The sequence below is a fragment of the Tamandua tetradactyla genome, chromosome X (assembly GCF_023851605.1).
Source record: "Tamandua tetradactyla isolate mTamTet1 chromosome X, mTamTet1.pri, whole genome shotgun sequence".
Classification (NCBI taxonomy): Eukaryota; Metazoa; Chordata; class Mammalia; order Pilosa; family Myrmecophagidae; genus Tamandua; species Tamandua tetradactyla.
The window spans coordinates 662,970-735,058 of record NC_135353.1 but is presented as its reverse complement, the minus strand read 5'-3'; the positions used below and the strand labels follow the sequence as shown (position 1 = coordinate 735,058).

Here is a 72,089-nt window from a genome sequence, read left to right as displayed (position 1 = left end):
TTTTATTTTTTACATTTTGGATCTTATTTTTTTCTTCTTTTACCCTTACTGATAATTTTCATTTCTACACTCTTCTCCAGATGTCTCTTTCCTGACTTTTCCTATATGCCTGTAGTGCTCTCTTTTTTTTTTTGTAGTGCTCTCTTAAGTATTTATTGTAGAGCCAGTCTCTTAATCACAAACTCTCTCAGTGTTTGTTTGTCTGAAAGTATTTTAAACTCTCCCTCATTTTTAGGGACAGTTTTTCTGGGTGTGCTGGTTTGAAATATTTATGTACAATAGAAAAAACATGTCTTAATCCTAATCCAATATTGTGTGAGTGACCATTTCTCAAACCCTATCCATTGCTGTATGTTAGAAACTTGATTAGATTATCCCACAGAGATGTGACTAACCTAATTGTGGGTATTAACTTTTGAATAGAGGGAGGTGTGACTCCACCCATTCCAGGTGGGTCTTGATTATTTTACTGGAATCCTTTAAAAGAGGAAATATTTTGGAGAGAGTCCCTTTTACAGAATGACTAGAGAACTACAGAGTCCACCAACCAGTGACATTTGGAGATGAAGAACAGTACCCTTGAGGGAGCTTCATGAAGCCAGAAGCCTGGAGAGGAAGCTAGTAGATGTCACTATGTTCACTATGTGCCTTTCCAGTTGAGAGAGAAACCCTGAACTTCATTGGCCTTTCTTGAGTGAAGGTAACCTCTTATTGGCGCCTTAATTTGAACGTTTTTATTGGCTTGCTTTAATTGGGACATTTTCTTGGCCTTAGAACTGTAAATTTGCAACTTAATAAATTCCTCTTTTTGAAAGCCATTCTAGTTCCAGTATGTTGCATTTCAGCAGCTAGAAAACTAGAACACTGGGTATAAAATTCTTAATTGGCAGGTTGTCTCATCATACCACTGCCTTCTTGCCTCCATGATTTCTGGAGAAATTGGCACATAGTCTTATTGAGCTTCCCTTGTATGTGACGAATCACTTTTTTCTTGCTGCTTTCAGAATTCTCACTTTGTCTTTGACTTTTGACAATTTGTTTGGTAAGTGTCTTGGAGCAGTTCCATGTGGATCTATTCTGTTTGTGCTATGCTGCGTTTCCTGGGTCTTATATATTTCATAAGAGGTGTGAAATTTTTAGTGATGATGTCCACCATTTTCTTTCCATCATTTTTCCCTTCTCTTCTCTTTCTGGAACACCCCAAAAGCATCTACCCATGTGTTTCATTTGTCATTTAATTCCCTGATATCCTGCTCATACTTTTCCCTACCTGTTCTTGTTTTTTTTTTTTTACTTTTTTATTGTGAAAAATAACATACATACAAAAAGGCAATAAATTTCCAAGTACATTTTAACAAGTAGTTATACCACAGATTTTAAAGTTTGGTATGGCTTACAGTTCCAGGATTTTTCATTTACTCTTCTGGCTGCTCCAAGATACTGGGGACAAAAAGAAATATCAATATATTCATTCAGCAATCATAATCATTTGTTAAATCCTATCTTCTTCTTTTGTTTTTTCAGCATGGGCAGTCACTGGGAATCAAACTCGAGTCTCCACATGGCAGGCGACTATCTTCTTTATTATAACCTTCCTTCTCTTTTTATTCTTTTTTTGTGAGAAATAACATATATACAAAAAAGCAATAAATTTCAAAGTATATTGCAACAATTAGTTGTACAACAGATTTTAGAGTTTGGTATGGGTTACATTTCCACAATTATAGGTTTTATTTCTAGCTGCTCTAAGGTATTGGAGACTAAAAGAAATATCAATATAATGATTCAGCAATCATATTCGTTTATTAATCCCTACCTTCTCTGTATAACTCCACCTTCATATTTGATCTTTCTCTTACTTTTTAGGGGTATTTGGGCTATGTCCATTTGAACTTTTTCATGTTGGAAGGAGTTGTTGATAATATGGGATAGGGGGATGGAACTAGTTGATATTCTGGAGAGGCTGGGCCCTCTGCATTTCAAACTTATCTGGTCCAGGGATTCATCTGGAGGTTGTAGGTTTCTGGAAAGTTACCCTAATGCATGGAACCTTTGTAGAATCTTATATATTGCCCTAGGTATTCTTTAGGATTGGCAGGAATGGTTTTGGTTGGAGTTCGGCAAATTATGATAGGTAGCAATGTCAAACTGAAGGTTGCATAAGAAGGATCTCCAGAGTAGCCTCTCAACTCTGACCTCTTTCTGCCACTGATACCTCATTTGTTACACTACTTTCCCCCTTTTTTCTCAGGATGGCATTGTTGATACCATGGTGCCAGGGCCAGCCTTTTCCCTGGGAGTCACCTCCTACACCACCCGGGAGACTTTCATCCCTGGATGTCATGTCCCACGTAGAGCAGAGGGCAATAGCTTCACTTGCAGAGTTGGGCTTAGACAGAGAAAGGCCATATCTGAGCAACAAAAGAGGTCCTCCAGAAGTAACTCTTAGGCATACATGTAGGTAACCTAAGCTTCTCCAATATACAATAAACTTCACAAGAGCAAGCCTCAAGATCAAGGTCTTGGCCTATTGATTTGGGTGTCCCTAATGTTTTACACAGTACCCAGGGTTTCCCTGGTGGGAAAGTCTAATAGTTCCATATTTGTCTCCCATCCCTCAAGTGACTTTGCCAATCTGCTTAATATACCCTGGTATGTATCCAGGCATTACATTAAGCTATACAGGATTAAAAGCTCTCATTCTTATTTTGGGCTCCCTGTGTTTGGATTGTTTAAATGATCTACCCAGACAGGTTGAGTTAGATTATGTGCTACAGAAAAATTGGGTTCTGGAAAAAATAAACCTTTCTTCCTTTGGTCTCAAAGAGTAGGTGAAGTTCTAAAATACAGGCAATGTCTTCCCGACCCCTGTATTCTGAATTACCTTAATCCTGACCTGATCAGCTTTGTTCTTATCTCTAAATGCAAGGTTATACATATATAACCTCAAAATCCAGAAATAACAATTACCACCTTGGACTAAATGTGACTGCTGTAAGAACTTACAGTCTAGGCCCCAGTTTTCTTTTAAGTATTCTCTAAATGAGATCAAACAATATTTTCTCTTTTGTTTCTGGCTTCTTTGGCTTCACGAAATGTCCCACAGTTCCATTCACATCATTCCTTGCCTCACAACTTTGCTCCTTTTTGTACTAGCACATATGTATATACCATCGTTCGCCAATCTACTTCTCAGTCAGTGCATCCTTCAGCCACCTGCTTTCATTAGGCATCATGTATAATGTCCAATGTGCACAGTCCATCAAGTTTAGATAATTTCATTGTTCCCAAGAGAAAGATAGCCAATAAACACACCATTTCCAAATAGAAAATCCAAATCTCCCCCTAATTCTACCCCCCTCCCATTATGTTCCCCTGGTATTGCTGTGGTACTGTTGATGTTTTCCTGTTAAACATAGCCCATAGCATGCAATAGCATCCCCCCCCATACCCTGAGATTATACGTTCTTTGTATAAGATTCATAGTTTTGCAGTAGTTCATGCAAGAACTAATTTATATTTCTAGTCTTAATCAGTGGGACCCATAGGTCTATACAACCCTTTTCAATCATGTTCATCTTCAATATGGTAATATTACTTATAGACCCACTAGAGAACAACCTTCACTTTTATCTATTCCCTTACATTGGAGTTCAACCTCATTAGCTAACTGTTCACCCATCTGAAGATTCTGCATATCTCTAGGTCCCCTATATTCTGTATTATAAGCCTCTGATTTTACTTTTACCATGGTCATAAAAATGGAGTCATATAGTATCTATCCTTTGTGTCTGACTTATTTCACTCAGCATTATCTCCTCAAGGTTCATCCATCTTGTCATGTGCTTCAGGATGTCATTTTACCTTACTGCTGCATAATATTCCATCATATGTATGTACCACATTTTGTTGATCCACTCGTCTGTTGATGGGCGCTTGGATTGTTCCCATCTTTTGGCAATTGTGAATAGTGCTGTTATGAACATCAGTGTGCAAATCTCTGTTTGTGTTACTGCTTTTAGCTCTTCTGGTATATACCAGGTAGTGGTGTTGATGGGTCATAGGGCAACTCAATATTTAGTTTTCTAAGGAATTCCAGACTGTCTTTCATAGCGGCTGTACCATTATACATTCCCACCAGCAGTACATAAGTGTCCAAATTTCTCCACATCCTCTCCAACATTTATAGTTTCCTGTTTAATAGCAGCCATTCTTTAGGTGTGATGTGGCGTTTGCTTATGAAGAGTTCACATTTATCTATTTTTTTATTGTTGTTGCTTGTGCTTTGGGTGTAAAATTTAGGAAGCTACCTCCTATTACTATGTTTTGAAGATGTTTCCCTACATTTTCTTCTAGGAGCTTTGTGGCACTGATTCTTATGTTAGGTGTTTGATCAAGTTTGAGATAATTTTTGTATAGGGTGTAAGGTAAGGGTCCTCTTTCATTTGTCTCCAGATAGCTACTAATTTCTCTAGCAATTTCTTCTTTGACCCACTGGTTGTTTAAGAGTGTTATTTAATCTCCTTATATTTGTGAAAGTTTTCATTTTTTGGTAGTTAGTGATATCCAGCTTCCTTCCATTGTGATCAGAAAGTGCTTTGAATAATTTCAATGTTTTAAAATTTATAAAGACTTGCTTTGTGCCCCAGCATATGATCTATCCTGGAGAATATTCCATGAGCACTAGAGAAGAATAGTATATCTTGGTATTTTGGGGTGTAATGATTTATGTATGTCTGTTAGGGTCTAATTCATTTACCAAATTGTTTAACTTCTCTATTTCCTTGTTGATCTTCTGTCTGGTTGTTCTATCTATAGAGGGGAGTGGCATATTGAAATCTCCTAATATTATTGTTGAAACATCTATTGCTTCCTTCAGTTTTGCCAATGTCTGCCTCATGTACTTTGGAGTTCCTTGATTGGGAGCATAAACATTTATGATTATCATTTCTTCTTGGTGAATTGTCCCTTTTATTAATATATACTGTCCTTCCTTGTCTTTTATGGTAAAGTCTATTTTGCCTGATATTAGTATAGTTACTCCTGCTTTCTTTTGGCTACGGCTTATGTGGAACATCTTTTTCCATCTTTTCACTTTCAATCTATTTGTGTCCTTGTTCCTAAGATGAGTCTCTTGTAAGTAGCATATAGATGGATCATATTTCTTAATCCATTCTGCCAATCTGTATCTTTTCTTTTTGAGTTTTTCTCCTGTTTTATTGAACTGCATATTTTCCAGCTTACCTTAAATTCTTTCTGGAACAAAATAAACAGAGAGAGAAGAAAAAAAAAACATGTCTACTTTGTTTCTATATCTAGACAGTTTCTTCATCTTTGAAATGAGAGGTTGACCTTACTTATTTATATTAGTATGCTTCTTTTACACCGGGATTTTGTAGCACCTGTTCTATTGAAATTTTGGGCCAGATTACTTTGGGTTATTACTGCACATTGTGAGATGATTAGAAGCATTCCTACCTTCTACCTACTAAATGCCAGTAGTACTTGCCCAGTTATGACAATCACAAATACTTCCAGGTGTTGCCACATGTCCTTTGGAGGGCAAAGTCACCCCAGGTTGAGAATCATTGATGTAGAAGATTGAGTTCTAGTGTTCAGTTAGGAAAAGAAAAAAAACCTGCAAATGACCAAATGTGTTTAACATTATTAGTCTTTTGCTTCTTTATTTTAAAAAAAACTTTTTTATTCTACAGCATAACGTACATACAAAGCAAAGAAATAAGCAATAGTTTTCAAAGCACTCTTCAAAAACTGGTTACAGTATAGATCCCAGATCTATACTGTAGATGGGCTTTGTCATGGGCTACCGTACGATCCTCTCATATTTTTCCTTCTACCTGCTCTAAAATATAGGAGGCTAGAGGGCTTAAATACTTTCTTATCATCACAATCGCCTTTTTCTTTTCCTTCTTTTTTTGGTGAACCATAGCATATCTACAAAAAAGCTAAAAATTTCCAAGCACAGCACCACAATCAGTTGTAGAACATATTTCAGACTTTGACATGGGTTACACTTTCACAATTTTAGGTTTCTACTTCTAGTTGCTCTAAAATACTGGAGACTAAAAGAGATATCAATTCAATGATTCAGCATTCATATTCATTTGTTAAGTCCTATCTTCTATATATAACTCCACCATTACCTTTGACCTTTCCATCCCTCTCTTTGGGGGTGTTTGGCTATGGCAATTCTAAATTTTTGCTATTGGAAAGGTCTGTCGCTAATATATGGTACGGAGATGGAACTATCTGATGTTCTGGAGAGGCTGGGCTAGGTTTCAGGACTTATCTGGACAAGGGACCCATCTGGAGGTTGTAGATTTCTGGCAAGTTACTCTAGTGCCTAGAACTCTTGTGGAATCTCATAAATTGCCCTGGGTGTTCTTTAGGATTGGCTAGAATGGTACTGGTTTGGGGTTGGCAGGTTATGATAAGTAGCAAAGTCTAACTGAAGCTTGTGAAAGAGCAACCTCCAGAGTAACCTCTCGACTCTATTTGAACTCTCTCTGCCACTGATACTTTATTAATTATGCTACTTTTCCCCATTTGGTCAGGATGCAATTGTTGATCCCATGGTGCCAGGTAGGGATTCACCCCTTGGAGTCCTCTCCCATGTCACCAGGGAGACTTTCACTCCTGGATGTCATGTCCCATGTAGGGTGGAGGGCAATGATTTCACTTGTAGAGTTGGGCTTAGAGAGACTGTCATGGTCAGGTTCGTGTAAACTTGGCCAGGTGGTGGTACCTGTTTGTCTGGTTGAGCAAGTGCCGGCCTATCTTTTGCTATGAGGACATTTCATAGAATTAAATTATGATCATGTCGACTACATCCACAGCTGATTCCATTTGTAATCAGCCAAGGGGGTGTGTCTTCTTTAATGAGTGATGCTTAACCTAATCACTGGAAGCCTTTTAAGGAGGATTCAGAAGAGACAGGTTCCATTCCTGCTTCGGCCAGCGAGCCTCTCCTGTGGAGTTCATCCACACCCTCCATCGGAATCGTCAGTTCGCAGCTTGCCCTTCGGATTTTGGACTCTACATTCCCATGGTTATGTGAGACACTTTTATAAATTTTATATTTATGGATATTTCCTGTTGATTCTGTTTCTCTAGAGAACCCTAAGTAATAAAACTTGGTACGGGGGGTACTTCTTAAGAAACAGAATCTTAAAAATGGGTTTTTATGATTGGTTTTCTACTCTGACTGGACTCAAAGGCACTAAGGACTCTGATTCCCACAATCAGAATGACACTGCCAATCCATGGAATGAGTTGGCAAAAGAGAGTCAAAATATCACCATTCGATTCTCCTAATGCTTCGCTTGTACAAAGCCAGGCTCTGGGAGGTAATATTTTTGACATCTTTATGGAATTTTGTAGAAATAAGAGGTATAGAGATGTTGGCTGGTTGTTTTAGATACACTGGATACATTAATGAGTGAAAGGGATCGGCTTAAGGCTTCAAATGAGATGCTTAAGTGCCGTCGGACAGATGTAGAAGTTTCTATGAGTGTCCTGAAGGAAAATCTTATTTCCTGTAGCCGTAACTGTCTCTGAAAATCAAAATCTCTACAACGTAAACTGAAATCTCAATCTTGCATGGTGTCTGCTGTTAAAGTAAGCGCATTGATTGGAAAGGAGTGGGACCCTGAAAAATGGGATGGTGACATATAGATTGATAATGATGTCAGGGGTGAGGTTGAAACCCTAGGGCATGCTGAGTCTCCTCTAGATAACCCTGAAATAGTTTGCCCTGAGGATATAACTGCTCCACCTCCAGCCTGCCTTGAGGAGTTGGCCAACCAACACCCACCTGAAGGGATTAGCTCTAGAGTGATTAATCCTATTTCACCAGATGAAACTGAATGCCCTGAAGTATGGAAAATATTTTTAATTATTTTCATGACCCCCACCCTCACCCCTCATTTCTTCCCGACCTATAACTAGACTAAAGTCCCAACAGGCCCCTAAAGGGGAGGTGCAAAGTATCACACGTGGGAGGTACGTTATACTTCAAAAAACTGTATGAATTTTCCAATTTATATAGACAGAAATCATGGGAATATGTGTGGCAATGGATTTTAGGGTGTGGGATAATGGTGGGAGAAATAGAGGGCTGGATCAGGCTGAATTTATTGATATGAGCCCACTAAGCAGAGATTCTGCATTCAATGTTATAGCTTGAGTGGTTAGAAAAGGTATTGACAGTTTGTTTGGATGGTTGGTTGAAATGTGGATGAAAAGGTGGCCAACATTACCTGAGGTTGAAATGCCAGAACTGCCCTGGTATAATGTAGATGAGGAGATCCAGAGGCTTAGAGAGATTGGAATGTTAGAGTGGATTTATCATGCAAAACCTGCTCTTATACCCTAGGAACATCCAGAGGATGCACGTTTTACCAGAATAGTGAGAAATAAATTTGTGACACTAGCACCATCATCCCTAAAGAGCTCTGTGATTGCACTTCTCTGTAGGTCAGATATTACTGTAGGAACTGCTGTCACTGAGCTGGAATCCTTAAACATAATGGGAATGACCGGATCCCGAGTTGGCAGAAGCCAGGTGGGAGCACTTAATCACCAAAGACAGGTAGACGTGGCTAGTATAATAGACAGCAAACTCAAAGCAGTTGTCCAAATAATCCGACTTGCAGAGATTTGTGGCGTTGGCTGGTAAATCATGGGGTGCCTAGAAATACAATAGATTGGCAGTCTTCTAAATTCTTGTTGGAGCTGTGTAAACAAAAGAGTTCCAGGTGAAGTGAACAGAAGTCTAACTTGAACTACAAAAACACAGAGTCATGGCCCCTTAATCAACTTGCAGACTTGAGACAGTTTACAGACCCAGAGCCCCTTGATTGAAGGGGAGACCAGGTCCCTTTGGGGGACAACCCTGTTACACTGCCACAAATCTATATTGTTAATCTTCCTCCAAGCCTTCCCCAAGGAGACCGGCACCTTTTACCAGGGTAACTGTGCATTGGGGAAAAGGAAAAGATCAGATATTTCAGGGATTATTAGACACTCGTTCAGAAGTGTTGTTCAGAAGGGGACCCAAAACATCACTCTGGTCCACCAGTCAGATTGGGAGCTTATGGAGGTCAGGTGATCAGTGGAGTTTTTAGCTCAGGTCCATCTCAAAGTGGGCCCAGTGGGGCCCCAGACGCATTCTCTAGTTATTTCCCCAGTTCCAGAATGCATAATTGGAATAGACATACTGAACAACTGGCCAAATCCCCACATTGGCTCTCTAACTTGTGAAGTGAGGGCTATTATGGTGGGAAAGGCGAAGTGGAAGCCACTAGAACTGCCCCTACACAGCAAAATAGTAAATCAGAAGCAATACTGGATTCCTGGAGGGATTGCAGAGATTACTGCCACTCTTAAGGACTTGAAGGATGCAGGGGTGGTGATTCCCATCACATCCCCATTCAACTCTCCTATTTGGCCTGTGCAGAAAACAGATAGATCTTGGAGGATGACAGTTGATTATCATCAGCTCAACCATCAATCAGCAGTAATGATACCATAGCTGCTCCAGATGTGGTATCATTGCTTCAGCAAATCAGCACATCCCCTGGTACCTGGTATGCAGTTATTGTTCTGGAAAATGCCTTTTTTTCAATAGCTGTTAGTAAGGACCACCAGAAACTGTTTGCTTTCAGCTGGCAAGGTCAGCAATACACTTTCACTGTCCTACCTCAGGGGTATATAAACTCTCCAGCCCTATGTCATAATCTTGTTGCAGGGAACTTGATCATTTCTCCCTCCCACAAGACGTCAAACTGGTCCATTATATTAATTATATCATGTTGATTGGACCTAACCAGCAAGAAGTAGCAACTACTCTAAACTTACTGGTAAGGCATTTGCATGTCAGAGGATGGGAGATAAATCCAACAAAAATACAGGGGCCTTCCACCTCAGTGAAATTTCTAGGTGTCCAGTGGTGTGGGGCATCCCTAGATATTCCTTCTAAAATGAAGGAAAAGTTGCTGCATCTGGCCCCTCCTACAACCAAAAAAGAGGCACAACGCCTAGTTGGTCTCTTTGGATTTTGGTGATAACATATTCCTCATTTGGGTGTGCTACTCTGGCCCATTTATCAAGTGACCATAAAAGCTGCTAATTTTGAGAGGGGACCTGAACCAGAGGAGGCTCTGTAACAGGTCCAGGCTCCTGTAAAAGCTGCTCTGCCACTTGGGCCGTATGATCCAGCAGATCCAATGGTGCTGGAAGTATCAGTGGCAAATAGAGATGCTGTCTGGAGGCTTTGGTAGGCCCCTATAGGAAAATCACAATACAGACCCTTAGGATTTTATAGCAAAGCCTTACCATCTGCTGCAGATTACTACTCTCCTTTTGAGAAACAGCTTTTGGCCTGCTTCTGGGCCTTAGTAGAGACTGAACACTTAACCATGGGCCACCAAGTTACCATGAGACCTGAGTTGCCTATCATGAACTGGGTGTTGCCTGACCCATCAAACCATAAAGTTGGGCATGTGCAGCAGCACTCTATCATAAAATGGAAATGGTATATACAAGATAGGTCCAGAGTAAGTCCTGAAGGCACAAGTAAGTTACATGAGGAAGTGGCCCAAATGTTCATGGTTTCCATTCCTGTCACATTACCTTCTCTTTCCCAGAACAGGGCTATGGCCTCTTGGGGTGTTCCTTACAGTGAATTGACTGAGGAAGAGAAAACTTGGGCCTGGTTTACAGATGGTTCAGAAAGATATGCAGGTATCCCCCAAAAGTGGACAGCTGCAGCACTACAACCCCTTTCTGGGGTGTCTTTGAAGGACAGTGGTGAGGGGAAATCCTCCCAGTGGGCAGAACTTCGAGCAGTGCATCTGGTTGTTCATTTTTTCTTGGGAGGAGAACTGGCCAGAGGTGCATTTATATACTGACTCATAGACCATTGCTAATGGTTTGGCTGGATGTTCAGGGATTTGGAAAAACCATAATTGAAAAATTGGTGACACAGAGGTCTGGGGAAGAAGTATGTGGATAGAACTTTATGAGTGGGTTAAAAACATGAAGTTATTTGTGTCCCATGTGAATGCACACCAGAGGATGACTTCAGCAGAAGAAGGTTTTAATAATCAAGTGGATAAGATGACCCGTTCTGTGGATACCAGTCAACCTTTTTTGCCAGCCACTCCTGCCATTGCCCAATGGGCTCATGGACAAAGTGGTCGTGGTGGTAGGGATGGAGGTTATGCATGGGCTCAGCAACATGGACTTCCACTCACCAAGGCTGACCTGGCTACAGCCACTGCTGAGTGCCCAATCTGCCAGCAGCAGAGACCCACACTCAGCCCCCAATATGGCACCATTCCCCAAGGTGACCAGCCAGCTACATGGTGGCAGGTTGATTACCTTGGACCACTCCCTTCATGGAAGGGACAGCGATTTGCTCTAACTGGAATAGACACATACTCTGGATATGGGTTTGCTTTCCCTGCATGCAATGCTTCTACCAAAACTACCATCTGTGGGCTTACAGAATGCCTTGTCCATCATCATGGTATTCCACACAGCATTGCTTCTGATCAAGGAAGATACTTCAGAGCAAATGAAGTGTGGCAGTGGGCACATGCTCATGGAATTCGCTGGTCTTACCATGTTCCCCATCATCCAGGAGCAGCTAGATTGATAGAATGGTGGAATGGCCTTTTGAAAACTCAATTATGGTGCCAATTAGGTGGCAATACCTTGAAGGGCTGAGGTAATGTTCTCCAGGAAGCTGTGTGTCCTCTGAATCAGTGCTGTTTCTCCCATAGCCAGGGCCCATGGGTCCAGGAACCAAGGGGTGGAAATGGGAGTGGCACCACTCACTATTACCCCTAGTGATCCACTAGGAAAATTTTTGCTTCCTGTCCCTGAAACCTTAAGCTCTACTGGACTACAGGTCTTAGTTCCAAAAGGGGGAGTACTTCCACCAGGAGAAACAACAGTTCCACTGAACTGAAATCTAAGACTGCCACCTGGTCACTTTGGGCTACTCATGCCCCTGAATCAACAAGCCAAATACAGGATTACATTACTGGCTGGGGTGATTGACCTTGACTATCAGGGGGAAATAGGGCAGCAACTACACAATGGAGGTAAAGAAGACTTTTCCTGGAATATAGGAGATCCCCTAGGGATCTTTCAGTGCTACCATGCCCTGTGATTAAAATCAATGGAAAACTGCAACAACCCAATCCCAGCAGGACTTATAATGGGTCTGAAACTTCAGGCATGGAGGTTTGAGTTACCCCACCAGGCAAAGAACCATGGCCAGCTGAAGTGCTTGCTGAGGGTAAAGGGAACATGGAATGGGTAGTGGAAGAAGGTAGTGATAAATATAAACTTCGACCACATGACCAGTTACAAAAAGAGGACTGTAATGCTGTTTTGTTCATGTTATACTATTTAAGTTATAAGATATCAAGTTTAAGAATGAATATGACCCAAGAACTTGCACCCTATTCTGGAGAGATTTAATGTGTTTCCGATAATATGCAGGACAGTTGAGTATTGTTAGTTGAAAGAAAAAATGTGTGTTTCTAATTTACAAATTAGGTATGGTTTAAGGTAATGAGTATAGCTGCCAAGTTGACAAGGGGTGGACTGTAATGATCAGGTTCATGTGTTAGCTTGGCCAGGTGGTGGTACCTGTTTGTCTGGTTGGGTAAGTGCTGGCCTTGCCATTCTATGAGGACATTTCATAGAATTCAATCATGATCACGTTGGCTGCATCCACAGCTGATTCCATTTGTAATCAGCCAAAGTGAGTGTCTTCTTTTATGAGTGATGCTTAATCTAATCACTGGAAGCCTTTTAAGGAGGATTCAAAAGAGACAGGATCTCTTCCTGCTTCGACCTGTGAGCCTCACCTGTGGAGTTCGTCCAGACCCTCCATCGGAACCATCAGTTCAGAATCTGCCCTCTGGAGTTTGGACTGTACATTCCCACAGTTACATGAGACACTTTTATAAATTTTGTATTTATGGATAGTTCCTGTTGATTCTGTTTCTCTAGAGAACCCTAACCAATACAGAGAGTGAGAGCATATCTGAGCAACAACAGAGGTCCTCCAGAAGTAACTCTTAGGCATACCTATAGGTAGTCTAAGCTTCTCCTCCACCTACATAATCTTCACAAGAGTAAGCCTCATGATCGAGGACATGGCCTATTGATTTGGATATCACTAAAGTTTGACACAGTCTCAGGGTATTCCCTGACGGTAAGGTTTAATAGTTCCATATTCTTTCTCTTCTACTTCAGGGGTCTTTGCCAATACTTTTTGATTATCTGGTTAATATACTCTAAGATGCTTCTAGGCATTACAATAATCTATAAAGGATTAAAGGACCTCTTTCTCATTCTATGCTCTCTGTGTTTCAGTTGTTCAAATAAGCTATACAGATAGGTTGAATTAGATTATGCACTACAGAAAATTTCAGTTCCAAATCAAATAAACCTTTCTTCCATTGGTCTCAAAGAGGATGTGTGATTCTAAAACATAGACACTGTCTTCCTTACCCCTATGTTCTGAATTACTTTAACCCAACATGTTCGGCCTCATTTTTATCTCTAAATATCAGGTTATATATATAAAACAGTCTCTCAGAATCCAGAAATAATTATCACCACCCCAGACTTAATGTGTCTGCTCTAAAAGTTTACAATCTAGGCCCTGTTTTCTTATAAGCATTTTCTAAAGGTGACCATACCATTGTTTTTTTGTTTCTGGTTTATTTTGCCCATCCAAATGTCCCACATGTTCATTCACATCATTCCATGCCTAACGACGTTGTTCCTTTCTGTAGCAGCATAACCTTCATTCATAAGAATACACCATCATTCACCAATCTACTTCTCTGTCAGTGCATCCTTCAGGCACCTGCATTCACTGGGCATCATGTAGATGGCCCAAAGTCCACAGTCCATCAACATTCTCAATTTTAGATAATTTAATTTTTCTCAAGAGAAAGAAAACCAAAAACACACCCTCACAAAATAGGAAATTGAAAACTCCTCTTAACTCTTGTCCCTCTCCCCATTATTTCCCTCTACTGTTGCTGTGGTAGTGTTGATGGTTTCTTTTTGAACATAGCTCATAGCATGCAATAGCAATTTCCCCCCTGTACCATGGACTTAAGCACTCTTTATACAAGAATCATATCTTTGAAGTAATCCCTACAATAACTCATTCATATTTGTAATGTGAGTCAGTGGGACACATAGATCTGTACAACCCTTTCAATATTGTTCATCTTCAATATGGTAATATTACTTCTGGACCCACTAGAGAATCACCTTCACTCTTATCTATTCCCTTACATTGGCGTTCAACCACATTATCTAACAGTCCACCCCTCTCTAGCTTCTATGTATCTCTATGTCCCCTGTATTCTGTGTTATAAGCCTCTGATTATACCTTTATGCTGGTAATAAAAGTGGAATCATACAGTATCTGTTCTTTTGTATCTGGCTAATTTCACTCAGCATCATGTCACATAGCTGGATTATGTTTCTTAATCCATTCTGCCAATCGGTATCTTTTAATTGGTAAATTTAGTCCATTAACATTCAAAATTATTACTGAAAAGGTGTTTCTTGATTCTACCATCTTATCTTTTTAATTTTATTTGTAATATCTATATATTCTTTTCCTTCTTACTCTTTGTATTCTTTAAATTACCCTTAGTGGTACTCTTCAATTCTGTGCCCACCTCCAGACCTCCCTCTCCTGTTTTTTTTCACCTGGCAGAACTCCTTTTAGTACTTCTTGTAAGGCCAGTCTCTTGTTGACAAATTCTTTCAGGACTTCTTTGTCTTTGAAAGCTTTAATCACTCCCTCAATTTTAAAGGGTAATTTGGCTGGGTACAGAATTCTTGGCTGGAAGTCTTTCTCTTTCAGGATCTTGAATATATCATACCACTGCCTTCTCACCTCCAGGTTGCTAATTGAGTGGTCTGAAGTCAGTCTTATTTGAGTTCCCTTGTATATAGTAAATTGTTTTTCTCTTGCTGCTTTCAGGATTTTCTGCTTCTCCTCAACATTTGACAGACTGATTACTGTGTCTTGGGGAAGGCCTATTTGGATTTATTCTGTTTGGAGTGCTTTGGGTTTCTTTGCCTTGTATATTTATGTCCTTTGTGAAGGTTGGGAAGCTTCCCCCCATTATATCCTCAACTACTCTTCCTAGCCCTTTACTCCTCTCTTCTCCTTTTGGAACACCAATGATTCTTATATTTGTATGCTTTATCTTTTCTATCATTTCTCTGAGTTCCAATTCAATTTTTTCCATCTTTTTTTTTTTTTTTGCCATTTGCTATTTTGAATCTCTGAAGTCAGTTTTCCTGTCCTCTATATCACTTATGCTTTCTTCTGTCTCTTCAGATCTGGTGTTATGTGCCACTAGTATATTTTTTATTTGGTCAACAGAGTCTTTAGTCTCTGTGATTTCTGCTAGTTTTCTATTTATTCTTTCAAATTCCTGTTCATGCTTGCAGTAGTTAGATTCAGTTGTCAACTTGGCCAGGTGAAGGTGCATAGTTATATTGCTGTGGACATGAGCCGATGGCATGTGAACCTCATCTGTTGCTGATTATGTCTGCAGTCAGCTAGGAGGTGTACCTGCTGCAATGAATGATGTTTGACTTAATTGGCTGGTGCTTAAATGAGAGACTCAACGTAGCACAGCCCAAGCAGCTCAGCATACCTCATCTCAGCACTCGCAGCTCAGCCCAGGCCTTTGGAGATGCAGAAAGAATTTACCCTGGGGAAAGTTGTTGGAACCCAGAGGCCTGGAGAGAAGGCCAGCAGAGACCACTCTGTGCCTTCCCACGTAAGAAAGTACCTCAGTTGAAAGTTAGCTGCCTTTTCTCTGAAAAACTAACAAAATAAATCCCCTTTTATTAAAAGCCAATCTGTCTCTGGTGTGTTGCATTCCTGCAGCTAGCAAACTAGAACAGTGCTCTTCTAGTGTCTTCTTGATCTCCTTTATGTCATTTGCTATCCCACTTATTTTCTTTAGTAGAGTTGTATGAACATCTTTGATTAGTTCCAATGTCTGTGTCTCCTCTGGCGTTTTAATTTGGTCATTAGGCAGGGCTATATCTGTCTGCATTGTGATATGCTTACTGATCTTCTGCTGTCTTTGTGGCATGTAAATCTCGATTGATTTACTTTGGGAATTGATTTCTTTCAGTAGTCTAAGGCCTTGTGTTTGTGGGATGGTTGTACAGCAGGGAGCAGGGCACGGGGTGGAGCACTAAATATGGTGATTGGTTTCAGGGCAGGTGTGGGCACAGGTCGGGGATGTTATGCTGATGCTTGTGAACATGGGTGCCCAGTGGCCGGGGAGGATGTAGCTGTGTGGAGCACCGGTCTGGGAGGTGTAACCCTGGTGTGCACTGGTCTAAGGCATGGGGCCCTTAGTGCACATGCGTAGAGCTGTGGCAGCAGGTCAGCATTACGCCTTCGTGGATTGGGGGGAGATGTGACCTAGCTGCGCAGGTCGGCACTTTCTCAGAGCTGGGAGGTAAGGCTGAGGGCTGTGTGCATGCGCGGTTCTAGGACTGCTGTAACGTGCAGCTCCCAGAGCTGAATGATGTGATTGGGGGCCCGTGCACATGCATGGGCCTGGGAGTGCCCTAAACTTATGCGCAGAGCTCAGGGCAGGTGGGGTGAGGTTGTGCGACCCTATGGCGGGGTGCGGGGTGGGTAGCCTAGTTATGGAGGTTAGTGCCTGCAACCTTTATGCGCTGGCAACAGCCTGCAGGGAACAGGGAGGGTGAAGTAGTGCTTGCGAGGGGCACAGAAGAGGTAGGCTGGGCTGCACTTGGGGTGGGGTTGGGGTCAGGTATGTGCACTGGGGGCTGGTGGGCTGGGGGCGTCTTGTGCGCAGGGAATGGGAGCGGGTGAGGGGGTTCAGGTGCGTGGGGTGTGGGGTGAGTCACCAGTTATGGGGCTGCACTGGTGAGGGTAGCGCCCAAGGAACACGGCCTGGCTTACTTCCTAGTCCCAGCTCCCATCTGTGTGCTCCTGCGGGCTCTGTGCCTCCGTGCCAGGCCCCAGCTTTCTGCCTCTCAGTTCCTCACCTCTGCGACCAGGGCTGCCGCTTGTGGTGCAGAAGGCTCTCCCAGGCCAGCCGCACTCCCAAATCACCACTTCAGTCGCCCTCCTGTCCCTTCTCTAACTTTTCTGTGGAGCAGGGCTAAGCTGGAGTTCATCTAGTCAGCCGTCTTCCCGGAAGTCATTCTGCCAATCTGTATCTTTTAAGTGGTAAGTTTAAGTTAAGTTTAATAGTCAAAGTTATTACTGTAAGAGCATTTCTTGAATCCACCATCTTCTCCTTTGAATTTGATTTGTCTGATCTATATATTCTTTTCCTTTTTCTCTTTTTATCCTTTAAGTCATGCTTCCTGGTACTCTTCAATTCTGTGCCCTACTCCAGACCTCCCTCTTCTTTCTTTTCTTTTATTTTTTGGCTGGCATAACTCCCTTTAGTATTTATTGTAGGGTCAATCTCTTGTTGACAAATTCTTTCAGGATTTGTTCATCTGTGAAAATTTTAATCTCTCCCTCAGTTTTGAAGGACAATTTGGCTGGGTACGGAATTCTTGACTGGAAGTCTTTCTCTTTCAGGATCTTAAATATATTATACCACTGCCTTCTTGCCTCCATAGAGTCAGTTGAGTAGCCCAAACTCAATCCTATGAAATTTCCCTTGTATGTAGTAGATTGTTTTTTCTCTTGCCACTTTTAGGATTTTCTGCTTCTCTTCAACATTTGATGGACTGATTAGTAAGGCCTATTTGGATTTATTCTATTTGGAGTTTGTTGGACTTCTTTGATTTGCATATTTATGTCCTCTATAAAGGTTGAGAAGTTTCCCCCTGTTACATCCTCAACTAATCTTCCTAGCCCTTTACTCCTCTCTTCTCCTTCTGGACACCAATAATTCTCATATTTGTGCACTTTGTTTTGTCCATCATTTTCCTGAGATCAATTCAAATTTTTCCATCTTTTTTTTTTTACCATTTTCTTTTGTTTTCAGTGTTCAGAATCAATGGTCTTGGTCTCTGGTTCGCTTATTCTTTCTTCTGTCTCTTCAAATCTGCTGTTGTGTGTCTCTAATATGCTTTTGATTTGGTCTACTGCATCTTTAATCTCTGTGATACCTGCTATTTTCTATTTATTATTCCAAATTCCTTTTAATGCTCTTCTAGTGCCTTTTTAAAAAAATCTCCTTTATGCTATTAGCCATCCCATTTATTTTATTTAGTAAAGTTATATGAAAATGTTTGATTAGTTGTTCCAAAGTCTGTGTCTCCTCTGGTGTTTTAATTTTGTCATTAGGCTGGGCTATATCTTGATATGCTTCATGATCTTTGGTTGCCTTTGAAACATGTAAATATCTTGATAGGATTACTTTGGAAGTTGATTTCCTTCAATAGTCTAAAGCTTTGTATTTGTGGGATGGATTTGGAGCAGGACATGGGGTGTGGGGAGGGGCACAACAGTGCGGTGATGGGTTGCAGCGCAGGTATAACCATGGGTTGGGGATGGTATGGTGGTACCTGTGAGTGTGTGGTGTGGGCACGGGATTGTGGAAGTGCAGTGGAGGGGCTATGGGGGCAGGGTATGGCTTAGCTAGGCCTTGGAGTGCAGGAGCTGGGCACGGTGGGTAACACAGAGGTAGAGTGCAGTAGGAGGCAGATGGGGTGGTTGAGTGGATGCATGTGGGCTGGTGCACAGGCAGGATGTGGGTGGGTGCATGGAGTTAAGGGTCATTGGTATCAGGGTGTGGCATAAGTGGCACAGAAATCAGGATATAGGGAGGGCAGGGTGTGGGTGTGTCCTTGCACAGGTAGAGGGGTTCAGGGGGCCGGGATGCAGATGTGCAAATGTGTAGGGGCAGGGCACAGATCATGGGGCTGGTGGGATATGGGTCAGGGGTGGGTGTTGTCAGGTGGGTGGGGCCCTGGTGCAGGTGTGAAGGTGCGGACTGGGGGGGTTTGGGGAAGGGGTGCATGTGTGTGTAGTGGGTGCTATTTAGCACAGATGCACACGTGAACAACTGCCAGGTGTGGGAGCAGGGTGCTTGTGCCAGGGGTGGGATGAGGATGGGACAAGAGTGTGCATGTGCACAGGGCAAGGGGTTGGGGTGCAGAGGTCAAGAGGTCAGTGCACGGATGCATGGGCGCCAGATGGGGAGGATGTGGCTGTGAGCCTGCACGGGTTTAGGGTGTGGAGCCCTGGTGTGCACATGCACAGAGCTTAGGGGCAGTGGGCTGGGGTTGCACCTGCTTGGGCTTGGGGTGGGGGTGGTGGAGGTAGGGTGGGGGTGGCCCAGATGTGGAGATCAGCACTTGCCCAGAGCTAGGGGCATGGCTTGGGTGCGCACTTGTGCGTTTGCATATCTGGGATGTCCTTACACTGATGTACACATGTTCAGAGCTCAAGGAGAGCGGAGTGGTGTTGTGTGACTGTGTGGGCTGGGGGTGGGTGTGGCCCAGGTCTGAAGGTGAGCACCAGTGGCTTGGATTTGTAGGTCGCTGCCTGCAGGGGGCAGGGAGAGAGAGGTAGGGGTTAAGGGGCTGGGTACCGTGGACAGGTCTTGAGAGGGGCGGGTGAGACTGTGCGCTTGCACAGGAGAGGTGGATCTGGCTGGGGAAGGCCTGTATGGGTGGCTGTGGGGGGCGTTGATGCACAGGGAAGGGGTCAGGGCAGGAGCACTTGGAGCATGGTAGGAGTGCAGGTGACAGGATTCAGCTGCGTGGGGTGTGGGGGGAGTAGCAGGTCATGGAGCGGGTACTGTGTTCAAGGAATGTGGCTTGGCTTACTTTGTTGTCCCTGTCTCCCTGTCCATGCACTACTGAGGGCTCTGGGCCCCTGTCTGGAAATGGGCACCTTAGGCTGTTTGCACTAGCTGGATGGTCTCTGGTTCTCTGCTGGTGTATGTCTCCATTGTGTTTTTCATCTCTTCTATTGTGCTTTTCATTCCCATAAGTTCTGCCATTTGTTTTTTCAAGCTTTTGAGTTCTTCTTAATGTCGCCCACTGTCTTCTTTATATCCTTCATCTCTTTTGCCATATCTTACCTCAACTCCTTGATTTAGCATGTTTGAGTGAACATTAATTAGTTGTTTCAACTCTTGTATCTCATTTGAAGTGTTCGCTTATTCCTTTGACTGGGTCATACCTTCATTTTCCTAGTATGACTCATAATTTTTTTGTTGGTGTTTCAGCATCAGATTTCTTTAATTGGTTTATTCTGGAGGCTGTTTTCACTCCTTTACCTAGGGTTTTTTGGCATTCAATTCTACTTGTTCTGGACCTCTAGCATAGCTTTTATTTAACTGTTCAGAATTTTTCAGCTCTTGTTTTTCTGGTTTTTGTCTTGCCTCAATGTAACCTTTTCTTTTAGGATGGTCTCCATATGTCATCAACCCTAATCAGAGTTTCCCAAACAAGACTGGCTAAGGATTCAGGAGGAGGGTGTACTCAGTATCAAGTATCCTTAGGGATGAGACTCAGCAGGTTTTTAGAGACTCCTGGTGAAGACTCCAAACTCTGCTTTCCCCATCCTTCCCAGCAGGTTGTGCTTGTCAGCTTGCAGCTCCCCACTTGTGTAAAGTGGTGCAGTATCTTTAATTATGTGCAGGCCCTGAAGCTGCCAGAGGTGTAGTTGAGACAGAAGCTGAGGCAGAAGGCTGGCTTAGGGCTTAGCTCCTGGGGTCTTAATTTTCTGATTGAGGGCTGCCACTTGAGCTGGGCCCCAATCTATTTTTCCTGAGGAAGACAAGCCCTTTAGGGAACTATCTCCTTCACTTGACTTGTTACTTTGAGTTTCAGACCTATCTTAACTCTGTCCTTGCCTGGATCAGGGCTGACAATTGAAAATGGCTGGTACTTTCCCTAATGAGCTACTTAGAATAGTTTAAAAATATATAAGAAATCCTTTTTCAGAGCCAGTCCCCTGCCCCCAAGGTTTGCCTTTCAAGAGCCAGAGTTGGTACCTGGCTCTATGTGTCTTGGGGCACAGTCCTTTCCAGTGTTTTGAGCTGGGCTGACTCCAAATTGTTTTTTTTTTCATTAGCCTCATCTCCTATCTGCCAGGAGAAACCTCAGTATTCCTTTCCTACTTACTCTCAATTTATTTATGCTTGGAGCTTATATTCAGCAGTTCAAATTTGTTCATTAATATTGTAGTTGGAGTTTGGCTGGGCTACCCACCCCCTTGCTCCAGCACAGACCTCTTCTTTATCCCATGGGGAAGTGTTTCCAACTAAGCCTGCCATGTCAGTGAGGGAAGTGCACCCGCATCCAGATTTGGGAGCTTTTCTTACAGTTCTGTATTATGATTTCAGCCCTTTTACCTATTCCAGATTGGTGTATTATGTGTGTCCAGTCATGACTCTCTCCAAAGCAGTTGTTCCAGACCCTTCCTGGCTATTTGGTAGTTGCTTTAGAGGATGAACTAAATTTCATACCACCTATGCTGCCGCCATGCCCTACCTTCTCTCCTCAATTTTTAAGAGATAACTTGGCCAGGTGTAGAATTCTTGGCTGAATGCTTATTCTCTAAGGACTTTAACTATGCCACTCACCATCCTTGGCCTTCATGGTTTCTGATGAGAAATCCACTGTCAATGTTATTGGGAATTCCTTGTAAGTGACAAGTCATTTATCTCTTGCTACTTTCAAAACCCCCTCCTTGTCTTTGGATTTTGACAATTTCGCTATACTCTGTCTTGGTTTAGACTTCTTGGAATCTATGCTGCTTGAAATTCATTGGGATTCCTGGATGTGTATATTCATGTCTTTCATCAGATTTGGGAAATTTTCAGAAAAACTTTTTCTGCTCCTTTTTCTCTTTCTTTCCCTTGTGGGACTCCAATAATGCATAATGTTGGTACTTTTGTGGTTTCCCATAGGTCCCTCAGGCTCAGTTAATTTTTCTCAATTATTTTTACTTTCTGCTACTCAAACTGAATGATTTCTATTATCTCACCTTTAAATTCACTGATCCTTTCTTCTGCCTGTTCAAATTTACTGTTGAATTTGTCTAATGAGTTTTTTATTTCAATTATGCTTCAAATTTCCGCTTGGTTCTTTTTTTTTTTATTGCTGCTATCTCTTTAATTTGTTCACACAACATTTTCCTGATATTTTTAGTTCTTTGTATATGTAATATTTTAGTTCATTAAATATATTTAACATGGTTTATTTATAGTAGTTGACTAATAGTTCTGATATAAAAATATCTCGGGATATTTTGGGGCAAATTTTTTTTCTTTGTGTTTTGTAATTTTTTTATGAGAACCGGACATACTGAAGATTAAATTTTTGTAACTCTGGCTATCTAGTTCTCCCAATTTTCTGAGACTGTAAGTTTTCTATTGTTGTTGTGTACTGGAATCATCAATTTATGAGTTTTCCAAACTATTTTTGCTCCCACAGGAATGGAAGTGTCAAGAGGAGAAAATAATAGGTACTGCCTCTTTAAGACTTCTGTGCCACTTATCCCTGACAGATTGGAAAAATGGCTACCCTCAGAGCTGGCCCTCCACTGATCTGAAGTAGTCCATCCAAAACAGTGATCAGCAATCAGGTCACACACACCGACTAGGTCCTTATAGCTGACCCTGACACTGGAAAGCTGTACAAGGATCTGGGGCTGCAGTCCCCACTGCTGCCTGCCATGTGGTTGGGGGATGGAGGATGGTAGCTGCTACAGTGTGGGTGAAGTTCACTGCTATTAACTGCAATTTACTTCTGCTACCTCTTCCCATGATGCTGCACAGTGTTTCACTAGACTCTAGAGTTCCAGAGAAATTGATTCAGAGTTTCTTTCAGTTCAATAGTTGTTCTGGGGGAGGAACTGATCCCTGGAGCTTCATACTCCACCATATTCCCATAATCCTTTAAAATCTATTTCTTTTGCATATATGAATGTCCAATTGTTCCAGTACCATTTGTTAAAATGATTCTTTCTCTAGATTTATTTTGTTCCTTTGACAGAAATAGTTTATTATATTTGCATGTAGCCCATTTTGGGGTCTCTATTTTGTTCTGTTGATCTATATTTCTATTCTTTCACATATACTACACTGTCTTGATCACTGTAGCTTGGTAGTAAATCTTGAAATTGGGTAATTTGAGTCCTCTGACCATGTTCTTTCTTTCCAGAATTGTTTTGGTTGGGCCATCTAAATTTTAGAATCAGCTTAACAATATTTACTAAAAAGTTTGCTGGCTTTTGATTGGTATTTCACTTCATATATAGATCAAATTGGAGAGAATTGACATCTTAAGAATATTGCATATTGCAATCCATAAGCTGACATAACCTGAAATTAAATGAGACCTTCTTTGATTTCTTACATTGGTGTCTTGTAGTCTGCCACATACATACTGGACATTTTTTTTTAGATTTTTAACTAAGTATTTCATTATTTAGGTGCTGTAATACATGATATTATTTTTTATTATAAATTTGAATAATTTATTCCTGGTGTATAAAAATGCAGTTTTCTTTTCTATATTGACCTTGTGACCTGTGACCTTGCTAAATTTATTAGTTCCAGGAATTGTACTGTATATTTTTGGGGACTTTCTCTATAGGTAGTCATGTAATCTGTAAATAAAGATGTTTTTACTTTCTAATATACTCTTATTTCCTTCCTCCCTCCTTTCTTTCTTTCTTTTCTTTTCTTATCTGTATTAGTGAGGAGATATCTGTAAATATGCAATTTACAAAGGTGTCTCATGCATCTGTTAGGATGGAAGAGTCCAAAATATGCAGGCTGTGAAGCTGGAAGCTTCAATAAAGGGTCTCAATGAACTCCACATGAGAGGCTCGCTGGGTGAGAAACAATGAAAAGTCTCTCTTTGTAGCAATGATTAGGCCATACCTAAATGACCAGACAACTGGGCATCATCACCTGGCCAAGTTGACACCAGAACCTAACCATCACGTTCCACCCCTTGTCAACTTGACAGCTATATACATCACCTTGAGACATGCTTGATTTCTAAATATACACAATAATAGACATATGTTTCACTTAACAATACTCAATTGTCCTGCATACAACTGGCAATGCATTACACCTCTCCAGAATAGGGGGTAAGTCCTTAGGTAACATTCCCTTTTTTAAAACTATTTTTCATTGTATAATATAACTTATAAACAAAGCAAAGAAAGAAGAAAAGCAATGGTTTTCAAAGCACTCTTCAACAAGCAGTTACAGGACGGATCCCAGAGTTTGTCATGGGCTACCATACATCATCTCAGATTTTTCCTTCTAGCTGCTTCAAAATATAGGAGGCTAGAAGGGATAAATATTTTTTTTATCATCACAATCGACTTTCTTTCTTTCTTTTTTTGTGAAAAATAAGATATATACAAAAAAAGCAATAAATTTCAGAGCAAGCCACCACAATTAGTTGTAGAACATATTTCAGAGTTTGACATGGGTTACATTTCCACAATTTTAGGTTTTTACTTCTAGCTGCTCTAAGGTACTGGAGACTAAAAGAAATATCAACATAATGAGTCAGCAGTCATATTTGTTTGATAAACTCTACTTTCTCTAGAAACTCCACAGTCACCTTTGACCTTTCTCCCACTCTTTAGGGGTGTATCAGCTATGGCCATTCTAACTTTTTCATTGGAAGGGGTGTCAGTAATATGGGGTAGGGAGATGGAGCTAGCTGATGTCCCAGAGAGGCTGGGCTCTCTAGGTTTCAGGACTTATCTGGCCTAGGGACCCACCTGGAGGTTGTAGATTTCTGGAAAGTTACTATAGTGCATGGAACCTTTGTAGAATCTTATAAATTGCTCTAGGTGTTCTTTAGGCTTGGGTGGAATGGTTTTGTTTGGGATTTGGCAAGTTATGATAGTTATCAATATCTAACTGAAGCTTGCTTAAGAGTGACCTCCAGAGTAGCCTCTTGACTGTGTTTGAAATCTCTCAGTCACTGACACTTTATTTTGTCTCGTTTCTCTCTTCCCCCTTTTGGTTGAAAAGGTTTTCTCAATTTCCTGATGCTGGATCCTGGCTCATTCTGGGATATCTGTCCCATGTTGCCAGGGAGATTTATACCGTTGGGAGTCATTCCCTCGTGGGGTGGGGAGGGCAGTGAGTTCACTTGCTGTGTCTACTTAGAGATAGACAGGCCACATCTGAGCAACAAAAGAGGTTCTCTGGGGGTGACTCTTAGGCATAATTTTAAGTAGGTTTAGCCTATCCTTTGCAGGATAAGTTTCACAGGGGCAAACCCCAAATGGGGGTTCTCCAAATGGGAAAGTTGAATATTTCTCCCTTTTTCCCCATTCCCCAAGTGGACTTCGCAAATACTTCTTTATTCACTGTCCAAATCACTCTGGGATTTATTGGGGCATCACACTAATCTGGAAAAAAATAAAAAATCTCATGCCTTATTCAAGATTCCATGTACTTATGGTGTTCAATGACCATACAAGTTAAATTAGGAAATACACTACCCAAAATATAAACTTTGCACCAAATATCTCTCCCTTTAGTCTCACACAAAAGTTGAAGATTTAAAATATGGATGATATGATCCTTTACCCAGTCTTCTGATACACATTAGTCCTATCCAGATCAGCTTCATTCATATCTCTATTTGATGCCTGATTGCTTTTTCAACTTTTTAAACAGTTCCTGTATGGGGTACTGCTGGCTTTCATAGCTTCAGAGCTCTACATCTGAGTCTCAGGTGTCATATAAATACCCAAAGTTTCTGGGAAAGACCATGTTATATACAAACAGCTCAGTATCTGAGAATTTAGAATTAACAGTTACACCTCCTGAATATATATGACTACTGTGAGAGCTTACAATCTAGGACCCTTTACAATATGCCCCAACCTGATATCCTATGCTTTCAACTTTAGTTCATCAAATTTTTATATTATACTTAGCCCATATGATTGAGGCATGATAATATTTGTCTTTTTGTTCCCAACATTTCATTCAACATGGAGCTCTTAAGGTTCATTCATTTAGTTGCATACCTCACAACTTCTTTCCTTCTTGTGGCTGCTCAGTAGTTCATTGTATGTATACACCACAGTTCCCCCTTCTATTCCTAAATCATTGTACCCTTAGGCTATGTCCATTCACTGTGGATCACAAACACTGCCACCAGAGATACCAGTGTGCAAATGTCCATTCGGGTCCCCACACTCAGCTCCTCCAGGTATATACTGAGCAACAGGGTTACAGCATCATGTGGCAAACCCACCCCTAGCCTCCTGTGTAACCACCACACGGCCCTCAAAGGGGTTGCACTTCTCATTTCCCTACCAACAGTGGATAGGAACATCTCTTTCTTGGCATTTACTCTAGCACTTGTTTCTCTGTATTCATTTTTAAGTTGTTTGATTCACATATCATACAATCCAGTCTAAGTGTATAGACATGACTTCATGACCATATTCTATCTGAAAATACTTCCTTTTCCATACCCCTTTCCCAATCTTCCTGCCTGTTGACATTTAGTTTTGGCCTAATGCCTTTATTACATTCATTGGAAGCATATTGCAATGTAACCACTGACTAGAGACCCTAACTTGCATTGATTGTACTTTTTCCCATATACCATCTATTTTCAACACCATGCAATACTAACATTCCTTCAGTGGTCCTCAGGTAAAAACATTTTTTAATTTGTACATTTAATCACCATCATTGTAAACCCTAAGCATTCCTAAATTATACCATTTCAGTCTTTATCCTCTGTCTTCTCCTCTGGTTTCATATGTGCCCCGAGCCCTTCTCCCTCTATCATGCTCACATTCATCTTCATTCAGTGTACTTAGATTATTGTGCTACAATCAGGTGTTATTGCACTATCTATTTGTGAATTTTTATAATCTGTCCTGTTGCACAATCTGCATTCTTTTAGCATCAATTACCCAATCTCTACACTATTTCTATGTCTTGATAACCTGTGTTCTTAACTGAAATTTTCCAAGTTCATTAATTAATGTTAGTTCCTATCAGTGAGAAAATGCTGTATATGTTCTATTGTTTCTGGCTTATTTCATTGAGCATATTGTCCTCAAGATCATTCCATGTTGTGACATGTTTCATGACTTTATTGTGTCTTACAGCTGTATAATATTCCATCATATGTATATACCACAGCTTGTTAGCCACTCATCCATTGATGCACATTTGGGCTGTTTCCATATCTTGGTAATTGTAAATAATGCTGCTATAAATATTGGTGGGCAAACACCTGTTTGTGTCCTTGTCTTCATGTCCTCTGAATAGATACCTAGCAGTAGGCTTGCTGGATCATATGGCAATTCTATACTTAGCTTCTTGAGGAACCGCCAAACTGCTTTCCACAGCAGTTGTACCATTTTACATTCCCACTGTGCTGGTTTGAAATGATGTATGTACCCTAGGAAACCATGTTTTAATCTTAATCAGTCTTGTGGGAGCAATGGTTTCTTCTAATCCTATTCAGTACTATAAGTTGGAAGCTTGATTATGATATCTCCATGGAGATTTGACTCAATCAAGTGTGTGTATTAAAGTTGATTAGATGGAGACATGTCTCCACCCATTTTACATGGGTCCTGACTAGTTTACTGGAGTCCTATAAAAGAAGAAGTATTTTGGAGAAAGCTTCAGAATGCTGAAGAACCATGAAGCACAGAGACCACCAGCCAGCAACCTTCGGAGAGTCTGAGAGATCAGAGAAGATGGAATGCCACAGAACCATGAAGCAGAGTGTCCACCACCCACTGACTTTTTGGAGATGAAGAAGGAAAACACCTCCCAGGGAGCTGGAGAGGAAGCTAGCAGATGATGCCATGTTCACCATGTGCCTTTCCAGATGAGAGAGAAACCCTGACCACATTTGCCATGTGCCTTTCCACTAGAGAGAGAAACCCTGAACTTTACCGGCCTTCTTGAATCCAAGTATCTTTACCTGGATGCCTTAGATTGGACATTTTTATAGACCTACTTTAATTGGTACATTTCGACACCTAAAAGCTGTTAACTTGCAAATTATTAAATTCCTGTTTTTAAAAGCCCTTCTATTTCTGGTATATTGCATTCCAGCACCTAGCAAACTAGAACACCCACCAACAGTGGATAAGTGTGCTTCTTTCTCCACATCCTCTCCAGCACTGGTCATTTCCTGTTTTTCTGATAATGGCCATTCTACAGGGTGTGAGATGATATCTCATTGTGGTTTTGATTTGCATTTCTTTAATAGCTAGTGAAGTTCAGCATCTTTTCACGTGCCTTTTAGTCATTTGTATTTTCTCTTCTGGAGAGTGTCTGTTCATGTCTTTTGCCCATTTTTAATTGGGTTGTCTTTTTGTTGCTGAATTGAAGAATCTTTTTATGTATTCTGGATACTAAACCCTTATCTGATATGTGGTTTCCAAAATATTGTCTCCCATTGTGTAGGCTGCCTTTTTACTTTCTTGACAAAGTTCTTTGATGCAGAAAAGTGTTTAATTTTGAGGAGTTTCCATTTATCTATTTATTTCTTCAAGGTTCATGCTTTGGGTGTAAGATTTAGGAAATCACTTCCTATTACAAACTTTATAATATATTTCCCTACATTTTCTCCTAAAAGTTTTATGGTCTTTGCTGTAATGTTTAGGTCTTTGATTCATTTTGAGTTAATTTTTGTATAAGGCATGAGATATGAATTCATTCTTTTGCATATGGGTATCCAATTCTCCAAGCACCATTTATTAAAGAGGGTGCTCTGTCTTAGGTGAGTTGGCTTGACTACCTTATCATGGATCAATTGTCTGTAGATGAGAGGGTCTATATCTGAACACTCTTCTATTCCATTCATCAGTGTATCTGTCTTTATGCCAGTACCATGCTGTTTTGACCACTGAAACTTTGTAATATGCCTTGAAGTCAGGTAATGTGATACTTCCCACTTCATTTTTATTTCTCAAGATATTTTTAGCTATTCAGGGCACCCTACCCTTCTAAATAAATTTGGTTATTGTTTTTTCTATTTCTGCAAAGTAAGTTTTGGGAATTTTAATTGGTATTGCATTGAATCTATAATTCAATTTAGGTAGAACTGAGATCTTAACTATATTTAGCCTTCCAATCCATGGACATGGTATACCCTTCCATTTATTTAGGTCTTCAATGATTTCTTTTAGCAATTTCTTGTAGCTTTCTATGTATATATCTTTTGTATTTTTAGTTAAATTTATTCCTATATATTTAATTCTTTTCTTTGTGATTGTAAATGGAAATTTTGTTAATTTCCTCCTCTGATTGCTCATTACTAGTGTATAGAAACACTACTGATTTTTGAGTGTTCACCTTTTACCCTGCTGCTTTGCTGTACTCATTTATTAGCTCTAGTAGCTTTGCTGTGGATTTTCCGGGGTTTTCAACATGTAGTATCATATCATATCATCTGCAAACAGTAAGAGTTTTACTTCTTCCTTTCCAATTTGGATGCCTTTTATTTCTTTTTCTTATCTAATTGCTCTGGCTAGAACTTTCAGTAGAATGTTGAGTGACAGTGGTGACAGTGGACATCCTTGTCTTGTTCCTGGTCTTAAAGGGGAAAGATTTCAGTCTTTTCTCATTGAAGACGATGTTAGCTGTGGGTTTTTCATATATTCCCTTTATCATGTTGAGGAAGTTCCCTTCTATTCCTAACCTTTGAAGTGTTTTCATCAATAAAGGATGTTGAATTTTGTCAAATGCTTTTTCTGCATCAATGGAGATGAGCATGTTGTTTTTATGCTTTGATTTGTTGATATGGTGTATTATATTAATTGATTTTCTTATTTTGAATGATCCTTGCATACCTGGAATAAATGCCATTTTGTCATGGTGTACGGTTGTTTTAATGTGCTGTTGAATTCGATTTGCAATAATTTTGATGAAGATTTTTATGTCTATATTCATTAGAGAAATTGGTCTGTAATTTTCTTTTCTTGTAGTATCTTTGTTTAGCTTTTGTATGAGGGTGATATTGGCTTCATAGAATCAGTTAGGTATCTTTCCCTCCTCTTCAATTTTTTTGAAGAGTTTGAAGAAGATTGGTTCTAATTTTTTCTTGAATGCTTGCTAGAATTCACATGTGAAGCCCTGGGCTTTTCTTTTTTGGGAGCTTCTTGATGACTGATTCAATCTCTTTCATTGTGATTGGTTTGTTGAGGTCGTCTATTTCTTCTTGAGTCAATGTTGGTTATTCATGCCTTTCTAGGAAGTTGTCTATTTCATCTACATTTTATATAGTTTATTAGCATATAGTTTGCCCATAATATCCTCTCATTACCTCCTTTATTTCTTCAGAGTGAGTGGTTTTGTCTCCCTTTCCATTTCTGATTTTATTTATTTGCATCCTCTCTTTTTCTTTTTGTCAACCTTGCTAAGGGTCCATCAATTTTGTTGATTTTTTTCAATTGTTTTCATGTTCTCAAATTCATTTATTTCTGCTCTAATCTTCATCATTTCCTTCCTTTTGTTTGCTTTGGGGTTAGTTTGCTGTTCTTTCTCTAGTTCTTTCAAGTGAACAGTTAATTCCTTGATTTTTACTCTTTCTTCTATTTTTGATGTAGGAATTTAAGGCAATAAATTTCCCTTATAGCACTGCCTTTGTTGCATCCCATAATTCTGATTTGTTGCATTTTCATTTTCATTTGCCTCGAGATATTTACTGATTTCTTTTGTAATTTCTTCCTTGACCCACTGGTTCTTTAAGAGTGTGTTGTTGAGCCTACATGTATTTGTGAATTTTCTGGCCCTCTGCCTGTTATTGATTTCCAAGTTCATTCTTTTATGATCTCAGAAAGTGTTTCATGTGATTTCAATCTCTTAAAATTTATTGAAACTTGCGATCCTTGAGAACTATCCATGAGTACTTGAGAAAAAGGTGTATCCTGCTGATGTGGGGTGTAATGGTCTGTAAATGTCTGTTAAGTCTAATTCATTTATTATATTTTTCAAATTCTCTGTTTCTTTATCGATCCTCTGTCTAGATGTTCTATCCATTGTTGAGAGTGGGGAATTGGAAGTCTCCAACTATTATGGTAGAGGTGTCTATTTCTCTTTTCAGTGTTTGCCTCATGTATTTTGGAGCATTCTGGCTTACTGCATAAATATTTATGATTGTTATGTATTCTTGTTGAATTGTTCCTTTTATTAATACAGTGTCCTTCTTTGTCTCTTTTAATTGTTTTACATTTGCAGTCTCATGTGTTGGATATTAGTACAGCTAATCCTGCTCTTTTCTGATTGTTGTTGGCATTTGTTCTAGTTTGCTACCTGCCAGAATGCAATATACCAAAAACAGAATAGCTTTTAAAAAGGGGAATTTAATAAGTTGCTAGTTTACTGTGCTAAGGCCAAGAAAATATCCCAATTACTACAAGTCTATAGAAATGTCCAATCAAAGGCATTCAGGGAAAGATAACTTGGTTCAAAAAGGCTGATGAAATTCAGGGTTTCTCTCTCAAGTGAGACGGCACATGGTGAACACAGTCAGAGTTTCTCCTTCATCTGGAAAGGCACATGGTGAACATGGTCAGGGTTCCTCTCTCATCTGGAAGGGCACATGGTGGACACAGCATCATCTGCTAGTTTCTTCTCCTGGCTTCTGGTTTCATGAAGCTCCCTGGGAAGCATTTTCCTTCTTCATCTCCAAAGGTCGCTGGTGCGTGGACTCTGCTTTGTGGTGCTGCAGCATTCTCTGCTCTCTCAGAATCTCCTTCATTCTCCAAAATTTTTCCTCTTTTATAGGACTCCAGAAACTTATCAAGACTCACTGAAATGGATGGAGACACATTGTCACCTAATCCAGTTTTACAACCACTCTTGATTAAATCACATCTCCGGGAAGATGATCTGATTACAGTTTCAAACATACAGTATTGAATAGGGATTATTCTGCCTGTATGAAATGGGATTTAGATTAAAACATGGCTTTTCTAGGGGACATACATTCTTTCAAACCAGCACAGCATGAAATATCTTTTCCCAACCTTTCACTTTCAACCTATTTTTGTCCTTGGGTCTAAAATGAGTTTCCTGTAGACAGCATAAAGATGGGTAGTGTTTTTTAATCCATTCTGCCTGTCTATGTCTTTTTTTTTTTTTGACATGGGCAGGCACCAGGAATCGAACCTGGGTCTCCAGCATAGAAGGAGAGAACTCTACCTGCTGAGCCACCATGGCCCATCCTGTCTGTCTTTTGATTGATGAGTTTAATTTTGTTCTAGTTTGCTAGCTGCTGGAATGCAATATACCAGAAACAGAATGGCTTTTAAGTAGGGAAATTTAATAAGTTTGTAGTTTATAGTTCTAAGGCTGAGAAAATGTCCCAATTAAAGCATGCCTATAAAAATGTCCAAATTAAGGCACCAACAAGAAGTTACTTTCACTCCAGAAAGGCTAATGAAGTTCAGGGTTTCTTTCTCAACTGGAAAGGCAAGTGGCAAATATGGTGAGGTCTGCTAGCTTTCTCTCCAGGCTTCTCATTTCATGAAAAGCTCCCCTGTGGACATATTTCTTTTCATCTGCAAAGCTCTCTGGTGACATGGAATTTCTGCTTCATGGCTCTCATCATTCTGTCATTATTCTCTGCTCATTCAGAATCTCAAAACTTTTCCCAAATGCTTCTTCTTTTAAAGTATTCCAGTAAAGTAATCAAGACCCGTCTGGAATGGGTGGTGTCACATCTCTCTCTATTCAAAAGTTCGTAATCCAATTGGGTGATTCACATCTCCATTGGGGTAACCTAATCAAGTTTCCAACCTACATTATGGAATAGGGATTAAGAGAATGGTTGCCTCCACATGGTGGGATCAGGATTAAAACATGGCTTTTCTAGAGTACATAATTCTCTCAACCCAGCACAAATGTATTAACGTTTAATATTATTGATGTAAAGGCAGTATTTTCTTCTACCATTTTCCTTTTGTATTTTATATGTCATATCTAATTTTTCCTCTTTTTACTTTTACTAATAGCTTTCATTTCTACACTTTTCTCCACACCTCTCTCCTGCCTTTTACTATCTGCCTGTAGTGCTCCCTTTAGTATTTCCTGCAGAGCTGCTCTTTGCAAATTTGTGGCAGAGAGAGTTCAAATAGTGTTCAGAGGCTACTCTGGAGGTCACTCTTACACAAGCTTCAGTTCAACATTGCTACTTATCATAACTTACCAAACCCCAACAAAAACCATTCCTGCCAATTCTAAAAAATACCTAGGGCAATATATAGGATTCTACAAAAGTTCCATGCACTAGGGTAACTTTCCAGAAACCTACAACCTCCACTGGTTTTATGACTCTCAGTCACAAATTCTCTCAGTGATTGATTGAAAATGTTTTAATTTCCCCCTCATTTTTTAAACTTTTTTTATTGTATAATATAACATATTTTCATAGGAAAGAAAGAAGAAAGCAATAGTTTTCAAAGCACTTTTCAACAAGGAGTTACAGGACAGACCCCAGAATTTGTCGTGGGTTACCATACCATCATCTTAGATTTTTCTTTCCAGCTGCTCCAGAACATAGGAAGATAGAAAGAAAAAAATATTTTTTATCATCACAATAGACGTTTTTTCCCTTATTTTGTGAAAAGTAACATATACAAAAAAGCAATACATTTCAAAGCACAGCACTAAAATTAGTTGTAGAACAGATTTTAGAGTTTGGTATGGGTCACAGTGGGGGTTGTAGGTTTCTGGAAAGTTACCCTAGTGCATGGAACTTTTGTAGAATCCTATATATTGCCCTAGATGTTTTTTAGAATTGGCAGGAATGGTTTTTGTTGGGGTTTGGTGAGTTATGATAAGTAGCAATGTTGAACTGAAGCTTGTGTAAGAATGACTTCCAGAGTAGCCTCCGAACACTATTTGAACTCTCTCAGCCATTGATATTTTATTGGTTATAATTTATCCCCCTTGTGGTCAGGATGTTGATCCCATGGTGCCAGGGCTGGACTCATCCCTGGGAATCATCTCCCATGCCACCAGGTAGACTTTCACCCCTGATGTCCCACATATGGGGGAGGGCTATGATTTCACTTGCAGAGTTGGGCTAAGAGAGAGTGAGGCTACATCTGAGCAACCAAAGAGGTCCTCCAGAGGTGACTCTTAGGCATACTTATAGATAGGTTAAGCTTTTCAGCTACCTACATAACTTCACAAGAGTAAGCCTTAGCAGCACTGGAGAGACAGGTAGAGGAGCGACCCCCGCCCTCCCGCTGCTACCACCCCTGGATCGGAGGACACCCCACTTCTCTACACCTTGGGTGGGACCGCCAGCCTTGGGCCTAGCCTTATGCGCCGACTGGTTTTTCTCGCAGCTCCTGGAGCCTGGGACCCCCGCCCGGCTACTTGTCTGCAGCGTGCCGGCTGCACATGTCCTGGGAGCTAGGCCTAGAGCAGACAGTGATGCCTCAGTGGGGCCAGGCTAGGCTCAGTGGCGTCCCCATGGCCGTGACTGGCTGGCGGGACAGCTCCGGCCAGGACAAGTACTGGCTCGTAGTGGTCTGCTGGGGATAATCTGTGCTCACGATCCAGTTAATACAGTCCCATTTTGTAACGGATTATGATCCAACCATTGAAGCATCCTCTACAAAGCAGTGTGTGACAGATGACAGAGCAGCCCGGCTAGATATTCTGGAGACAGCTGCACAAGAAGAGTTTGGAGCGATGAGAGAACAGTTTATGAGGACTGGCAAGGGTTTCCTTTTGGTCTTTTCAGTCACAGATAGAGGCAGATTTGAAGAAATCTAGAAAAATTTTTAGAGTAAATGACTGTGATGAATTTCCAATGATTTTAGTTGGTAATAAAGTGGATCTAGATCATCAAAGACAGGTCATATAGGAAGGACAGCAGTTAGCATGGCAACTTAAGCTAACACACATGGAGGCTTCAGCAAAGATTAGGATGAATGTAGATCAAGCTTTCCATGAACTTGTCCTGGTTATAAGGAAATTTCAGGAGCAGGAATATCCTCCTTCACCAGAACCAACACGGAAAAAAAAGACAAGGCTTTTGTGTCTTTTTCTAAGAATACCATGAATTTTAGCTACCAACGGCCAGGAAAAGTCTTCATCTTCTCTTTCTTTCCTTCCAGTTCACAACTTGTTGGTACGTTTTTAGCCTTAGAAAAGAAAGTCTGACAAATGATCACCATATTAGCCTTAGACCAAGAAGCTGGCTAATCCTTTCCATGAAGATGCTATGATCATTTCAAGACAGATTCAAAGGAAACACTAAGGCTGCTTCTAAGATTATCTGATTCCTTTAAAACATATACCTATATACACGGATATATTTTTAAGGACTTACACTTGAATAGGGATGAATCAGTTTTGGAAACCAAGCTGTTTGCCAAGCTGAAGTCTTAGGTTGTGAAATAATTTTTAACTTCTGGAATCACATTGCTTACTGTTACTCTAAATTGAAACTTAGTTTTATTTTAATGTGAAATTTTGCCTGTTTTTAACAAATTTATTGTCAGCTTTAGTTAACCTTTGATACTCTGAATTGAGTCTACAAAAGCAAGATATCTTAGACCTTAACTGATGCTACAGCTTTGTTTTCCAGGGGCCAAAATACCAAAATGCCTGTTGTATTTATGGATTCAAAACTGCTTCTAAAGCCTTTATTATTATTCCTACTCTCAAAGATGTTAACAGTCTATGTGGACAAATTATTTGGGTTCATTTTGGACTTAAGCATTTCATTGTTCTTAGTTTTTAATTTAACTCTTTTCACAACCAATGTTGAGGGTAGAAATAAATAGTTTCTGTTTGTTTTCCTTTCTAAGTGTTTCTGGATAAGGGATTAAAAAAACTAAAACTTTTTTGTTTGATGTAATGTAAAATATGGAATTGATCTTTCCAGGGTCAGAGATTATTAATGTTTTTGCTATATATTTTTATACATTGTTTTCTTGTCAAGCTAGTTAACAAGTATTTTTATATGTTTGTAAGCAAATATGCTTTCACAGCATACCTTGTGTATATGTAAAGATAAGTATTTAATTCTCACTGTTCACTTTTAACTGACAAAGAAGAAGAAAAGTGGAAGCTACAGAAATTGTGGTAGAACTTTACCTGCTATTCTGGTCCTGGTTGTACCCACCTTTGGCCAGTCACATAACTGCTCAATAAAGCCTCTCAGTAGAGTACAACTTACAGGATGAGAATCTGAAATCACTTTCAATATCCCTTACTACATATTGACTTATATCAAATATTAAATATAAAACTTTTTATTGACAATTAATATAACCATGGATGACTTCTGATTTTGTTTTTAATCCTGTGGATTGTGTTTTAAACAATTCCGAAGTATGTTTCCTAATTATGAGATACCAAGTGGTATAGCATAGTTGTCACTTTATTGAATGTGTACAATAGTCCCATGAAGTTTATAAAGCATACCCTTGTATAGCTTCAGGTGCTAGAATTAAACTTGATTTGTTATGACAAAAAAAAAGTAAGCCTCATGATCAAGGGTTTGGCCTATTGATTTGGGTGTCCCTAATATTTGATACAGTATCAGGGAATTCCATGATGGTAAAGTTTAATAGTTCCATATTTTTTCTCCCATCCCTCAAGGGACTTTGCCAATACCTTTTTGATTATCTGCTTAATATATTCTAGACATTACATTAAGCTATACAGGATTAAAGGCCCTCATTCTTATTCTGGGCTACCTGTGTTTATATTGTTCAAATGAGCTATCCAGACAGTTTGAGTTAGAGTATTGCTACAGAAAATCTAGGGTCTGGACAAAATAAACCTTTCTTTCCTTGGTCTCAAAGAGTAGATGCTGTTATAAAATATATACAATGTCTTCCTTACCCCTGTGTTCTGAATGACCTTAGTCCTGAATTGATTGGCTTCATTCTTATCTCTAAGTCCCAGGTTATACATATATAAAACAGCCTCTCAAAATCAAGAAATAATAATTGCCACTCTAGACTAAATGTGTCAGGTATAAGAGCTTATAGCATTTTCTAAAGGAGACCATGCAATAATTGTTCTTTCATTTCTGGCTTATTTTGCCTCACCAAATGTCCCACAGGTTAATTCACATTGTTGCATGCTTCACGACTTCATTCCTTTTTGTTGCAGCACATTATTCAATCACACATATACACCATCATTCACCAATCTACTTCTCAGTCAGTGCATCCTTCAGCTACCTGCATTCATTAGTCATCATGTATAATGCTCAAAGTCCACAGTCCATCAACACTCTCAATTTTAGATAATTTCATTGTTCCTAAGAGAAAGTAACAAATAAACACACCCTCACCAAATAAGAAATCTAAACCTCTGCTTAACTCTTGTCCCTCCCCTCATTATTTACCTCTGCTGTTGCTGTGGTAGCACTGATAGTTTCCTGTTAAACATAGCCCAGAGCATGCAATAGCAGTTTTCCTCCTGTACCCTGGAATTAAACTCTTTGTACACAAATCATACCTTTGAAGTAATTCTTGCAAAAATGCATTTATATTTCTAGTGTTAAGCAGTGGGACCCATAGGCCTATACAACCCCTTTCAATCATGTTCACCTTCAATATGGTACTATTACTTATAGACCCACTAGAGAACTGCCTTCACTTCTATCTATTCCCTTATATTTGAGTTCAATCCCATTAGCTAACCGTTCACCCATCTCAAGTTTCTGGGTATCTCTAGGTCCCTCATATTCTGTATTATAAGCCTCTGATTTTACCTTTATCATGGTCATAAAAGTGGAGTCATACAGTATCTATCCTTTCTGTCTGGCTTATTTCACTCAGCATTATGTCCTCAAGGCTCATCTATCTTGTCATGTGCTTCAGGATGTCATTTTGTCTTACTGCTGAGTAATATTCCATCATGTGTATATACCACATTTTGTTAATCCACTTGTCTGTTGATGGGCACTTGGATTGTATTTATCTTTTGGTGATTGTGAATAATGCTGCTATGAAATGGGTGTGTAAATGTCTGTGTCACTGCTTTCAGCTCTTCTGGATATATACCAAGTAGTGCTATTGCTGGGTCATAGGGCAACTGGATATTTAGTTACCTAAGGAACCACCAAACTGTCTTCCATAATAGCTATACCATTATAAATTCCCAGCAGCAGTACATAAGTGTCCCAATTTCTCCACATCCTCTCCAACATTTGTAGCTTCCTGTTTATTTAATAGTAAGCATTCTTATAGGTGTGAGGTGATATCTCATTGTAGTTTTGATCTGCATTTATCTTGTGGCTAATGAAAATGAGCATCTCTTCATGTCTTTTTGGCTATTGACATCCAGTTCTCCTTGCCCATTTATTGAAAAGACTATTTTGTCCCAGTTCAGTGGATTTGGGGGCTTTGTCAAAAATCAGTTGACCATAGATTTGGTGGCCTGTTTCTGCACTCTCGATTCAAGTCCATTGGTCAATTGGTCAAAGTTCTTTCTTTGTGCCAGTCCCATGCTGTTTTGACCACTGTGGCTTTGTAATAAGTTTTAAAATCAGGAAGTGTTAATCCTCCCACTTTGTTCTTTTTAAGGATGCTTTTTAGCTATTGGGGTCTCTTTCCCTTCCAGATGAATTTGGTAACTAGCTTTTCCAAATCTTTAAATTATGTTGTTGGAATTTTTATTGGTACTACATTGAATATGTAGATCAATTTGGGTAGAACTGACATCTTAACTCTATTTAACCTTTGTATCCATGAGCAGGGAATGACTTTCCACCTATTTAGATCATTGACTTCTTTTAGCAATGTTATGTAGTTTTCTGTGTACAAGTCCTTTACATCCCCAGTTAAGTTCATTCCTAAGTACTTGATTCTTTTAGTTGCTATTTTTTTATTTTAAAAAAGTATTTTTATTGAGAATTTTTCACACACATACAATCCATGCATTGTATATAATCAATGGCTCACAATATCATCTTAGTTGTGTATTTATTACCATGATCATTTTTAGAACATTTGCATCACTCCAGAAAAAGAACTAAAAAGAAAAATCTCACACATATTCCAATCCCCTTACCCCTCCTTCTCATGGACCACTAGTATTTAAATCTACCCAATTTCTTACCCTTTATCCCCCCTATTATTTATGCATTTATTGTATAGTATAACATATATACAAAGCAAAGAAATAGAAAAGCAATAGTTTTCAAAGCTCTCTTCAAAAACTGGTTACAGGATAGATCAGAGTTTGTCAAGGGCTACCATATGATCCTCTCCTATTTTTCCTTCTAGCTGCTTCCAAATATAGGAGGCTAGAGGGCTTAAATACTTTATCATCACAATCGACTTTTTTTCCTTCTTTTTCTGTGAACAATAACATATATACAAAAAAGCTATACATTTCCAGAAACAGCACCACAATTTGTTGCAGAACATATTTCAGACTTTGACATGAGTTGCAATTTCACAATTTTAAGTTTTTACTTCTAGCTTCTTTAAAATACTGGAGACTAAAAGAGATACCAATTTAATGATTCACATTCATATTCATTTGTTAAGTCCTATCTTCTATGTATAATTCCACCATCACTTTGATCTTTCCATACCTCTCTTTGGGGTTGTTTGGGCTATAGAAATTCTAAGTTTTTGCTATTGGAAGGGTCTGTCACTAATATGGGTTAGGGAGATGGAACAATCAGATGTTCTGGACCGTCTGGGCTAGGTTTCAGGACTTATCTGGACCAGGGACCCATCTGGAGGTAGTAGGTTTTTTGAAAGTTGCTCTAGTACCTGGAACCCTTGTGGAATCTTATAAATTGCCATAGGTGTTCTTTAGGGTTGGCTGGAAGGGTCCTGGTTTGGGGTTGGTAGGTTATGACAGGTAGCAATGTCTAACTGAAGCTTCCATAAGAGCAACCTCCCAAATAGCCTGTAGACTGTATTTGAACTCTCTCTGCCACTGATACTTTATTAGTTATACCTCTTTTCCTCCTTTTGGTCAGGATGGAATTGTTGATCCCATGGTGCCAGGTATGGATTCATCCCTGGGAGTCATCTCCCATGTTGCCAGGGAGACATTCACGCCTGGATGTCATGTCCTACATAAGGGGGAGGGCAATGATTTCACTTGCAGAGTTGGGCTTAGAGAGAGTGATGCCATATCTGATCAAAAAAAGAGGTCCTCCAGAAGTAACTTGTGGTAGTTAGATTCAGTTGTCAACTTGGCCAGGTGAAGGCACCTAGTTCTGTTGCTGCAGACATGAGCCAATGGTGCGTGAACCTCATCTGTTGTTGATTACATCTGCAGTTGGCTAGGAAGTGTGCCTGCTGCAATGAATGATGTTTGACTTAATTGGTTTGTGCTCAAATGAGAGAGCACAACGCAGCACAGCCCAAGCAGCTCGGCATACCTCATCTTAGCACTCGCAGCTCAGCCCAGGCCTTTGGAGGTGTAGAAAGAAATCACCCTGGAAAAAGTTGTTGGAACCCAGAGGCCTGGAGAGGAGGCCAGCAGAGATTACCCTGAGCCTTCCCACGTAAGAAAGAACCTCAGATGAAAGTTAACTGCCTTTCCTCTGAAGAACTAACAAAATAAATCCCCTTTTATTAAAAGCCAATCCGTCTCTGGTGTGTTGCATTCCAGCAGCTAGCAAACTAGAACATAACTCTTAGGCATGCCTATAGGTAGTCCAACCTTCTCTGCTACCTACATAAGCTTCACAAGAGTAAGCCTCATGATCGAGGGCATGGCCTATTGATTTGGGTGTCCCTAAAGCTTGACACAGTCTCAGGAGATTCCCTGACAATAAGGTTTATTAGATCCATATTCCTTCTCCCCTCCCTCAGGGGACTTTGCCAATACTTTTTGATTTTTTGGTTAATATACTCTAGGATGTTTCCAGGCATTACAATAATCTATACAGAATTAAAGGACCTTTTTCTCATTCTGTGCTCTTTGTGTTTCAGTTGTTCAAATGAGCTATACAGATAGGTTCAATTAGATTATGTGCTACAGAAAATTTCAGTTCCAGATCAAATAAACCTTTCTTCCATTGGTCTCAAAGAGTATGTGTGGTTCTAAAATATAGACACTGTCTTCCTTACCCCTATGTTCTGACTTATTTTAACCCAACCCGTTCAGCTTTGTTCTTATCTCTAAATATCAGGTTATATATATAAAACAGCCTCTCAAAATCCAGAAATAATCACCACTCCAGACCTAATGTGTTGGCTCTAAAAGCTTACAATCTAGGCCCCTGTTTTCTTATAAACATTTTTCTAAAGGTGACCATACCATTCATGTTCTTTTGTTCTGGCTTATTTTGTCTCACCAAATGTCCCAAAGGTTCATTCATATCATTGCATGCCTCATGATTTTGTTCCTTTTTGTAGCAGTACAACCTTCATTCATAAGTATACACCATCGTTTGCCAATTTATTTCTCCATCAGTGCATCCTTCAGCCACCTGCATTCAGCGGGCATCATGTAGAGGGCCTAAAGTCCACAGTCCATCAACATTCTCAATTTTAGATAATTTCATTGTTCCCAAAGGACAGAAAACCAATAAACACACCCTCACCAAATAGGAGATCTAAACTTCCTCCTAACTCTTGTCCCTCACCCCATTATTTACCTCTGCTGTTGCTGTGGTAGTGCTGATGGTTTCCTTTTGAACATAGCTTATAGCTTATAGCATGCAATAGCAGTTTTCCCCCGTACACTGGACTTAAACACTCTTTAAACAAGAATCATATCTTTGAAGTAGTTCTTACAAGAACTCATTCATATTTCTAGTGTGAGTCAGTGGGACACACAGGTCTATACAACTCCTTTTAATCTTGTTCATCTTCAATATGGTAATATTACTTCTGGACCCACTAGAGAATCACCTTCACTCCTATCTATTCCCTTACACTGGAGTTCAACCTCATTAGCTAACGGTTCACCCATCTCTGGCTTCTGTGTATCTCTAAGTCTCCTGTATTCTATATTATAAGTCTCTGATTATACCTTTATGCTGGTCATAAAAGTGTAATCATATAGTATCTGTCCTTTTGTGTCTGGCTAATTTCACTCAGCATTATGTCCTCAAGGCTCATCCATCTTGTCATGTGCCTCAGAACATCATTTTGTCTTACTGCTACATAATATTCCATCATACGTATATACCACATTTTGTTGATTCACTCACCTTTTGATGGGCATTTGGTTTGTTTCCATCTTTTGGTGATTGTGAATAATGTTTTTATGAACAGTGGTGTGCAAATGTGTGTTTGTGTCGTTGCTCTCAGGTATTCTGGGTATGTACCAAGTAGTACTATTGGTGGGTCATAGGGCAGCTCGATATTTAGTTTCCTAAGGAACCACCAAACAGTCTTCCATGTTGGTTGCACCATTATACATTCCCACCAGCAGTGCACAAGTGAGAAGCCTTGTACTTGGGCCTTGTGCTTTGGGGTGCAATGACTTATATATGTCTGTTAGATCTAATTCATTTATCAAGTTATTTAACTTCTCTTTTTCCTTGTTGATCTTCTGTCTGGTTGTTCTACCTATAAAGGAGAGTGGTGTATCAAAGTCTCCTACTATTATCATTGAAATATCTATCACTCCCTTCAGTTTTGCCAATGTCTGTCTCATGTACTTTGAATCTCCTTGATTGGGAGCATAAATATTTATGATTGTTATATCTTCTTGGTGAATTGACCCTTTAATTAGTATATAGTATCCTTGTCTCTTATGATGTCTTTACATTTAAAGTCTATTTTGTCCGATATTAGTATAGCTACTCCTGCTTGCTTTTGGTTACAACTTGCATGGAAGATCTTTTTTCCATCCTTTCATTTTCGATCTATTTGTATCTTTGTGTCTAAGATGAGTCTCTTGTAAGCAGCATATAGCTGGATTATGTTTCTTAATCCATTCTGCCAATCTGTTGGTAAATTTAGTCCATTAACATTCAAAGTTATTACTGAAAAGGCATTTCTTGATTCCACCGTCTTATCTTTTAATTTTATTTGTCAGATAAAAGATCCATATATTCTGTTCCCTATTTCTCTTTGTATTCTTTAAATTACCCTTAGTGGTACTCTTCAATTCTGTGCCCTCCTCCAGACCTCCCTCTCCTGACTTTTTTTTTCAGTTGGCAGAACTCCTTTTAGTATTTCTTGTAGGGTCAGTCTCTTGTTGACAAATTCATTTAGGACTTCTTTGTCTGTGAAAGCTCTAATCTCTCCCTCAATTTTAAAGGATAATTTGGCTGGGTACAGAATTCTTGGCTGGAAGTCTTTCTCTTTCAGGATCTTGAATATCTCATACCACTACCTTCTTGCCTCTAGGGTGCTAGTTGAGTAGTCTGAACTTGGTCTTATTTGATTTCCCTTGTGTGTAGTAGATTGTTTTTCTCTTGCCACTTTCAGGATTTTCTGTTTCTCTTCAACATTCGACAGACTTTTTATTATGTGCCTTGGGGAAGACGTGGGGAAGGATTTATTCTGTTTGGAGTTCTTTGACTTGTATATTTATGTCCTTTGTGAGCGTTGAGAAGTTTTCCCCCTTATATCCTCAACTACTCCTCCTAGCCCTTTACTACTCTCTTATCCTTCTGGGACACCAATAATTCTTATATTTTTGCACTTTGTTTTGTCTATCATTTCCCCAAGTTCTCATTCAATTTTTTTCCATCTTTTTTGCCGTTTGCTGTTTTGAGTCTTTGAAGTCAATTATCCTATCCTCTATATTACTTGTTCTTTCTTCTGTCTCTTCAAATCTGGTATTATGTGCCTCTAGTATGCTTTTATTTGGTCAACAGAGTCTTTAATCTCTGTGATTTCTGCTAGTTTTCTATTTATTTTTCCAATTCCTCTTCATGCTCTTCTACTGTCTTCTTGATCTTCTTTATGTCATTTGCTATCCCACTTATTTTAAGTAGAGTTGTATGAACATCTTTGATTAGTTGTTCCAACGTCTGTCTCCTCAGGTGTTTTAATTTTATCATTAGGCAGGGCTGAATCTGCCTGTATTGTGATATGCTTAGTGATCTTCTGCTGTCTTCATTGCATGTAGATATCTTGATTGATTTACTTTGGGAGTTGATTTGTTTCAGTAGTCTAAGGCCTTGTGTTTGTGGGATGGTTGCACAGCAGGGAGCAGAGTATGGGTTGGAGCACTCAGTACAGTGATTTGTTTCAGGGGAGGTGTGGGAGCAGGTTGGGGATGTTACGCTGATGCTTGTGATGTGGGTGCCCAGTGGCAAGGGAGGATGTAGCTGTGCAGGTGCACTGGTCTGGGTGCCATAACCCTGGTGTGCACTGGTCTAAGGCATGGGACCCTTTGTGCACATGTGTAGAGCTGTGGCAGCAGGTCGGTGTTATGCCTTTGTTTGCTGGGGGCAGATGTGACCCAAGTGTACAGGTCAGCACTCTCTCAGAGCTGGGAAGTATGGCTGAGGGCCATGTGCACACATGGTTCTAGGACTGCCATAAACTGACATTTCCAGAGCTGAATGACATGACTGGGGCCCCCGGGCAGATGAATGGGTCTAGGAGTGCAGTGAACTGTAGTTCCCAGAGGTGTAGGATGTATTTGGGGGCCCATGAACATGCGTCAGATTAGGAGTGCCGTAAATTGATGCATGGCGCTCAGGGGGGTGGGGTGGGATGAGACTGTGCAACACGATGGCCGGGGGCGGGGGTAGCCGGGGTATGGAAGTTAGTGCACATAGTCTTCATGCCCTAGCAACAACCTTCAGGGAACAGGGAGGGGGAGGGAGTGCTCAGGACAGGTGCAGGAAAGGTGGGTTGGGCTGCACTTGGGGTGGGATGGTGGTGGGGTGGGAGAACTTGCAACACATAGAATGTGAGTGGGTGATGGAGTTCAGGTGTGTGGGGTATGGGGTGAGTTGCCAGTCACGGGGCTATGCTGGTGAGGGTAGTTTGTTCAAGGAATGTGGCCTGGCTTACTTCTTAGTGTCCGGCTCCCATCCATACGCTGCAGCGGACTCCGTGCCTCTGCGCCAGGCTCCAGCCTCCTGCTTCTCAGTTCCTTGGCCTCTGCAACCAGGGCTGCCCTATGTGGTGCAGAAGGCTTTCCCAGGTCAGCCTGACTCTTGAATTGCCATCTCATTCACCCTTCTATCCCTTCTCTAAATGGATATCCAATTAGTCCAGTAGTCTATTTCTGAATTCACAATTCAGTTCCATTGGTCAATATATCTATCACTGTGCCAATATCATGCCGATTCACCACTGTAATTTTATTTTTGCATTTGCTTTAAATTCAGGAAATGTGTGTCCTCCAACTTTATTTCACTTTTTCTAGATGTTATTGGCTATTCTGGGCCCCTGGCCCTTCCAAATAAATTTGATGGTTGGCTTTTGCATTTCTGGAAAGTAGGCTGCTGGAATTTTGATTGCAATTGTGTTGCCTCTGTAAATCATTTGGGTAGAATTGACATCTTAATGACATTTAGTCTTCCAATCCATGAATGCAGAATGTCCTTCCATTTATTTATGTCTTCTTTGATTTCTTTTAGTAATGTTTTCTAGTTTTCTGTGTATAGAACTTTCACATCCTTGGTTTGATGTATTCCTAGGTATTTGATTTTCTGAGAATTAAAAATTATTGAACGGAATTTACAATAAATATAAACTTCAGTCTTGTCACTGCCTTTGCTGCATTCCATAAGTTTTGGGATATTTTGTTTTTGTTTTAGTAAGTCTCAAGATATTTCCTAATTTTCCCTATGATTTCTTCTTTGACCCATTGGTTGTTTTATACTGTGCTGTTTAATTTCCATATATTTGCATATTTTCCCTCTTCTATCGATTTCTAGCTTTATTCCGTCAGGGTCTGAGTATAAATTTGTGTGATTTCAATATTTTTAAATTGCTTAAGATTGGATTTGTGGCCTAACATATGATCTATCCTGGAAAATGTTCCATTCGCCCTTGAGAAGAACGTGCATTATGCTGTCGTGGGGTGGAGTGCTCTGTATATGCCCATTAAGCCTAATTGTTTAATAGTATTGTTCAAGTCCTCTATTTCCTTATTGATCTTCTGATAAAAAATTTCCTGTTAGTTCTGGAAAGTGGTGTATTGAACTCTCCAACTATCATTGTAGAATTATCTATTTCTTCCTTCAATTTTTGCTTCAGGTATTTTAGGGCTGTGTTGTGAGGTGTATATACGTTTATGATCATTATATCCTCTTGCTGGATTGAACTTTTTATCAATATATAATTTCATTCTTTGTCTATCGTAATTCTTTTCACATAAAGGCTACTTCTTCTGAGACTACATAGTGGCTCTGGCTGTCTTTTGATTACTATTTGGATGGAATATCTTTTCCACTCTTTTACTTTCTTTGACTCTTTGTACCTAAAATGAGTCTCTGGTAGACAGCATATGAGTGGATGGATCATGCTTTCTCATACAATCTGCCAAACTCTGCCTTTTAATAGGAGAGTTTAATCCACTGACATTTAAGGTATTAACCGAGAAGAAAGAATTTACTTCTGTTTGTTTTCTGTATGTTCCATATGTATCTTGTTCCTTAATTACTCTATCACTGCCTTTGTTGTATTTAGTTGCATTTTTGTGGTGCACCAGTTTGATCCCTCCCTTCATCTTCTTCTCTATATTTTTGTTATTTTCTTAGTGGTTACTTTTGTAATTTCAATGAACATCATAAACTAATATCAGTGTTGTTCAACTAGTACCAGTTTAGTTTCAGTACACAAGCTCTCTACTCCTATACATCTCAAACCCTCCCCCATTAAATTGTCATTGTCTCAGATTACATCTTTAAACGTTGTCTGCCTGTTAATGTATATTTGTAATGTTATTTTACTCATTTGCTTGTTACCCATAAAAGCAGTTATATCAAAAATACAATAACTCGGGTTTTTATATTTTCCTGTGTAGTCAGCTTTACCAGTGTTCTCTATGTCTTCCTTTGGCTTCAAATTACTGCCTAGTGTTCTTTTATTTCAGCCTGAAGGACTCCCTTTAGCATTTCTTACAGGGCAGAGCTTCTGCTAATGAGCTCTTTCAGCTCTTTTTAATATGTAAATTTCTTAATTTCTCCTTCACTTTTTCCCCCCATGGGCAGGCACTGGGAATCAAACCTGAGTCTCCTGCATGGCAGGTGAGAACTCTGCCTGCTGAGCCACTGTGGACCGCCCGAAATCAAGATATTCTTGAACAAAGATTGAGTTGACCACTCAGAAACCCTCACTAAAGGAGTAACTTCAAGATGTTCTTACATCATGAGTAAACTGCACAGAGAAGAAAGAAAGAAGATGCAAAAAACGGTGAGCAACGAAATTGGTAACCATGGCCATGAGTCTAAAAAAGAACAGACTGTTTAACACCATACACTTGACAAAGTGGACTGAAATGCTGGATGACATCCACTTGTAAGGCATAGTCCTTGGACACAATGATTAACTTAAAATGAAGGATCAGTGATACAAATTTAAGGGGCCTTGATAAGCTTAGATCCATTGGTATGGTAAGCTTAGATCCATTTGTACCACATAGGAAAGATCTTAAATTTTAATTTTCTCTAGAATGAATCAAGTCAATGTTAGGCAGAATATAATCCAGAGACTAAAATGAATCCTCAAAACCAAATTAGAGAGTGGTGTGATGGTGGCTCAGTGGCAGAATTCTCACCTGCCATGCCAAAGACCAGGGTTCGATGCCTGGTGTCTGCCCATGCAGGATAAAAACAAACAAACAAACAAATTAGAGATTTCTTTGTAAAAGATGGTAGAATAAAGAAAAATCAGATAATTTTCTTTCCCCAATAACACTTAATAAAATGAACAGAAAATGGTAAAAAGCAGGCGAAGGAGAGGGACAAAGAGGAGGGGGAACAGAAGGAGGAGGAGAAGGAAGGAAGGCAGGCAAGAGAGTGGCTTCCAAGGAATAAAAAAGAAGATGCATGTGGTGAGGATGATTGGTCCAGTATGCTTCTAATCCTGCCCTCGGCCCCCAGAAGGAATACTGAGGGGAAAAATGTTGAGTCAGTTAAATCCTGGATATGGTCTCTAACACCCTCTTAATTTGAAGAGAAATGGATTGAGGGAATAAGTTTGAAAAAAAAAAGTAAATATTCTTGTGAATAGATGATCTCAATTACCATTATTAGATTTTAATAAAAATTTTTAATAAAAGGGACTATTTGTGCTTTCCATTTTCCAGGGCACTGTGTGGAGTTGGGAGAACAAGCCAAAACCCACAGAGTAGGCTATACCCTTGCATGGGTAGAGCGGACCATGACGTGATATTTAGCAAGATCTTTGTAGAAAAAGTATATTGAAAGCAATACCCAGCCTTCAAATTATAGTCAGGGAAGATAAGGTGGGAAGGGTGTGAATATGAACTCATCCACATAAGATTAGAACAAATAGAAAGTCTAGATAGTGCTTCCCATGACTGACACAAAAAAGAAATTGTATAACAACTATGATAATGATCTGCAGAGAGAGAGGGAGAAGGAAGGGGGAGGAGAGAAAGAGAGAGAGTGAGAGAGAGAGAGAGAGAGAGAGAGAGAGAGAGAGAGAGAGAGAGAGAGAGAGAGAGAGAGAGAGAGAGGAGAGAGAGGAGAGAGAGAGAGGAGAGAGAGGAGAGAGAGAGAGAGAGAGAGAGAGAGGAGAGGGAAAAAAATGGAAACATTGCATATAAAGGAAAGATGATCATCACAGTCTGGAAGAATGCATAATGCAAGGAACAGATGCAACTACCTGATGAGTGCTGCAAAACTGTAGTAAACATAAGAATATGATTTCCACACAACAAGAATTCAGGGATGATTTAATCACCAACAAAATGTGATGAAAAAGAGATTACAGAGCTAAGAAAACAAATTGAGAACCCAGGGGGTCTAATAAATACATCAGGAATAGCAAAACAGAAGGCATATGCACAAAAATTAAAATAAGAGCATAGAGGAAAGACTTTAGATGATCACATTAATGCTGATTCAGCATTAGGATAGTGTACATGCCTTAAGGAGCACCGTAAATGGAGTAGAAATATATCCGGAGATACAATATGAGAAAAGTTTCCAGAAATAAAGGATGAATTGACACAGGACAATCAATACCAAGATGTATTCTAATTATGTTAGAGATTCAGGAAAAAATGAAGAATTCCTCGGACAATGTAAGCAAGGGGAAAGAAAAAAAACACAAGGCACCAAATTGACACCATCTAAATGTAAAATTAAAACACAACATCTTCAAGGTGGTTCTGGTTCTGGGAAAGATGGACTAAGCACGATCCACTCCGTCTCTCCTACTGTGTGCAGATTTAAGATATGGACACAGTGCATGGATCAGCTATCTGAGGACTCTGGAAGGTAAATAAAAGCAGACAGATTGGGGAAGACGTTCAGAATTTGAAGTACCCTCGAACCAGCAGTGAATTTACCATTTTTTCCCTCCAGTATCCCTGATGGGAACTCAACACAGCCTGAAAGTCAGAAGCCAGCATTGGTGTGGACACGGAGGGCTTTAATTCTGCCTTGAGGAGGGGAAAAAGGGAATTCTACCTCCCTGAAAGAGTGAGGGAAATCCTGTTTTTCTTTTTCCTTTTCTTTCCTCCTTTCTCTCATGTTCCAGCCCCCAGGCTGCCTGTGCTGCAGTGGTAGTGACAGAAGCAGCAGTGACAGCAGCAACAATGGGGTCTTTAAGGTGCTTAAAACTCTGAAGGAAGGCAGACTTATTCTCTGATTGGAGGAGCTATGGTCTCAAGAGAATGGAAGCAAACTTCCATGGCTTACTTCCCTCCTGGTCTTCCTGATGCATTACACCAAAGGAAGGCAAAGACACAGGAAGTGTGTGACAGAGAAGAGTAATTAAAGCCCCAGATTTCTGGCAAAAGATAGAAATGGGGAGGCCCAGGGAACCAGAAAGTACTGGAGAGATTGCAGAGAGGGAAGAGCTTGGCAAAACAAACCCATAAAGTTGTGCATGAACTTCTGGGCTCCCCCCCCCTCTGCCCCCCATGCACACTCACCAAGATCTTAATGCATAGATCGAATCCTACACAATATACCAAAGACTTTGAGAACTGAACTAAGGGAGAGACCACAACAGACCCTGGACTGGTGCACACGCACAACGGTACAATAACACAGCAAAGGGTCTGAAAGTGGAGCTGGCATTGAAACCGCAATCTATGGAGGGCTGGTCAGGACTTGCAGACTGAACTCAAATGAGTGGACTTCCTGCTAAACCAAAAATATAAACATTCATCATCTGATTTTAAAAGGGCCCAGGAAATCATGACACAATATTCAAACTGTCCAGGATACGACACATGCACATTACCTGCATGCAAAGAAACAGGAAAATCTCAATTCTCATGGGAAAAGGTAATGAACGCACACCAACTTTGAGATGGCAGACATTAAAATGATCAGACAAAGACTTTAAGGCATCTATTATGAAAAAGTCTTAAAATGTAAGGGCAGAAACCACTTGAAAGGAATGGAAAATAGGAAAATAATAGAAAATATAGAGAACAAACAAAATGAAAAATAGAGTAATCTGAAATCTGAAAAAAAAAATTCATTTTGCAGGATGGACCCAGTAACAAAATGACAGACACAGGAATCAGTGGATGAACAAAGACCAACAGACATTATCCAATCTGAACAACACAGAGAAAATAATTTAAAAATAATGAATGGAGCTAGCGGCCTGTCTTTTCCTTGTTCCCAGCAGGACGGACATGAATGTCCCTGGGCCAGTGCCCACAGATGGGGTCTTGACAGGGCGCCCTGATGGCCTGGGGGTCAGGGAGATGATTCCGCGGTTAAATGACACCTCTCTAGATGAAGGGTTAACAGAGGACTTGAGTGTAGAAGTCAAAGCTGAGGAGCAACTGGCAGAAGGATTGCTTTCTCACTATTTGCCAGATCTGCAGGGATCAAAACAAGCCCTCCAGGAACTCACACAAAACCAAGTTGTATTATTAGACACACTGGAACAAGAGATTTCAAAATTCAAAGACTGTCATTCTATGTTGGATATTAATGCTTTGTTCACTGAAGCTAAACACTCTCATACCAAGTTGGTGAATCTAAGAAAAGAGATGCTGCTAATGCTTCATGAAAAGACATCAAAGTTAATAAAGAAGAGCACTTAAACTGCAGCAGAAGAGGCAGAAAGAAGAGTTGGAAAGGGAGCAGCAACAAGAAAAGGAAACTGAAACAGAAAAGCAGTTAACTGCCAAACTAGCTAAAAGGACATGAAAGATTGTATCTGTGTGTGCATTTCCTTCCCCAACCTCATATTTTTGGATTTAAGCTCACCTAAGTGTAGACCTATGTTAAGGTAGTGCCTCATACCATTGTGTTAGGTTTTGGAATCCATTTCTCCGTATTGCTGGGTCTCTATATCTTCATTTCAGCCATTCAACAAGCCTTTTTTTTTTCCTGCATACAGACATAATGTTACTTGGTTTTGACATTTATATGTATTTTTATAAACTTTTGTTTTACTTAATTTTAAATTTCATTATTTTGGCCTTGAATCATTTATAAATTGGAAAATGGTTTGATTGTTATAATAGACTATACTATACATAGTTAAAAATTACTAAAAAATTTTTAGCTTCTTAATAGGTGTAAATTGAAAAGTTCCAGTTTCTCATTTTAGGAGTCGACCTGCCTTTCTGGTAATACAAAAGGTTGGTTTTTGGTAATGGCCTTTTCATTGCTTGATTAAGAAGAAATGCCAACTGTTTAATCACATATGCCACTGGAATAGAGGTGGTATAAGCCTTTGTGAAGAACATGAAGCAAAAGTGGGTGCACATGATTCCCGGTGCCTGCCCATGCAAAAAAAAAAAAAAAAAGTGGGTGCACATGAAAGAACAGCATCTTAAGGATAAGTGAGCAAGATGCCAGATAGATTCCACTAACTTCATACTCTATCTGCTTCCTGGAGTCTGAAACTGCAATTCACCTTTCATGTCATTTGGTTCTTATGTAGTTTCTAGGTTCAAAGTGGATTACATCTACCCCTAAGGTTTGCCTGAGCTTGTGGAGCTATCACATACTCACAAATGCTTTAATATTTGTAATACTTAGTAACAATTGTGACACACTGAGATAAGGTGAGGAACTCGGCTTTCCAACTAGAAGATCTATTCCCTAGCTCTGCCTATCCTCTGATTTGCTGTGTGGCCTTACATGTAGTTTCTTTCTCTGTGCTTTTTAAAAATTCTTAAAGTGGAATGATCTATACCAACTGCCTACTTTATAGATAATGACAGGAATGGTAGAAAATTAGTAAATAGCTTCTTCGCAAAAGAAGGTAGCGTGATACCTGTCCTGGTTTGAAAGGATGTATGTCCCCTAGAAAAGCCATGTTTTAATCAAAATCCCATTTCGTAAAGGTGGAATAATCCCTATTCAATACTGTGTGTTTGAATCTGTAATTAGATCATCTCCCTGGAGATGTAACCCAATCAAGAGTGGTTGTTAAGCTGGATTAGGTGGAGACGTGTCTCCACCCATTTGGGTGGGTCTTGATTAGTTTACTGGAGTCCTATAAAAGAGGAAACATTTCAGAGAAAAGGAGAGATTCGGAGAGAGCAGAGAATGCTGCAGCACCGCGAAGCAGAGAGCCCACCAGCTAGCGACCTTTGGAGATGAAGAAGGAAAACGCCTCCTGGGGAGCTTCATGAAACAGGAAGCCAGGAGAGAAACCCAGCAGATGATGCCATGCTCACCATGTGCCCTTCCAGCTGAGAGAGAAGCCCTGACTATGTTCGCCATGTGCCTTCTCACTTGAGAGCAAAACCCTGAACGTCATTGGCCTTCTTGAGCCGAGGTATCTTTCCCTGGACACCTTTGATTGGACATTCCTATAGACTTGTTTTAATTGGGACATTTCCTTGGCCTTAGAACTGTAAACTACCAACTTATTAAATTCCCCTTTTTAAAAGCCATTCCATTTCTGGTACACTGCACTCCAGCAGCTAGCAAACTAGAGCAGATTTTGGCACCAGGAGTGGGGTGCTGCTGCAGTTTGCAAATACCAAACATGTTGGAACGGCTTTTTGAATGGACAAGGGGAAGAATCTGGAGGAGTTGTGAGGAGCTTGATAGAGAAGGCCTAGAATGCTTTTTTTATTATTATTATTAATTTAAAAAAATTAACTAACAAAACATTTAGAAATCATTCCATTCTACATATACAATCAGTAATTCTTAATATCATCACATAGTTGCATATTCATCATTTCTTAGTACATTTGCATCAATTTAGAAAAGGAAATAAAAAGACAACAGAAAAAGAAATCAAACGATAATAGAGAGAGAAAAAAAAACTATACGTACCATACCCCTTACCCCTCGCCTTCACCTACCACTATTTCAAACTGAATTTATTTTAACATCTGTTCCCCCTGTTATTTATTTTTATTCCATATGTTCTACTCTTCTGTTGATGTAGTAGCTAAAAGGAGCATCAGACATAAGGTTTTCACATTCACAGAGTCTCATTGTGAAAGCTATATCATTGTTCAATCATCATCAGGAAACATGGCTACTGGAACACAGCACTACATTTTCAGGCAGCTCCCTCCAGCCTCTCCACCACATCTTGAACAACAAGGTGATATCTACTTAATGCATAAGAATAACCTCCAGGATAACCTCTCGACTCTGTTTGGAATCTCTCAGCCATTGACACTTTGCCTCATTTTACTCTTCCCCCTTTTGGTCGAGAAGGTTCTCTCAGTCTCTTGATGTTAATTCTAAGCTCATTCTAGGGTTTTTCTCAGTCCTTTGATGCTGAGTCTCAGCTCATTCCAGGATCTTTGTCCCATGGTCCCAGGAAGGTCCACACCCCTGGGAGTCATGTCCCATGCGGAGAGGGGGAGGGTGGTGAGAATGCTCATCATATTGGCTGGAGAGAGAGGCCACATCTGAGCAACAAAAGAGGCTCTCTATGGGGTGACTCTTAGGCCTAAATTTTAAGTAGACTTGACCTATCTTTTGTGGATTTAAGTTTCATGTGAACAAACCCCAAGACTGGGGGCTCAGCCTATAGCTTTGGTTGTCCACACTGCTTGTGAGAATATCAAGAATTCAACGTGGGGAGGTTGAATTTCTCCCCACTCTCACTATTCCCCGAAAGGGGCTTGCAAATACTTTTCCAGTCACTGATCAAATCATTCTGGGATTCATCGGGGGATCACTCTGGACAAACCAACAAAAACCCATGTGCTACCTGAGATTCCAAGTACTTATGACATTCAATCAAACTATCTACATTAGTTATATTAGGAAATGCTCTAGTCAAAATCTAAATTTTGTAACAAATAAACATTTTTTGCTTTAGTCTCACACGTAATGTGACATTTTAAAGTAGTAGATATCATCTATTTTCAGCACCCTACAATAATGACAATCCTTTGTTCTTCCTCATGCAAAAACATTTTTAAAATTTGTACATTGTACATTTCACTAATATTATACACTCTAGGCATTCTTAGATTATACCATCTCGATCTTTAACATCTATCTTTCTTTCTGATTACATTTATGTCCCCAGCCCTCCTCCCTCTATCATTCTCACATGCAGCTTCATTCAATGTTTTAACATAATTACATTATAATTAGGTAGTATTGTGCTGCCCATTTCTGAGTTTTTGTATCCAGTCCTGTTGCACAGTCCGTATCCCTTCAGCTCCAATTACCCACTATCTTACCCTATTTCTATCTCCTGATGGTCTCTGTTAACAATGACATATTCCAAGTTTATTCACTAATGTCGGTTCATATCAGTGAGACCATACAGTGTTTGTCCTTTAGTTTTTGGCTAGTCTCACTCAGCATAAAGTTCTCTAGGTCCATCCATGTTATTACATACTTCATAAGTTTATTCTGTCTTAGAGATGCATAATATTCCATCGTATGTATATACCACAGTTTGTTTAGCCACTCGTCTGTTGATGGACATTTTGGCTGTTTCCATCTCCTTGCAATTGTAAATAATGCTGCTATAAACATTGGTGTGCAAATGTCCGTTTGTGTCTTTGCCCTTAAGTCCTCTGAGTAGATACCTAGCAATGGTATTTCTGGGTCATATGGCAATTCTATATTCAGCTTTTTGAGGAACCGCCAAACTGCCTTCCACAATGGTTGCACCATTTGACATTCCCACCAACAGTGGAATAGTGTGCCTCTTTCTCCACATCCTCTCCAGCACTTGTCATTTTCTGTTTTGTTGATAATGGCCATTCTGGTGGGTGTGAGATGATATCTCATTGTGGTTTTGATTTGCATTTCTCTAATGGCCAGGGACGTTGAGCACCTCTTCATGTGCCTTTTGGCCATTTGTATTTCCTCTTCTGAGAAGTATCTGTTCATGTCTGTTTCCCATTTTGTAATTGGATTGGCTGTCTTTTTGTTGTTGAGTTGAACAATCTCTTTATAAATTCTGGATACTAGACCTTTATCTGATATGTCATTTCCAAATATTGTCTCCCATTGTGTAGGCTGTCTTTTTACTTTCTTGATGAAGTTCTTTGATGCACAAAGGTGTTTAATTTTGAGGATCTCCCATTTCTTTCTTTCTTTCTTCAGTGCTCTTGCTTTAGGTGTAAGGTCCATAAAACCGCCTCCAATTATAAGATTCATAAGATATCTCCCTACATTTTCCTCTAACTGTTTTATGGTCTTAGGCCTGATGTTTAGATATTTGATCCATTTTGAGTTAACTTTTGTATAGGTTGTGAGATACGGGTCCTCTTTCATTCTTTTGCATATGGATATCCAGTTCTCTAGGCACCATTTATTGAAGAGACTGTTCTGTCCCAGGTGAGTTGGCTTGACTGCCTTATCAAAGATCAAATGTCCATAGATGAGAGGGTCTATATCTGAGCACTCTATTCGATTCCATTGGTCAATATATCTATCTTTATGCCAGTACGTTGCTGTTTTGACCACTGTGGCTTCATAATATGCCTTAAAGTCAGGCAGCGTGACACCTCCAGCTTCATTTTTTTTCCTCAAGATACTTTTAGCAATTCGGGGCACCCTGCCCTTCCAGATAAATTTGCTTATTGGTTTTTCTATTACTGAAAAATAAGTTGTTGGGATTTTGATTGGTATTGCGTTGAATCTGTAAATCAATTTAGGTAGAATTGACATCTTAACTATATTTAGTCTTCCAATCCATGAACTTGGTATGCCCTTCCATCTATTTAGGTCTTCTGTGATTTCTTTTAACAGTTTCTTGTAGTTTTCTTTGTATAGGTCTTTTGTCTCTTTAGTTAAATTTATTTCTAAGTATTTTATTCTTTTAGTTGCAATTGTAAATGGAATTCGTTTCTTGATTTTCCCCTCAGCTTGTTCATTGCTAGTGTATAGAAATACTACAGATTTTTGAATGTTGATCTTGTAACCTGCTACTTTGCTGTACTCATTTATTAGCTCTAGTAGTTTTGCTGTGGATTTTTCAGGGTTTTCCACGTATAGTATCATATCATCTGCAAACAGTGATAGTTTTACTTCTTCCTTTCCAATTTTGATGCCTTGTATTTCTTTTTCTTGTCTAATTGCTCTGGCTAGAACTTCCAATACGATGTTGAATAACAGTGGTGATAGTGGACATCCTTGTCTTGTTCCTGATCTTAGGGGGAAAGTTTTCAATTTTTCCCCATTGAGGATGATATTAGCTGTGGGTTTTTCATATATTCCCTTTATCATTTTAAGGAAGTTCCCTTGTATTCCTATCCTTTGAAGTGTTTTCAACAGGAAAGGATGTTGAATCTTGTCAAATACCTTCTCTGCAGCAATTGAGACGATCATGTGATTTTTCTGCTTTGATTTGTTGATATGGTGTATTACAGTAATTGATTTTCTTATGTTGAACCATCCTTGCATACCTGGGATGAATCCTACTTGGTCATGATGTATAATTCTTTTAATGTGTTGCTGGATTCGATTTGCTAGAATTTTGTTGAGGATTTTTGCATCTATATTCATTAGAGAGATTGGCCTGTAGTTTTCTTTTTTTGTAATATCTTTGCCTAGTTTTGGTATGAGGGTGATGTTGACTTAATAGAATGAATTAGGTAGCTTTCCCTCCACTTCAATTTTTTTGAAGAGTTTGAGCAGGGTTGGTACTAATTCTTTCTGGAATGTTTGGTAGAATTCACATGTGAAGCCGTCTGGTCCTGGTCTTTTCTTTTTGGGAAGCTTTTGAATGACTGATTCAATTTCTTTACTTGTGATTGGTTTGTTGAGGTCATCTATTTCTTCTTGAGTCAAAGTTGGTTGTTCATGCCTTTCTAGGAACTTGTCCATTTCATCTACATTGTTGTATTTATTAGCATAAAGTTGTTCATAGTATCCTGTTATTACCTCCTTTATTTCTGTGAGGTCAGGGATTATGTCTCCTCTTCCATTTCTGATCTTATTTATTTGCATCCTCTCTCTTCTTCTTTTTGTCAATCTTGCTAAGGGCCCATCAATCTTATTGATTTTCTCATAGAACCAACTTCTGGCCTTATTGATTTTCTCTATTGTTTTCATGTTTTCAATTTCATTTATTTCTGCTCTAATCTTTGTTATTTCTTTCCTTTTGCTTACTTTGGGGTTAGTTTGCTGTTCTTTCTCCAGTTCTTCCAAGTGGCCATTTTCGCCTAGAATGTTTTGAAGAGAATCTTGGTACAAATGTGGACCCTACAGTACCTCTGACCAGGCTCTAGACAGAAATGAGACGTGTGTCATTACAGACCAGAAGGAAGGTGATCCTTGTTTTAAAATGGCAGACAATCTGGCAAAGTTGACTAGTGGCTTTAGCTGGAAGGCAGATTTTAAAAGCCATGAACTTGGACATTTAACAGAAGAGATTTCCAAATTAAATGTGGAAAGTGTAGTCTGGTTCTTCCTCGCAGCTTAGAGTGAAATGTGACAGGAAAGAGACAAGCTGAGAACTGAACTCTTGGATACAAAGAAACCAGAAATTGAAGTTCCGCAAAATTCTGGGCCTCCAGAAAGGGAGACCCCAGAGAAAAGTGCCCCATGTAAGGATTTAACCAAATGTGGAACCAGCACAATACCTTCAGTGTTTTCTAGAACTACCTTCCACCCCAATATGATATGTAGCAACCTATTATGTCAGGAAGATATTATAAAGCTTCATTATTTAAAATTCAAAGCACATTATTCACACTTTTAGTATTATTTAGTATTCAACTGGTCCCCAATCTCTATTATATAGGGAATATACAGGATTTATAAAGGTATAAGATTAGAATGTGTCTTTTATAATCCACATTACATCTTTGGTAAGCTGGAATCACTACCTCTATCACATGTCAGGCTGATGATTGAGAAAGTACTAGATTTAAGTTGAGTGCTAAAAAGCCTAGTCTGTTTAAAGGTTTATGGTTTGTTTGAAAGAGGCTTTTCCCTTCTTTAATGAATGAAAATAGTCTCACAATCCACATTTGATCTTTTGTTTAAGAATATAAATACATTTACTTAAAAAGCTAAGTGTTGCCCTCAAACACTTGATAAAACTGCCCATGGCAGGATTCATTATGGCCTGCAGGACAATGTCACCTAAACTTTTGAATGTACTCATTTTTCACCTGATGAAGTCTGCATTGTTTCTCAGGGTGGTGGTGGATCAGCTGCAATGATTGCTTAAAATGCTGATTCCTGGACACCACTCTAAATCTACTGAATCAAACCAATTTTTATTTTGTTCGTTTGCTGTTTAAAGTTTCCTCAAGTGATAGCAAAATACTGTAAAGATTGAGAGCCGCTGGTCTAGGTCAGAGGTTTCCTCTCTGGGCTTCAGATCATTATCACTGGGGGAACTTTTAAAAAAAACAGATATTTTGGGACATTCTTACTCAGTAGTTATGAATTGGAACCCATAATCTGTATTTTTAAAAAGAGCTCTCCAGATAATTCTGATGCATGGAACCACTGGTCTAGACTATTTAGTGATTCTTATTCGTACGAAGAGAAATCATTTAAAAACTTCCTGGTAACTCTTGGGATTAATGTTATGAAATAAGAATTGAAACTGAACCCTAGCAAGCAGGAAATAGATTTCTGGTTAATTAACAAACTTTTGTGTCCTGTGCAAAATAAAGGTTTACTTTATTTTATGAATGGCATGGCACACACACTTTCAGAGTTACATTATATGCATTTTGAAGACTTCTGAAAATGTCTAAACTGATATATATGTCAAAGCATCCACTATTTGAAGGTCATTCATGAATCAGAATACTGCTATCTTGGTAGTTAAACTTTAAAATGTTAGTGGTATTTCATTAACATAGAAACACATTACTGACCAAATCTGAGTAGGAACCCTTCTAATTAGTCTTCTGCATTTTTGCATAAAATAGTGACTTGGTGCTTGGGAGACTTTTGGTTTGGGGTTGGAAAAAACTGCCCTTGTTTTGAAACTATATGACGTATGCACTGAACTAAGTGCTGGGAATTCATTTTTACTTGGGAGTAGTAATCAGGAATTAATTTTTTACTTGGGAGTAGTAATCAGGTAAATATGCAGATGTTGAATATGATATAGATTGTGTCCACAGTGAGTTTTTGGATGGGTACAGTTTACAAATATGCCAATTGTATATCCTCATATATCAGTCTGTTTTTCAGCTTGTAAAATGAGGACTACTTTTTACACATTTAATAAAAAAGGAGGGCCTCTGAAAAAACAAAACAACAACAACAACAAAAATAATGAATGGAGCTATATGTACCCCAGAAAAACATGTCCTTAAATTTAATCCATTGTAAGTAGGACATTTTGATGAGGTTACCTCAGTTAAAATGTGGTCCAACCCAATCAGGATGAATCTTAATCCTATAACTGAAGTCTTTTATAAGTGGAATGCAATTCAGACAGAAAGAAAGCAAGCTGCAGCATTAATAGCCAGAACCTGAACATCAACAGAACCCAGAAGAGAAGGGAGAGACCCGGAGACGCTGCCATGTGCCTTGCATGTAACAAGCTAAGGACCAAGGATTGTCAGTGGCCGGCCCCAGAATACTACAGTCTTCAGAGAGAAAGCATCACCTTGATGATGCCTTGATTTGGATTTTCTTTTGGCCTGAAGCCCATGAACAAATAAATTCACATTGTTTATGGTGAACCATTGCATGGTATTTTCTTGAGCAATCTAGGAAACTAAAACAGGAGCCTTAGGGACCTGTGTGACAATAGCAAAAGGGCTAAAATTCATGTTATCAGAATTCCAGAAGGAGAGGCGAGGGAATGTGTGTAGAAGAAACATTGCCAAATTTGCTGAAGGGCATCCACCTACAGAGTAACTAGGATACAATTCAATCTCTAAACACATGGAAATTAGGCAGCACTATTCTAAATGCCCCATTCTATTTCTCATCTCAATCCTGTCAGTTTTTGCTTTATGTACCCTGTTTGACCCTGTTGTTAGGTGCATATGTTTGTAATTGTTGCATCTTCTTCAATAACCGACACTTTCATTATTAGAAACTATCCTTCTGTTTCTTCCCCTACTGGAAAAAAAGTAGAACAGCTGTATTTTCCCGTTTTTTCCTGTGAAAGTACAGCTAAGCAGCTAGGACATCGTACATATATAAACTTAAGGAGATGCTGAATGGTGGAGAGAAGGTGGCACACTAGGTAGGTACCTCAGGACCCAAGGAACGACACAGGTGTGAGTTCTTTGTGTGTGCTTGCCAAGATATCCCAGACTGGGTCCCGGAGAAACTGACAACAAAAGAGATGCCAATGGGTGCAAAGAATAAAAGCCCCAGGAACATCCTGCTTTCTCTAGCCACAGGGCTGAGAGGCAAACCTGGACTTCCACACCCTCCCCAACTTGACTGTAATGAGACAGCAATCTCCTTACCGCTCCAGAATGATGGTCAGAGAAGAGCTGTTATAACACAAGATTGAGATAATATCCAGAGTCTCAAAACATAATGCCCAACATGTACAGGTTTCAAAAAAAATTACTTATCATATGAAGAAACAGGGAACTCTCAACTTGAATTAGAAAAGACACAGGTGTTAGAATCATCTGACTAGAATTTTAAAACAGTCACGATAAAAATGCTTCATTGACCAACTAAAAGCATGATTGACATCAAAAAAAAGAAAGAAAGTCCCATCAGAAAAATAGAAGACATAAAGAAGAACCAAACAGAAAGTTTAGTACTGAAAAGTACAATAACCAAAATATATATATAAATGCACACACACACACACACACACACACACACACACGCACGCACATGCACACACATATACATACATACCCTCAGTGAGGAGATCAACAGCAGGATGGAGAGGACAGGAAAGTATCAGTGAACTTGAAGATAGAGCAATAGAAATTTCTCAATTTGAAAAACAGAGAAAACAGAATGGAAAAAAAATGTTACCAGAGCCTCAGGGACCTGTGGGATCCGTAACAAAAGATCCAGCATTCATGTCATCAGAGTCCCAGAAGGAGAAGAGAAAGAGGGTGTGCTGAAAGACGTATTCAAAGGAATAATGGCTGAAAAATCTCCAAATGTGGCAAAATACATAAGCCGACAGATTCAAGAAGCTGAGCAAACTCCAAACAGGATAAGCCTAAAGCTATCCATGCCAAGACACATCATTGTCCAACATCTGGAAACTAAAAGGCTAGAAAAAAATTTGAAAGCAGCAAGAGTGAAATGACACCTTACCTATAGGGAAAATGCAATTAAAAGGATAGTGGTTTTCTCATCAGAAACCATGGAGACCAGAAGGAGGTGGCACAACAGGTTTCAAACGGTGAGAGAAAAGAAGCAGGATCCTATACAACGTGAAAATATCCTTTGGGAGTGCAGAGGAAATCAAGACGTTGTCAGATGCAGGAAAACTAAGAGAATTTGTCGCCACCAGACCTACCTTTATCCCTCTGAGGGAAGTTTTCCATATGAGAGTCCACTAGGCATGTGGTAAACCTTTGCTGAGTGTGCTGCACTCAGTAATTACCTCTGATGCTAGATATTGGGAGGATACATTTTAGAATTCCCTGTCAGCTCCTAGTACCAATCCGGCCTGGTGTCTGCCTCGCACCACTCCACTCCATTTGCTCTTGCCAAGGCCCCAAGAGACACTCTCATTGCCTAATCCAATGACTATGTTTTAGTAGTTATTGTTCTGGAACTCAGAAACAGTTCCTGAGTTTGTCATATCTTGCTCTGCTCTCCTTCTGGCTTCTTCCTGGCCCCTGGCTCACTTCTCCTCCTGGTTTCATTGTCTCCAAAGCCTTTCTTCTTTGTGGGCAGTCGCCCCTTCAGTCTCCTTCCAAGGATTTTCCTCTTTTTCCTGTCCCTTAAGAGGAGCTGTCCTTGATCCCCTTCCATGTTCTCTTTTTTCCCTCTCCCTGGATGATCTCAACTACATCCAAGGCCTCAAGAACTATCCTGGTGACTCCCATGTTGATGTCTCCAGTCCTCACCTCCCTCTTGAACTTCCACCCCATATATCCTTCACCTCCTTATCTCCATCTGGATATCCCATAGGCCTCTCAAATTTCACATACCCCAAACTGAACTCATCTTCCCACCAGTATCTGGACCTCTCCTTCAGTCCACATGTCCATCAATAGTGCCAAAGTCCATAGTCAACTGGCCTTGTCTCCGAGGAATCATTCCAGCATCCTTCCTCTCCCTCCCCCACCAAACCCTTACTTTTTCCACTTGGCTAACTTCTATTAATTCTTCAAGTTTCAGCTTGGACATTTTACTGAGGAACTCTACCCTAACTCCAAAAGTCCACGTAAGGTGCTCCTCCTATGTGTTCCTACAGCACCTCGAACTTCCCCTCTAGTAGCGCTTAACACCTGTAATGGACAGGTTCCTCGTCTGTATCTTCCACCAGACTCTAAGCACAAACATGGTCTATATTGCTTGTTGGTATTTCATCAGTGCCTAAATATTTGTTGAAGGAGTGAACCAATGACTCATAAAGTCTTCAGCTGAGTTCAACAGTACAAGAAATATGTAGTGTGTGCCTATTATGTGCCAATTTACTTCCTACATTTTTTTTATTGACTCTGTCCTCTGGTCTTATCTACAATGTCACTGCATTAGTTGAGACATGCATCACTTCTTGACGGGGCTAGTGCAGCTATGTTCTAACTCCTTACTAATTCCCTTCTGCTGTATTCTCCACACAGCTGCCAGAATGTTCTTTCTGAAAGAAATCAGGTCGTGTGACTCCCGAGTTTAAAGACTGCACAGTCTTCACTAGAGTTTACAGGGTATCTGAAAACCTGAGCCTGGCATAACTGAACTCCCATGCCTTGGCTGCTGCCTACCTCTTCTCCAGTCACATCAACCACCTCTCCTGCTGAAGGCACCCTCCACTCTGGCCTTAATAAGTACTTTCAAGGCACCTCAAATTCCTTGGCTTCTCAACCTGCTGCTGATCCCTTCATACATGAACTGTCCCCCAGTTGTCTTACCTGATTAGCACCTAGTCTTTCAAAAAAAAATTGTTTATTGACCACTCATTACACGGGATGACCAAGTGGGATTTATTCCAGGAATGTGAGGTTGGGTCAACATACCAAAATCAACCAATGAAATATCCCATAGAAATAGAACAAAGGGGGGAAAACACATAGTCATCCCAATAGATGCAGAAAAAAAAGCATTTAAGAAATTGCAACACCCTTTCATGAAAAAAGAAATTCTCAAAAAAATTAGGAATATAATGGAACTTTCTCAACTTGATAAAGGGCATTTATGAAAACCCCCACAGCTAATGCCATACCTAGTAGCGAAAGACCAAAAGGTTTCTCCCTGAGATCAGGAAAAAGTCAAGGATATCTGCCTCATCACTTCTATTCAACATTGAACTGGAAGTTCTAACTGGACCAATCAGACAAGAAAAAGAAATAAAAGTCCTCCACATTCAAAAGGAAGACGTGAAACTGTCTCCATTTGCAAAATATATGATGTGTGTGCGTGTGTGTGTGTGTGTGTGTGTATGTATATATTATATAGAATCCACCATGCACACAAGAAAACTATTTGAGCTAACAAATGAGCGTAGCAAGTTTTCAGGTTACAAGGTCAATATGCAAAAGTCAGCTGACTCTCTATACACTAGCAATGAACAGTCTGAAAATGAAACTAAGAAAATAATTCCAATTACTATGGAATCAAAAAGAATAAAACACTTACGAATAAATTTAACAAAAGATTGCAGAACTTATACTCTGAAACCTACAAACATGCCTGAAAAATAGTAAAGAAGACTGAAATAAATGGAAAACCATCCCGTGTCCATGGATTGGAAGACTTAATATCGTTAAGTAGGCAATACTCTTCAAATTGATGTACATATACGATGCAGTGACCATCAGAATCCCAGATGGTTTCTTTATAAAAACTAACAAGCCGATTCTAAAATACACATGGGAAAGCAAGGGACCGGAACTCGCCAAAACCACTGAGAGTCATAGTAATAAGACCGTGGGATATTGGCATGAAATTAACTCACAGCGAATCACAGAAATGTAAGCTAAAACTATTCAAGTCTTAGAAGGAAACAGGTATAAATTTTCATGTTCTTGGATCAGGCAATGGTTTCTTAAACATGATGCCCAAAACACAATAATGAGGGGGAAGAAAATAGCTCAGCTTTTGTGCATCAAAAGACACTATTAGGGTGGTTCAATGGTAACTCAGTGGCAGAATTCTCGCCTGCCATGCTGGAGACCCGGGTACGATTCCCAGAGCCTGTGTATGCAAAAAAAAAAGGAGAGAGAGACACTATTAAGAAAAAGACAACCACAGAACTGGAAGACATATTTGCCAATCATAACGTCAGTATCCTGAATATATTAGGGAACTCTCACAAACCTATGAGGAAAAGGTGCACAATCTGACTAAAAAGGAGGCCAAGGATTTAAACAGACATTTGTCCAATGAAGAAGTGCAGGTGGCCAAAAGCCCTTGGAGAAGATGGTCAATGCCACTGGTCATTAGGGAAATGCAAACCCAAACGACGATGAGAATGAGATACCACTTCACAACAGTTAGGACGGTTATGATAATAATAATTTGAAAATAAAAACAGAAAAACAACACAACAAATGAAAAGTAACAAGCATTGGCGAAGATGTGGAAAAGTTGGAACCTCCGTCTGTTGCCGGTGGCAATGTAAAATGGTGCGGCCACTGTGGAGAAAACAGCTTGGCAGGTTCTCAAGAAGAAAGAAAAAGAATTACCCCATGACCAGGTAAGTCCACCCCTAGGTTTATACCCCTAGAGAACTGAAATCAGGGGCTCAGGCAATTGAGCCCCAAGCCAGTGTTCAAGGCAGCATTGGGCACAAAGGCAAAAGGCAGGGATGACTTTAATTTCCATCAACTGGTGGTTGGCACTCTAGTTTGCCAGCTGCCAGAATGCAATATACCAGAAATGGAACGGCTTTTTTAAAAGGGGAATTTACTAAGTTGCACATTTACAGCTCTAAGGCCGTGAAAATGTCCCAATTAAAGCAAGTCTATAAAAATGTCGAATTTAAGGCACCAACAAGAGGTTACCTTCACTCAAGAGAGGCCGACGACGGTCAGGGTTTCTCTCTCAACTGGAGAGGCACATGGCGAACATGACAATGCTAGCCTTCTCTCCAGGCTTCTTGTTTCCTGAAGCTCTCCCGGGGCCGTATTCCTTCTTCATCTCCAAAGGTCTCTGGTTGCATAGGCTCTGGCTCTTGTCATTCTGCATTGGCTCTGTCATGGCTCTCTGAAAAAGGGACTCTCTCCAAAATGCTTCCTCTTTTAAAGGACTCCAGTAAACTAATCAAGACGTACCTGGAAAGGGTGGAGGCACATCTCCCTCTAATCCAAGTTTAATACCCACAATTGCGTGAGTCGCATCTCTGTGGAGATAACCTATCAAGTTTCCAGCCAACAGTACTAAGCAGGGATTAAAAGAAAGGCTGCCTCCACAAGAAGGGATTAGGACTAAAACATGGCTCTTCTAGGGTGCATAAATCCTTTCAAATCGGCACAGATGGCTGGAGACAATCAAACCCTCCCATATAATGGAATATTATCTGGTCATAAAAAGCACAAAGTCCTGCTAACTTGTATGGCACGGTCAAACCTCAGAAGCATTCTGGTCAGCGCAAGAAGGCAGACACAGGGCGGGCCGCGGTGGCTCAGCGGGCAAAGTGCTTGCCTGCTATGCCGGAGGACCTCGGTTCGATTCCCGGCCCCAGCCCATGTAACAAAAACGGAGAAACAGAATACAATAAAAACAAGAAAATGTTTAAAAATGTTTCCCTTTCTTCCTTCCTTCCTTCCTTCTATCCTTCCTTCCTTCTCTCTGTCTTTCCTTTAAAAAAAAAAAAAAAAAAAAAAAAAAAAAAAAAAGAAGGCAGACACAAAGGGGCACAGGTGCTGAGATTCCATCTCTGTGAACGTGACATGGGGAACAGGCCCATCCCGACAGACAGCTGGGAGGGTATTGCCCAGGACTTGCTCAGTGGCAAGGGTGGGTGCTTGATGGGGACTGCAGGAGTGCGGCCTGCTCAGTGGGAAGAAGTCTGTGCTGACGGGGCCTGCTGAGTGGGAATGCGTCTGCGCCTCACGGGGCCTGCTCAGTCAGAAGCGGTCTGTGCCTGACCGAGACTGCTCAGTGGGAAGGGGTCTCCTCAGTAGGAAGGGGCCTGCGGCAGTGGGGCCTGCTCAGCGGGAAGGGGTCTGTGCCTGATGTGGCCTGCTCGGTGGGAAGGGGTCTGTGTTGATGGGGCCTGCTCAGAGGGAAGGGGTCTGTGCTGACGGGGCCTGCTCAGTGGGAAGGGGTCTGCAGGAGTGGGGCCTGCTCAGTGGGAAGGGGTCTGTGCTGATGGGACCTGCTCAGTGAGAAGGAGTCTGCGGGAGTGGGGCCTGCTCAGAGGGGGGGGGGGGGTCTGTGGGAGTGGGACCTGCTCAATGGGAAGGAGTCTGCGGCAGTGGGGCCTGCTGATTTGGGAAGAGATTTGTGTTGATTGGATCTGCTCAGTGGGATGCGGTCTGCAGGACCGGGGCCTGCTTAGTGGGATGGGGTCTCCAGGTTGGGGCCTGCTCAGTCGGAAGCAGTCTGCGCCTGACCAAGACTGCTCAGTAGGAAGGGGTTTCCTCAGTAGGAAGGGGCCTGCGGCAGTGGAGCCTGTTTAGTGGGAAGGGGTCTGTGCTGATGGGACTTGCTCAGTTGGAAGGGATCTGCGGGAGTGGGGCCTGCTCAGCGGGCGGGGTTCTGCGGGAGTGGGGCAGCTCAGTGGAAAGGGGTCTGTGCTGATGGGGCCTGCTCAGCGGGAGGGGGTCTGCGGGAGTGGGGCCTGCTTAGTGGGAAGGGGCGTGTACTTCACTGGGCCTGCTTAGTGGGAAGGTGTCTTCGGGTGAGGAGTCTGCTCATTGGAAAGGGGCCTGATGCAGTAGAGCCTGCTCAGAGGGCAGGGGTTGCCAGGGCTGGGGTCTGCTCAGTGGGAATGGGTCTGCACCAAACAGGGCCTGCTTAGTGGGAAGGGGTCTTCGGGTGAGGGGCCTGCTCACTGGGAAGGGGTCTGCTCAGTGGGAATGGGTCTGCACCGAACAGGGCCTGCTTAGTGGGAAGGGGTCTTCAGGTGAGGGACCTGCTCACTGGGAAGGGGTCTGCACCTAATGGGGCCTGCTTAGTGGGAAGGGGTCTGTGCTGACCAGGCCTGCTTAGTGGGAAGGTGTCTTCGGGTGAGGAGTCTGCTCATTGGAAAGGGGCCTGATGCAGTAGAGCCTGCTCGGACGGCAGGGGTTGCCAGGGCTGGGGTCTGCTCAGTGGGAATGGGTCTGCACCAAACAGGGCCTGCTTAGTGGGAAGGGGTCTTCGGGTGAGGGGCCTGCTCACTGGGAAGGGGTCTGCTCAGTGGGAATGGGTCTGCACCGAACAGGGCCTGCTTAGTGGGAAGGGGTCTTCAGGTGAGGGACCTGCTCACTGGGAAGGGGTCTGCACCTAATGGGGCCTGCTTAGTGGGAAGGGGTCTGTGCTGACCAGGCCTGCTCAGTGGGAAGGGGTCTGAGGCGGTGGAGCCTGCTCAGTGTGAAGGGGTCGCCAGGGGTGGGGTCTGCTTAGTGGGAATGGGTCTGCACCTAACAGCGCCTGCTCGGTGAGAAGGGGTCTCCACCTAACAGGGCCTGCTGTGGGAAGGGGTCTGCACTGACCGAGACTGCCCCGTGGGAAGGGGTCTGCGCCTGATGGGGTCACGGAAGTGCCTTGCAGCTCGGTCCTCCCGATGGGCCCCGCGAAACGAGCCAACGCCACCGAACGGTCACTCTATGAGGGTACCACGGTTCCCGTCCAGCGGAGGGTGGGCGCTTCCTCCAGCAGAGGGTCCAGCCCTGTGCACCCAGGTTCCCAAGGTCAGCGGGAAGCCCGGGCCTCAGCACAGCCAATCGGAGAGCCATGACATCACGCGGTCTCCGGGTTCGGAAAGAGTGCTGGGTGGCCAATGGGAGGCTGGCCCCGCGCGTCCTAGGATACGTCCCGAGTGCTTGGCAGCGTTGGAGCCGGGCCGTTGGCAGCAGCCAGAGCCGGGACGTTGCAGCAGCCGCAGCACAGCCGCAGTCCCGTCGGGGAGCTCACCATGCCGGGGCAGAGGAGCAGTGGAGGGTCATCGCGTCGTCGTAAGCGACGGAACCGCTCTCGCACCGCCCGAGCCGAACTGACCTTCTCCGTGAGCCTCGTGGAGCACCAGCTACGGGAAGGCCACTACGCCCAGCGCCTCAGCTCATCGGCGCCCGTCTACCTGGCTGCCATCATCGAGTATCTGACCGCCAAGATCCTGGAGCTGGCGGGCAACGAGGCGCGCCACAGCCGCACAAGGCGCATCACCCCGGGACTGGTGGACATGGCCGTGCATAACAACGCTCTGCTCAGTGGTCTCTTTGGGACCACCACCATCTCCCAGGTGGCTCCGGCCCAGAAGTAGCTGCCCACGCCTGCTGGGACCCGACCGGAGCAGAGCGCCCACTAGCCACAAGCCCACCCTCAGCCGGGGTGGAGGGCCCAGCCCTCCCCTCCCCTCCGCTCCCCTCCCGCACCCCACCCGCACCCCGAATTTCCCGCCAAGTAAAGTTTCTGAATCCATTTTTGGACGTGTTTCGGGCTCTTTCTGGGGGTGCGCCGGGGGCAGTGGGAGGGACAGGAGGTGCGGGTCCGGGCGGTGTCTTGGAAGCCGCGGTGTCAGGGGGAGCAGGTGCTCATGGGGACAGTGCAGGGGCTGGCACTGGGGGGGCCGGGCCCCGGGGGGGTGCGGGCCCTGGGGGTGAGGGCCCTGGGGGGGCCGGGCCCTGGGGGTGCGGGTCCTGGGGGTGAGGGCCCTGGGGGGCCGGGCCCTGGGGGTGCAGGCCCTGGGGGTGCGGGCCCTGGGGGTGAGGGTCCTGGGGGTGCAGGCCCTGGGGGTGCGGGCCCTGGGGGTGCAGGCCCCGGGGGTGCAGGCCCTGGGGGTGAGGGCCCTGGGGGTGCAGGCCCTGGGGGTGCGGGCCCTGGGGGTGAGGGTCCTGGGGGTGCGGGCCCTGGGGGTGCGGGCCCTGGGGGTGCAGGCCCTGGGGGTGCCGGCCTGGGGTAGGCGGGGCCGGCCTGGCGCGGCATACACTAGACCCACTCCCTCCTTGGCTCCGAGGAGGCCAAGGCCTGGGGGCTTCCGGGGCCCGGTCATGGGGGTCCTGGAGGTGGGGCTGAAGACCCTGACCGAGGCGTCGAAGGTTTTATTCTGAGCAGGGAAAGTCCGGCGGCACCACGGGGTGGGCGTGGATACGGGGCGTGGCGGCCGGCAGGAACCTCAACGGGGACGATAAGGAAACGGGCAGAGAAGGAACCGTGGCCGTGCACGATGCGGCATCGCCAGTGTCCTCTGGGGTCGTGCTAACTGGGAGATGCCCGGAGCACCCGTACCAACCGGGTCAAAGCGCCGTTACCTAGCGACAGCTCCAGGCCCTGCAGCCCGCCATTTGCATTTCCCGACAGCAATGGATCCGAGAACTTCTGGGAGCTTTGCCACTGTCCAGAAACATTAATTCGCGTGTGTATCTCTAGTCTAGCCAGGCCCCTACCCAGCACTACATAATTGCATATGTGGCCACTCTCCCTTGGCCCGCCTTCCAGGCCCTGCAGCCCCTCCATTTGCATTCCACGACGGCAAGGGTTTCCAAATGCAAGGGTTTCCGAATGCAAGGGTTTCCGCGCTCCTGCTCGCGCTCGCGCTCCTGCTCGCGCTCGCGCTCCTGCTCGCGCTCGCGCTCCTGCTCGCGCTCGCGCTCCTGCTCGCGCTCGCGCTCCTGCTCGCGCTCGCGCTCCTGCTCGCGCTCGCGCTCGCGCTCCTGCTCGCCGCCAAGGGGCGGGGCGCGGTGGGGAAGCGCGGGGTCGCGACGCAGCGTAACGCAGAGCACGTCCCAGCGAGCCAGCGTCTTCTTCGCCGTGACGTCACCGCGCCGGAAGCGCCCAGGCGCTGAAGATGGCGGCTGCCGGGGTCGGCATGGGTGGCGGTGCAGGTCTGGGCCCCGATGCCGGGGATTTCCTGGCTCGGTACCGGCTGGTGTCGAACAAGCTGAAGAAGCGCTTCCTGAGAAAGCCGAACGTGGCGGAGGCCGCGGAGCAGTTCGGACAGCTGGGCCGCGAGCTTCGCGCCCAGGAGTGCCTCCCGTATGCGGCCTGGTGCCAGCTGGCGGTGGCGCGCTGTCAGCAGGCGCTGTTCCATGGGCCCGGGGAAGCGCTGGCCCTCACCGAGGCCGCGCGCCTCTTCCTGCTTCAGGAGCGCGATGCGCGCCAGCGCCTGGCCTGCCCCGCTGCGTACGGGGAGCCGCTGCAGGCCGCCGCCAGCGCCTTGGGCGCCGCCGTGCGCCTGCACCTCGAGCTGGGCCAGCCGGCCGCCGCCGCCGCCCTCTGTCTCGAGCTCGCCGCCGCCCTGCGCGACTTGGGCCAGCCGGCCGCCGCCGCCGGACACTTCCAGCGAGCCGCCCAGCTCCAGTTGCCCCAGCTGCCTCTAGCCGCGCTGCAGGCGCTCGGCGACGCTGCCTCCTGCCAGCTGCTGGCCCGCGACTACAACGGGGCCTTGGCGGTCTTTACGCACATGCAGCGCCTCGCGCGGGAGCACGGCTACCACCCGGTGGCGCCGCCCCCAGCGCCGCCGCCGCTACAGCCTCCAGGACCGCAGCCCGCACCCGGCGCGGCGCCCTCGCTGCCGTCCCTGCTGGCTCCGAATGCCGCTACCGTAGCGCCTGCCTCCGTGGCGCTAGGCGCCTTCTCCGACGTGCTGGTGCGCTGCGAGGTGTCGCGCGTGCTGCTTCTGCTCCTCCTGCAACCGCCGCCCGCCAAACTGCTGCCCGAGCATGCCCACACCTTGGAGAAGTACTCCTGGGAGGCTTTTGACAGCCACGGGCAGGAGGGCAGTGGCCAGCTTCCCGAGGAGCTCTTTCTGCTGCTCCAGTCTCTAGTCATGGCAACGCACGAAAAGGACACGGAAGCCATCAAGTCGCTGCAGGTGGAGATGTGGCCGCTATTGAGTGCTGAGCAGAACCACCTCCTTCACCTCATTCTGCAAGAAACCATCTCCCCTTCTGGACAGGGGATCTGATCAGTCACATCAACCATTCTGCAAGAAACCATCTCCCCTTCTGGACAGGGGATCTGATCAGTCACATTAACCAAATAACTTTTTTCCTGTTATCAAACCTCGTGCATGCACCTTTGCTGTTGGGGGAAAATAAAAGATGTGTATCCCCATTCTACATTTACGTTAGTCCTGTGAGTCGCCGTAGGAGTAAGGGCCCGTACCCCAAATGCTTATTTCCAGAATAGTAGGAGAGGAAAAAAAAATTTTTTTTTAATTGGAACAGAATGGAGGTAGAGGGGGACATGGCTCTTCCAAAAAACTTTGCAGCTAAAAACGAGAATCCCTTTTATCCGGTTCCTCTTCATCCTCCACCCAGCTCACCCCTGCCCGTCTCTGTTTTATAGTGGGTGTTTTACTTTGCATAACTTTGTTAACTACTTAGGCTATATGGTTTTATCGCGACTCT

General features: G+C 41.9%; 2 protein-coding genes and 2 pseudogenes across 2 annotated transcripts; all 4 read left to right on the top strand.

The window, feature by feature from the left end:
- Positions 1–34,511: 34,511 nt before the first annotated feature.
- LOC143671095 (ras-related protein R-Ras2 pseudogene) lies at positions 34,512–35,251 on the top strand (annotated as a pseudogene).
- A 13,397-nt stretch (positions 35,252–48,648) lies between these two features.
- LOC143671531 (biogenesis of lysosome-related organelles complex 1 subunit 6 pseudogene) lies at positions 48,649–53,581 on the top strand (annotated as a pseudogene).
- Positions 53,582–68,194: 14,613 nt separating this feature from the next.
- On the top strand, positions 68,195–69,171 carry LOC143670264 (histone H2A-Bbd type 2/3-like). The gene has a single exon (XM_077144947.1). The coding sequence runs from the start codon at positions 68,657–68,659 to the stop codon at positions 68,999–69,001; it is 345 nt and encodes a 114-aa protein (XP_077001062.1). The 5' UTR covers positions 68,195–68,656; the 3' UTR covers positions 69,002–69,171.
- A 1,303-nt stretch (positions 69,172–70,474) lies between these two features.
- Positions 70,475–71,798, top strand: LOC143671476 (40-kDa huntingtin-associated protein-like). The gene has a single exon (XM_077146648.1). The coding sequence runs from the start codon at positions 70,526–70,528 to the stop codon at positions 71,642–71,644; it is 1,119 nt and encodes a 372-aa protein (XP_077002763.1). The 5' UTR covers positions 70,475–70,525; the 3' UTR covers positions 71,645–71,798.
- The last annotated feature ends 291 nt before the right edge of the window (positions 71,799–72,089 follow it).

Excerpts from the sequence above, each read along its gene's own strand:
- LOC143670264 (XM_077144947.1), top strand. The coding sequence starts at position 68,657 with ATGCCGGGGCAGAGGAGCAGTGGAGGGTCATCGCGTCGTCGTAAGCGA.
- LOC143671476 (XM_077146648.1), top strand. The coding sequence starts at position 70,526 with ATGGCGGCTGCCGGGGTCGGCATGGGTGGCGGTGCAGGTCTGGGCCCC.